The sequence below is a fragment of the Lolium perenne genome, chromosome 4, assembly GCF_019359855.2.
Source record: "Lolium perenne isolate Kyuss_39 chromosome 4, Kyuss_2.0, whole genome shotgun sequence".
Classification (NCBI taxonomy): domain Eukaryota; kingdom Viridiplantae; phylum Streptophyta; class Magnoliopsida; order Poales; family Poaceae; genus Lolium; species Lolium perenne.
The window spans coordinates 398,888,456-398,959,325 of NC_067247.2; the positions used below are offsets into that span (position 1 = coordinate 398,888,456).

The window sequence follows — 70,870 nt, forward strand, 5'->3', positions numbered from 1 at the left end:
ATTTGCTAGACATGTCCTTCACGTAGAAAACTTGAGCCACCTCGCTGGCTAGGACAAAAGGCTCGTCTGTGCACGCAAGATTGTTGGGATCCACTGTTATCATACCGTACTTATCGTCAATATGTATAGCGCTGAGCTTCACCCATTTGCACCGAAACAAAGGGACCTTAAAAGTGGGACCATAGTCAAGTTCCCATATCTCCTCTATGTATCCATAATATGTGGTGGTCTGCCCATTCTCGTCTGTTGCATCGAAGCGGACACCGCTGTTTTGGTTGGTGCTCTTTTTATCTTGGTCGATCGTGTAAAATGTATTCCCATTTATCTCGTACCCTTGGAATGTACATATGTTTGAAGATGGTAACCTGGCCAACAAGTACAGCTGCTCCACCGCAGATGGGTCATTAATGAGATGTCTTTGCAACCAACTGCCGAAGGTATTCATGTGTTGACGTGTAATCAAGGACTCGGGCTGGCCCGGGTTTATTTCTCGTAAAACATTCTTATGTTTCTCGATGTACGGAGCCACCAAGCTGGAATTGTATAGAGCGTGTAGTGCGCTTGATTGAAAGAAATCTTGTCCCTCCACACCGTTGCTTTCCTTCCTAGTGTGCCTTTTCCGGTCAGCCTCCCCTCATACCGAGATTCAGGAACACCAATCGGCTTAAGGTCAGGAAGAAAGTCAACACAAAACTCAATGACCTCCTCAGTTCCGTAGCCCTTTGAGATACTTCCTTCCGGCCTAGCTCGGTTATGAACATATTTCTTTAAGACTCCCATGAACCTCTCGAAGGGGAACATATTATGTAGAAATACAGGACCGAGAATTCTAATCTCTTCAACTAGGTGAACGAGGAGGTGCGTCATAATATTGAAGAAAGATGGTGGGAACAACAACTCGAAGCTGACAAGACATTGGACCACATCTTCCTGTAATCCCGACAAAGTTTCTGGATCCATTACCTTCTCGAGAAATTGCGTTCAGGAATGCACATATCTTCACAATGGCTAGTCGAACATTTTCTGGTAGAAGTCCCCTCAATGCAATCGGAAGCAATTGTGTCATAAGCACGTGAGTCATGGGACTTCAGGTTCTGGAATTTTTCTCCTTCATATTTACTATCCCCTTTATATTCGACGAGAAACCAGACGGAACCTTGATACTGAATAGGGCTTCAAAAAGATCTCCTTCTCTTGTTTGGTAAGAGCATAGCTGGCAGGCCCTACAAACTGCCCTGGATGATTGCCGTTTCGTCCTTTATGAAGTTCTGGTCCTCCCGTGCTTCGTTGTATCTTTTGTCTTTCCATACACGCCTAGAAAACCTAGAATATTCACACAAAGATTCTTGGTCAGGTGCATCACGTCGATTGCAGAGCGGACTTCCAGGACTTTCCAATATTCTAGCTCCCAGAAAATAGATTTCTTCTTCCACATGGGCGCATGTCCGTCATCGTCTTTCGGAACAGGTCGACTGCCTGGACCCTTTCCAAAGATAACATTTAAATCCTTGACCATGTCAAATATATCAGCACCACTACGGGGACAGGCTTCGGACGGCGGTCTGCCTCGCCATCGAAATGCTTGCCTTTTTCCTTAAAGGATGCTTGCGCGGAAGGAAACGACGATTGAACGGGTACACAACTTTTCTGCTTTTTCCCAAATATTTACTTTCAGTCTCATCTAAACAGTGTGTGCATGCATTGTATCCTTTGTTCGTCTGTCCTGAAATGTTACTGAGAGCAGGCCAATCATTGATGGTTACGAATAGCAATGCTCGTAGGTCAAATTCTTGCTCCGTGTGCTCATCCCACACACGTACACCTGGTTTGGCCCACAACTCCAAAAGTTCATCGACTAATGGCCTTAGGTACACATCAATGTCGTTGCCGGTTGCTTTGGGCCTTGGATAAGCACCGGCATCATAATGAACTTCCGCTTCATGCACAACCAAGGAGGAAGGTTGTAGATACATAGAGTCACGGGCCAGGTGCTGGACTGCAGCTCTGCTCCCCAAAAGGATTCATGCCATATGTACTTAGACCAAAGTATAAGTTCCTTGCCTCACCTGCAAAATCCGGGAACTCTCTCCCGATGTTTCTCCACCGCGACCATCAGCGGGGTGCCTCAACATCGCGTCTTTCTTACGTTCTTCCATGTGCCATCGCAACAACTTGGCATGCTCTTTGTTTCTGAACAAACGTTTCAACCGTGGTATTATTGGAGCATACCACATCACCTTCGCAGGAACCCTCTTCTGGGTGGCTCGCCCTCAACATCACCAGGGTCATCTTTTCTGATCTTATACCGCAATGCACCACATATCGGGCATTTATTCAAATTCTCGTACTTCTCACCGCGGTAGAGGATACAGTCATTAATGCATGCATGTATCTTCTGCACATCTAATCCTAGAGGGCAGACAAGCTTCTTTGCTTCATATGTACTGACGGGCAATTCATTATTTCTTGGAAACAGCTTCTTTAATATTATCATCAATTTCTCAAATCCCGAGTCAGTCACACCGACCTCTGCCTTCCATTTCAGCAATTCCAATATGCTACCCAGCTTTCTATGCCCATCTTCACAACCTGGGTACAACAATTTGTGGTGGTCCTCTAACATCTTGTCGAATCGCAACCTCTCCTTATCCGTGTCACAGTCTCTTCTTGCATCGTAAATGGCCCGACGAAGATCATCATCAACAGGATCATCGATGCCTGTTCTTCACCTCCTTCTTCTTCATTGTCGTCCATTGCGGTATCAAAGCATTCAGAGAACATAGATCGATAATACTTCTCATCATTATCTTCTTCCTCATCGCCGTCTTCCATCATAACCCCTTCTTCTCCGTGCTTGGTCCAAACATTATAACTGGACATGAACCCAAACCGAAGCAGGTGGCTCTTAATATCTCTTGAGCAAGAGTAATCCTTCTCGTTCTTACATTTTAGACATGGACAGCACATAAAACCTTGCTTCGACTTGTTGGCCTCGGCCACAAGCAGGAAAGAATTCACGCCCTCTCTGAAAGCGGGAGCACATCGGTTACCGTACATCCATGGATGACTCATCTGCATCATAAGTACAATTATATATGTATCAGATGCAATCACCTTGCTAAAATTAGTATTGTACGGACTATGCATATATATATAGTCGAGAAAATAGTTGCTAACCTTTTTGGATCAAAAAGAGGAGAAATCTTATCAAATAAACCAAGTGGCATCCCTCTCACAAGCATTCCATCAAACACCTCTTGTGCACATGTAGAAAAAATGAGCTAGCATACACCTCCACCTTCACCACCAAGGAAAAAATGAGGTGGGGGTGGCTGGCTGCTTCTATATATAGGGCGGGGGAAATTTTGTCGCGGGCCGTATTACGACCCGCGACAAAAGGGGTGGCCACGTCGCTCCTACCCCTTTTGTCGCGGGTCGTAATACGGCCCGCGACAAAAGGCCGCGACAAAAGCCTCCGCGCGCTCCACATGGTTTCGGGGCGACGTGGCCAGGCCATTTGTCGCGGGTGCAGGCGCGCCCGCGACAAAAGGCTCCCACGGAAGCCCTGTTTTCCACTAGTGAAAGAAGTACTGTTGGTTGTAGTTTTATCCACGTCGATGAAATTGTCCTCATCTGAGTTCCACGAGTACTCAGTACCATCTTCTACTTCATTGCCTCGCTCTTCTACGCCATTGTTTATACCATCGCCATTTGTGTCTTGTCCTTGAACTTCTGCATCATCAACACCATCATTTGTGCCATCCTTTTGTGTGAACAGGCCCATGGATTTTCTGCTTTTGACCATCTGCCATTCCATTCTTGATTGTGCTGTGTGTGAGTGCCTCTGCATACTGTGAATGTGTGGTTCAAGATTAGTATCATGCAGCAGCGTCCATCCTTGTTGGCCATCACTTAATCCTGTTAGTGCCCATACCTTGAGTTGGAACAAGTTTAACTCTGCATAATGAACACCTTTCTCGTAGCTCGATAGAAGGGATCTTCGAGGCAGAAGATATGTTTCTCCTGCGCTGTTGTAGACCACTCCCGGGAGCGGGACCAAATCATATGTACCCTCCAAGCAGTGTAGGATCATGAGGACGCCATTATGCCTAGGGACGTAGAGTGATCCACGCCAGTACTCAGCCGATCGACTGCTCATATCGAGCGCCCAGGTCTTCACGGTGTAAAGGTGCCTAGCCGCGCAGCTTCCAGGGACAAACGGTCGCAGCTTCCATCGTCTAGTTTGTGACGAGTACACCCACGAATACACAACAATTTCCTCCGGCTTCTCAGAGCCCGGTGTCTTCGAGTAGATCTGGTAATCTCGGTACACCTTGTACACCTTGTAGTGCAGCGACACGGCTGGGTCGAAAGCGAGGAATGTGCCCTCCTCTGCGACGCCGCGAATGCTTGGTGAACGTGGCAGCGCATCGCACCGTACGGTCGCGGGGTTGCACACGTAGGTATTGCTCTCTTTTCTACAACTGACCATGTTGTTCTGGAGAAGGAGGAGGCCGTTGCAGTGGTCTTCAACACGGGCCCAGCCATGGCAAAAGAGAGGACGCCGGAAGGCGCCGGCCCTCGTGCCGGACGCCGGCGCGGCGAGGAAGTGTGACTTGTCTCGGCCGGCATGATTGGTGAAAACGCCGGGGAAGGAGGGCGATGAGAAGAAGAGGGGGAGGAGACCGTGGTCGTCGACGATCGCGCGCCACATGCGGCAGATGATCCGGGACTGGGCGATGGTGGAGCACGGTAACCGGCGAAGGATGTCGAGGAGCACGTCGTAGGGAAAGCACAGGCCGTCGGTGTCGCTGACGGCGTCCATCAGGATGCAGCTCGCTTTCTTCGTTCCCGGCCGCACCCACGCACGCCGATCAGATCTGAGGAGACCGACTTCACGGTTCACGCAGGAGAAACTTTTGATTTGTATTCCAAGTCTGTCGATGTGGCTAGATCTCTGATTGGACTCAGATTCGGGGAAAACAAACTCATGTCGGTTACTGAGACTTGCTAACGATTTTATGCTTAGTTGAACAATTTTGAGGTCCATGCAAAAGGCACAAGCCCATGTGTCCAAATATGACCCTATGAAAAAAAAAGGTCAAGAGGATTAGCTTTGGGGACACATCAGTAACAAAGAAAATAGGATGCATCAAAGATTTTATTTTTTTGGGTGTGTGGTGTGTGATATCACCAACAATTTGTGTATGAATCATATCTATTCGCACCTTCATGTTGAGAAGGATATCGGCCTTAACTGGTTGTACCTGACAATGTTCTTGTTGAATGCATTGTTTTAAGAGCGGAGATTATCTTCAGGGAGAAACCATAAGATCTTTGATCGAGCGACGATGGCGTTGGTGCACTGTTTCCTTCTTGGATGCGTTGCTTTTGAAGAGTATGAATTTCAGGTGTTGTCTTGGTGGTGGATGTATTACTGTTGCTATGGCTGTGATACTGTAGCAGAACTTTTATTTCTTAGTTTTCTTTTTCTCTTTTTTAGTTGTGTGCATCCGTCATTGTTGCAGAGGCTGGGTGTAACGGTATCTTCTGATATTATTATATTCCCTTTATCGAAAAATGTTGAGAAGGATATAGATAATGCCCCTTTGTGAATTTATTCGCATGCGACGATGTTGGAGAAATAATTAGATGATGCGGCACTTCATCTTAGCTTGTCAGCATCACAAATGTTAAACAAAATATTTCGTTTTTTGGGATTCGTAGCATAGAAAACAAAAAAATTTCTACCGCAAAAACGAATAACAAGCCAAGATCCAATCTAGAAGATGGTAGCAACGAGAAGATCATGAGACTAACCCTCGAAGATTTCTAAAGCCTACGAGATTAGATCGCGTTGTTGTTGTAGTCGATCACTTGCGGCTTTCAAAAACGCGTAGAAGATCTTGACGGTGCCACAGTCGGGCAGCACCTCCGTACTCGGTAACACGTTCGGTGTTGATGACGACGTCCTTCTCCCCGTTCCAGCGGGCAGAGGATGTAGTAGATCCTCCTTGAAATCCCGACAGCACGACGGCGTGTTGTCGGTAGTGGTGGAGATCTCCGGCAGGGCTTCGCCTAAGCGCTACGGGAGAGAGGTGGAGGAGGGAGTGGTGCTAGGGTTTGGGAGAGAGGGAGGGGTGCGGCCAAGGGCAGCCTTGATGTGGCCGGCCAGCCCCCCTCTCCTCCTCTTTATATAGGTGGAACACCCAAGGGTTTTCCCAAAGATCAGAATAAGACCCCAATTCAAAAACTGCCATATGGACGAAACCTAGAGGGACAGGGACTCTCCCTTTCCCCCCTTTCTTTGGCCGGCCAAGGAGGTGGACTCCACCATGGACTCCACCCTCCCACTTGGTTGGCTGGTTAGGGTTGGTGGAGTCCAACCGGGACTCCACCTTCCATGGTGATTTCTTCCAGAAGGTTCTAGAACATTCTAGCGCCTTCCATAAATGCACCGGATCATTTCCAAACTTGGAAAGTGACTTCCTATATATGAATCTTATTATCCGGACCATTCCGGACCTCCTCGTGATGTCCTGGATCCCATCCGAGACTCCGAACAAATATTCGAACTTCATTCCATATTCCATATCTACTTAAAACGACATCAAACCTTAAGTGTGTCACCCTACGGTTCGTGAACTATGTAGACATGGTCGAGACTCCTCTCTGACCAATAACCAATAGCGAGATCTGGAGATCCATAATGGATCCCACATATTCAACGATAACTTAGTGATCGATTTAACCATTTACATACGATACCGATTCCCTTTGTCACGCGATATTTTACTTGTCCGAGGTTTGATCATCGATATCTCCATACCTTGTTCAACCTCGTCTCCGACAAGTACTCTTTACTCGTACCGTGGCATATCATCTCTTGTGAATCAGTCACATGCTTGCAAGCTAATCAGACGATATTCCACCGAGAGGGCCCAGACTATATCTATCCGTCATCGGGATGGACAAATCCCACTCTTGATCCATATGCCTCAACTCATACTTTCTGAATACTTAATCTCATCTTTATAACCACTCATTTACGCAGTGGCGTTTGATGTAATCAAAGTACCCTTCCGGTATAAGTAATTAACATGATCTCATGGTCGAAGGACTAGGTAACTATGTATCGGAAGCTAATAGCAACTTGAACTTAATGACGTGATCTTATGCTACGCTTAATTGGGTGTATGTCCATTATATCATTCATCCAATGACATAATATTGTTATTAATAACATCCAATGTTCATGATCACGAAACCATAATCATCTATTAATCAACAAGCTAGTTATACAAGAGGCTTACTACGGACTCCTTGTTGTTTACATAAAACACACATGTATCAATGTTTCGGTTAATACAATTATAGGATGGTATGCAAACATTATCATAAACTCAAAGATATATTATAATAACCATTTTATTATTGCCTCTTGGGCATATCTCCAACATCTTTCATGATCAACTAATTCCAAAATGCCGCAAGATGAAGCTTGACAAGATCAGGAGTCGCGCAATATTCCAGCTATTAATTTTGATCCTAGCATCTAAGATGATTTGACAAATTCCATGAAACGATATGAACAATGAGCCCTGCTCCAGAATCTAAGGACGTGAGAACCAACTCAAGGTTGGGTGGTTAGGAGGGTAGTTGTATCTCCAGCCCAACAAAGTTTAAACCACAGGTTTAAGATCTGTGTGTCTCATAGATGCGGAATATTCTTTTAGTGGGAGACGACGTTCCCGTCAACAGCAGCGAGACGCCTATGATGACTTCGTCAATTTCAAGATCCAATCCACCATCTCAGTCTTCCGGAGATGCTCATAGGGGTAGGGTGTGCATGTGCATTCATATGAGTGAGTGTATGCACGTGTATGTGAGATTCTGCGTTTGTACTGTGTTTTTCAAAAAAAATCTAAGGACGCTAGGAGGGTAGGGTATTTTCTCTGCCGAGAGCGCGTCGACGTAACAAGGACGGTAAGGGAATGCTCCAGCCTCAATGCCACAAGCGTGTTGATCCATCTCGTAGAAAATCCCATAGCATAGATATTGCATTTTCGAGGTGACGAGGGTGGTACGCCACCGCATTGCCACCAATATCGAGGAGGAGCGCATCCTTATACGGATACAATCCAATGATACCGCAGTACCTCTGCTCTATGCAGATCGACGACCCCTTCACCCCCTTGGATGAAGTTGTCCTCTTCCGAGTTCCACGAGTGCTCAAAATCACCATCACCGCCACAACCACTACCTCCTCCTCCTCTTCCATCTCTTTGTTTGCTTTCATCAATATAGTCAATGTCTGATTATTGTATGTCTTCTCGGTAACTTTCATCATTGTGGTTGTCATCATCATCAATGTTCGGTTCTTGTATGTGTTCCTTGTAAAAAACTTTTGGGTCATCTAGGCCGTCCTTATTGTCACCGAGGATTTCCTCGTTACTTGGTCTGAACAAGCTAATGGGTCCATTGTAGCTTTTGAACATCTCCCAGTATTTTCTTGGTTATCTCACAAGTCGGTTGGCCCTCACATAATTATGTCAATGCCCATACTTGGAGCTGAAGGTTGTTAAGTGTGGTGTACTGAACTTCTCTCTCGTAGCTTGCTAAGAGGGACCTCCGGGCCATGTCGTATGTGCGTCTTGCGTTCTTGTATACTTCCCTTGGGAGTTGGACAACATATACTGTAGGTCCGGTTCGAACAGTGCAGGATCATTAGCATGTCATTCTCACAGCCCATGTAAAGTGAACCTCGTCAATACTCAGCAGCTGGCCATGGTCACCACATTTTGGAGATGATCAGGGCCGAAGCGTCCCGGTACGAACTCTCGTCTCTCACACTCTCCCGTTTGAGACGAGAACACTATAGAATCCACCACTTTCTCCTTTGACGGCTCGGACCAAGGCGAGAGTTTTGGGTGCATCTTGTGGTTCTTGAACACCTTGTACACCTCGTACTGCAGCGACACGGCTGGCCGGCCGGGTACGAGGATTTGCCCACATTGCTGGTGGACATGATAGGGGAGCATATCATGTTGTTGTTGGGTTACACACGTAGGTATCACAACCATCTTTGTGGCTGTATCCGAGGTTCTTGTCATAGAGAAGGAGAAGCCCACCGCAGTGGTCATGTACACGAGCCCAGCCGTGCCAAAAGAGAGGACGATGGAAGTCATGCTTATTGGCGCCGCTGGAGCATGAGGCCGGCGGGCAAAGGAAGTAGGACTCATCCCGACATCCGAAGTGATTGGTGAAAACACCTAGGAAGGTGCCCTATAAGAAGACGCGCGAGAAGAGATCGTGGGTGTCGACCATTGTGTGCCCGCGCGGCAGCTGCTCCGTAACCTGGCAAGGGCATCGTACGGGAGGCGGCAGAAGACGTCGAGGAGCATGTCAAAGCGGAAGCACGTCCCGTTGCCGCTGCAGTCGACATCCAACGAGGCGTTGTCGCACCAAGGATACATGGCCCCGGAGAAACTTCTTATTTGGAACGGAATTGTGTAGAACACATGAAGGACACTTGGCTCCTAGAAGGATGATGCAATTATGTTTATCTAGCTCGTGGGCTGGTTTGGAACTAATTAGCTTAGGTGTGATTAGTTCTCAGGTTTTTAGTCATGATGTTATTAAATCTCAGTTGTAATTCATGTTGCAGCTTATGACTAACACGAATCACGATACAAAAAAATCAAGTACAACGGAACTTGACTGAGCATGTGAGCTGAAAACTAGCAAATCCCAATTAGGTTACCTCCTAGGCTGTCATGTACGGGTCATTTACTACTGAGCCATTCAATGGGAAACAGAGAGGTTTCAACGAACCAACCATGCCGCCTCTCGCTCGCCGGCTACCGCATGCTCCAGCTCGCATGTCCACCATGTAGAATGTAGAATTCTAATATTTGATATGTACCGAGATACAATGAGAGAAGATATTTGAAATACAAGAAGGTCCTAATCCTATCTTCTAATCTTAGCCTTACATCTATTCTAACATTCTCTCTCAATGGTAGCCGGAGAGAAGCAAACGATTACAACTAGATTTAAAGTCTCGCATTTCTGTCCCCTTCTCCTCCTTAGCATCATCGATGTTCTCTTCTGGTGCCTTCTCTTCCCTCCTGCAGTCCGAGCGGGAGTGTCGTGGTCGCAAATGACGATCCAGACACTATTAACTGGAGTTGTTGAGTTTTCATAGATGTTTTCTTGATATCCATGTCGAGGTAACCGATCATGATGTACCTGTGATCAAGGCAGTCGTGGTCGATAATGTAGTCTTCGTAAGTGGTGTAGCTGCATTTGCCGAAGGCATAAATAATTGCGCGGGTTTCTTCTTCCTTTTTTTCGGACGAAGATATTTTCATGGCCGATGTTTTGCACCTTTAAAGGTACCATCAGGAGCGTCCCATAAGTAAGAGCACCAATTTTGCCAGCACTAGAGAAAGCACACCGGTCTCACAACGGTTTTGCAGAACTATCTACACGGTTGTAGGGACAACACAATTATGATGTCGGTTTGTCGATGCAGACTTGGCAGTCGGACGTGGTCAATGACAGCATCGGGTCGTGTCGTGGGACGCGGTTGATGTCGACATTGTGCCTTGCTATTGTACTATCAAAGGGCATCGTACATGCTCACTGTTACAGAAATAACTGAAAACAATATATGTCTTGTTCTGTGGAGAATTGTCTCATTCTTGTGATAAAAATACTACAACATGAAAATCAATGTACATTACTGTTTCAAAAATTGGCCGATTAATCGCTACACAGTGCGTCACCGATTAGCTAATTAACTGATTTATCGTGCCCTGCAACTATCAAAGAGCGGCGTACCAGCTCTTTTTTTTTTGCGGGTGAGCGGCGTACAAGCTCATGTTACAGAAATAACTGGAAACAATATATGTCTCATTCCGTGGAGAATTGTCTCATTCTTGTGAAAAAAAAATACAACAGCATGAAAATCAATGTACATCACTGTTCAAAAAATTGGCCGATTAATCGCTGCATAGTGGGTCACCGATTAGCCAATTAACTGATTTATCAGTCGATTTGCCAATTAACTACTAATCACCGACTGAGTTGACACCACCGGTCGATTTGCCAATTAACCACTAATCACCAACTGAGTTGACACCGATAAACAATTTCCTCAATATTTGTACAGATGGATACCTCTTTTGTGCTTCCATCCTGACATAATTTCTGTAGCATTGTTTTGAATGGTCTCGACTTGACCTGGTAACCATTTTAAGGATTAGTGCTTCATGGTATGTTCGATCTTAAGAGCAATCATGGAAACCAAAACTAGCAACATCAGGCGTAAGAATGGTTTCTGATTGTCAGGCTCAGGTCTCACGTTATGTTCATGTCACAGGTGAATTGTGTGACAAAAACACACGAAGTAGAAAGTAAACATTCCAATAATTTTTGTATGTATGTATTATGTGCCATTGCAGGGTATTTGCTCAGCGACCCAAACTCAGGCTGCACGGTGTAAATATGATGTTACTGGCATGGGCCGCATGGCTTCGTCAGTATAAGAAATAAGCTGGCGAGATATTATTCGGGGTGCCTAACTGGTTACATTCTACACCATATATGTAACGCAGTATATAAGCCAGTTCACAGTCCAGATTACAAACTGGCCTGAATTTGGAATACATTGCTGCCAAAGTTGAAAAGTAGAGCAGAAAATCCACCTAGTGGCACCCACAACCAACAATAAACATCACTTAACAGCCAACTGTTCAGCTATGTATGACATGTGTCACGTATTTAACAAAAGGTAGTAATGTGGTGTGCAATGTTTCCACAAAGACTTGGAACTCTCTATGGCAAATACAGGTTCGGATGAGCAGGCCACAAAAGTGTTGCCCAGATGTATACTTGGTACAAACAGAGAATCGGCAGGAACAAGCTTCAGAAATCAACTCAGCACACACCAAACCTGGAGAAGTCATGATGTAGATGGTATTTTGCATCGCCCACATCATCTGACCGATTGCCACCCCTTTCATACACTTAAGCATCAGTGCAGACAAAACCTTCAGTTGCTTCAAGCTGCTACATTCCATCGTCGCTCTGCATTACAACAGCAAGAAACCATTTTGATATATGAATGCTGTTCGCAGTGTATGTTGAAGTTGCAACTACAGGTTCGCTACAAAAAGAAGCCATGACATGATTTTGCGAGAAGTGTATTGTTTTTTCGCACAGCAGAGCAGTTGGCATGTCTGCAATTGAAGTTTTCATACTACATATACCGGTACAAGCATATCTATAGAATCTTTTCTAGTAACATCACAAATGTATGATGGTACTACTTAAACTGAACAGGGCATCCTCAAATCTATTATGATAAAACTACGATTGGGTGCACAACTGTGTATACATAGTAAGTAGGGCTGCAGGAGTAGTTTGTGATTGCAGACCTACAGTATAGATTTCCTCACTGTCCAGCACCAGCAGATGGCAGTGTGGTTCCAAAATTGCTTAGCCCTGCTATATGTTTCATGACCAAACCTCCTACGGTGTTTTCTCAGTTACACACACGTGAGGAGAAGGTTGCAAAAGATGATATTACCTACGCAACAAGAACATCTTGCTACTGATAAACTGATCATGCCTAAACGATGCTCGTCATGGTCGAATCAAATGACATTTTCAGCGCAGCTTACGCGAAAGATTTTGATGAGCTGGTGGGTCATGCACATTTTCAGCGCAGCTTACGCGAAAGATTTTGGCTCACCTGCAGATGCAGACGCCGCAAACTCCACTTCCATCCCATCCTCCTCCTCGTCGTCATCATCATCCTCATCCTCATCGTCGTCGTCTTCATCCTCCTCGTCCGAGTCATCGTCTTCATCCTCCTCGTCCGAATCCTGATCTTCCTCCTCCGCCCCGTCCTCCCCTTCATCGTCGGAATCCTCCTCATCACCCTCTTCGTCCTCTGAATCTTCGTCGCCGGAGTCGCCGTCGCTGTCATCCGAGTCTTCGTCGTCGTCCTCCTCATCCTCCTCCCCGACCGCTTCTCCAGCAACCCCCTGGCCGGGACCCGGCACGGCACGGCTCGGCTGGGCGCCTCCGCCGGCCTCCGCCGCCGCGGGGGTACGCGGCGCCTCTCCTTCCACCATCTCGGCGTCGGAGGCACCCTCCACCTCTTCCGTGGCCGGCGGCGGCAGCGACGGCGAGGTCGGCATTGGGGGGAGTGGATGGAGATCCGGATTCAAAATTTTGGAGGAGGAGAAGGAGTAGGTAGCGCGAGCTGGGCAGTCAATATTCAGTAGCCAGTAGCCAGTCGCTGTCTATTCTGTTTTTTTTTTCGAGCAGTAGCCAGTAGCCACGTGCTGGGCTTCTTCTGGAACAAAAGTGCGTTGGGCTTAAAGTGTTACGAGAATTATTGCCGAACAGCCCAGTTCCATAGAGAAAGGTGGCCGTTTGTCAACGAAAATCCATTAGAACGAGAAAGGTCGCTCTGTGAAAAAACATTAATTTTCTATATGAAAATATGTTTTTAAAATTAATACCAAATATATTCATAGTAATAAATATTACATGGCAGAGCTACATGAGGTCTATTCCGCTATAATAAAATAATAATAAAAGAAACAAATAAATCTTCGAGATCTTCAAACTATTTTTTCTTCAATGTACTTCTGCCAAAGATAAATACCAAACCATAGACCTGCAACTGCCAATAAAGGTTTTCTCATAATTTTAATTTGAGGCACAGTGCCAAGGCTATATGCACACGCGCAATCAGCAAAGTAGTCAATCAACATCAGCAAAAGTACCAACACCACTATAACATGGAAAAGTAACCAAATAGCCTGGCCGATGTCGTTAGGGAGCAAGAGTACAAATCACTATTGACAAGGATGTAGCAACCGGGACAAATATTGCGAGAATAATCCTCCTCATTGCAACTATGAGAAAATATCCAAAATTGATCTTGCGAAGCAAGATCTGAAGGACCGTACCTAGAGAATTGTAATCCTTCAACACCACCATTAACGCAGGAAAGGAGATATCGTTGTCGAACGAATGTCTGAAGATCACTTATGGTAGACGATGCCATCTCCATTGTGGTGGAGGCCAATACAACGACCGCTACTGAAGCACTACTTTAATTAAAAATTTCACGCATAGATTGGGTTCCCACATATCCACCTCATCTCTTTCGCTGTCGGTACCGTATGCGTCGATTTTTTGTTCAACAAGATCGTTGATGCCTGCGAGGAATACATGCTATTTTAAGCGCAATAGGAATGCGGCTGGGCGGATAGGATTTAGCAGCCACAAAAAGATATCCGCCGTGATGCGCATCCTCGCTTACAACATCCCGTCAGACTATCGCGATGAGTATCTTCGCATAGGGAAGATACGACGATGGAATCCGTTCGTAGGTTTTGCAAGGTTATGATCCGTGTGTATGGGAAAACGTATCTTCGAGCTCCCATGAAGAAGATACCATTAGATTAATGGCGGAGAACGAACGAGGAGGTTGGTCGGGTATGATCGGTAGCATTGATTGTATGCACTGTACATGGAATAATTATCCGAAGGCTTGGCAAGGCATGTATTGTGGCAAGCGCAAGGAGCTGATGTTCGTGCTTGAGGCAGTTGCATCCCATTACCTATGGATTTGGCATAGCTTTTTTTTGGTTTGACGGGTTCTTTCAATGGTATCAATGTGTTGCATAGCCCCGCTTGCAACAACACCATCAACGGGAGCGAGTATACAATTGGACACTACCTTGCCGATGGCATATACCCGGATTGGGTTGCATTTGTGAGGAGCATCAAGGTTCTAATGGAAGAGCTGAAGTAAAATTTGCAAAAGCACGAGAGGCAGCCCGAAAATATATTGAGAGGGATTTTGGTGTTTTGCAAGCGAGATTTGCAATAGTCTGAGGTCCAGCCCGGGTTTGGGATATGCAAAGCCTCAAGGACATCATGACCACTTCTGTGATTTTTCACAATATAATCATCGAAGACGAGAGGGGTTTGAACAATTTTTCTTTGACGATGTTGGCACCCGGGTCAAACCCCGGATACTATTGCTAACATTTCTTGAAACATACCAACAGATTGAGAATGACGGATCCACATAACAACTTGTTCTCATTCAACAACATTGGCGAACATACAACAACTAAATAATGTCACATTTGGATTTATTAGTATTTCAAACCATTTGTTATTTGTTGAATTACTGTTGTATTGTGTGTTGCTAAATATTCATTGTAATTTGGATTATTGTTATATTGTATGACACTAAACCATTTGTTGTATCATTTGATTTATTATGATTCATATGTAAAATATTGCAAAACCATTATGCGGTGTCTATTTTGGGGCCTGGAAAAACACAGCAGAGACCAGACACGCCAAACGGAACGCATTGCGCGGCGTTCTTCATGCCCTCAAAACACGTTTGAGCTGTCCTACATCAGCATATTTGCGATTTGCGGTTTGATGGGTGTGCTAAAGTTGCGGTTTAACGGGACTCATGAAACAAATAGACGCATAAACACATGATTATTCCCTATCCTTTATTGGGTAGCCAACTCGTCAGCTTTCATTGTCCTATCTAATGTCTCTTCTCGCTTTGCTGAAGCTAACTCGTGTCCAGAAAACGACAAAAAAAAATCAGGGCCTTGATGTCTTGGTAAATCGTTCCTCCACAGTTCGGAATCTATTACAAAGCATGCCAAATGGGAAAGGCTGGATTAATTATTAAAAACTCCTAATAATACGTAGTTACATACAGATCGATTTCCTCCGATGAGCATGTGCAAATCGAAGCCGGGCAAGGTCAATGCAGATTGGTAATTTGCTTGAGGGTGTAGCTCCGACCGCACTGAGGGCACTGAAGAACAGAGTGGAAGTGAGGCATTGAGATCCAAAATTAGTACCGCAAGTATAAGCTTTTCATGGAAGAAGCAACATACATATATACGAACCTTCGCTGTGGTGCTCCGGCGACGACGCAGCCACTCTTCCAGGCACGATCTGCCGAACATATGTCCACATGGAATACAGCTGCATGCAGACAATGCATATGACCGCACTGATATCGGCGCAAACTTGTGTTCGTAGTAGAAGAACCGTCACTCACCAGATGCGATGCGCCCCGTCGGGTGTCCATGGTTCCATGCAGATGCAGCAAGTGCCCGGCGGTGGCGGCGGACGCCGCATCCGCTCCCGCATTCGTCGCTTCCTCTTCTGCTTCCGCATCTGCCGCTTACGCTTCACTTGTATCGGGGCCTCATCCTCAGAGTCCACTTCTTCCTCCACGTGGTCTTCCTCCTCCTCGCCTAAGTCATCCGTCTCGTCCTCCTCCTCGTCTTCTGAGGTTTCCTCGTCGGAACTCGAGGAAGCAGGGTCGTCGTCGGTGTCTTCGGATTTGCTGTCATCAGTTTCGTCGACGTCGGTGTAGATTACGTCATCGGAGTCTTCGTCGTCCATATCCAGGCGCCGTCGCCCGGCGGTGAGGACGATGTGGAACTGTGGAAGGAAACTAGATTGAAATTTCGGAGAAGAGGAACCGTCGTGGAGCGCGGAAGTTTCCTTTAAACCGCGTTCAAGAAAATACTTTTTTTTACGGCGCGTTCAAGAAAATACTGGTGGTCTGGACTTTTTGAGGGATAGAAGATAGAAGAGGTAATAGTGCGGCCCAGCATGGACCGCAGCTTACCAAGGCTCGTAGCTTGGACAATGGGCCTAAGATAGCTGGTATTGTGTAGCCTGGGTCTCTATTTGGATCGGAATTCTGCTTATATTTGGGCTGGGAGAGCCTTGCGCTAGGTGAGGTGACCAATCAGTTCATTAGTTCACCGGTTTTTCTCAACAACAAAAAAAGTTCACCGGTACGCGGTTTAGCACCATCCCTGGCTGCTCGAACAAAAGCTGTTCATATGAGTCTCCATGAATGGGACCGAACAGAATTGAAAGGGCCGAAGAAACGCATCGAAAATCTGAAGAAGGAGCTCGAACAATTGAGGAGGGGACCTCTGTCCATAGAATCTACTGGGCGGCAAAAAAAAATACAGGTCCTTATAGAAAACCTGATGGAACAGGAGGAAATTCACTGGTTACAGCGTGGCAGAGCGAATTGGTTGATGCACGGTGACCGTAATACACCGTTCTTCCATAACGCAGCCACGGCAAGAAAGAAGCGTAATCAGTTGAGACGCTTGCTTGATGATACAGGCGTATGGAAAGAAGGTGACCAGTTGAAGCAACATGTTGTGGACTATTTTTCTCACCTCTTCTCATCAGAGGACACTGAACATGTGCAAGAGGTTCTGGATACAGTACAACCTAGGGTTACAGAGGCCATGAATGATGTCCTTTTGGCACCGTTCAGTGCTGAAGAAGTAAAGAAAGCCCTTTTTGACATAGGGGATCTGAAAGCTCCGGGACCTGATGGGCTTCACGCGATTTTTTATAAGAGGTTTTGACATCTTCTAGGTGATGACCTAGTACATGAAGTTCTTGCGGCAGTAAATTCAGTAAGCATACCCGATGGTTGGAATGATACCACAATAGTCTTAATTCCAAAGATCAAGGTGCCAGAGAAGCTTACACAGCTGCGTCCGATCAGCTTATGTAATGTGGTATATAAGGTTATATCCAAGATGTATGCAGCTAGATTAAAAGGCCTTTTACCTGAGATTATCAGCCCAACTCAAAGTGCATTTGTGCCGGGACGACTGATCACAGATAATATTCTAGTGGCTTATGGATGCTTCCATGCAATAAAGAAGAGGAGACAAGGTAAGAAAGGCTTTTGCGCAGTAAAATTGGACATGCACAAAGCATATGATCGCGTCGAGTGGGGTTTCCTCGAGAAGATTATGCTGAAGTTGGGTTTTAACCAACGATGGGTCAAGATGATCATGACGTGTGTCAACACAGTACGCTATAGGGTAAGGGTGAACTCAGATGAGAGTGATATGTTCACCCCTACCCGCGGCTTGCGCCAGGGTGATCCCTTATCGCCCTACCTCTTCCTGCTATGTTCGGAAGGACTTACTAGCATGCTGGCGAAAGCGGAAGAAGAGGAGGAGCTAATCGGAGTCAAGGTTTGCCGGGATGCGCCGGCAATATCTAATCTCCTGTTTGCTGACGATTCGCTGATTTTGATGCAAGCGGACGAAGGCAATGCAGAATGTTTGAAAAGGATTCTTAATACCTATTGCCGGGCCTCGGGACAGCTGGTTAGCACTGCAAAGTCTACAATTTTTTTCAGCCCAAACACGGAGGTGGCTGAGAGGGAATCTATTTGTGTGAAATTGGATATTATGACTGGAGCCTTAACTGATAAATACCTCGGTTTACCGGCGATGGTTGGAGCGGATCGCACAGACTGTTTTCAATTCTTGGTAGACCGTGTGTGCAAGAGAATAAACTGGTGGAAGGAGAAGATTTTATCTTCGGGTGGAAAGGAGGTGCTTCTCAAAGCAATTGCTCAAGCTATACCATCATATGCGATGTCGGTTTTCAAGATTCCAAAACAAATCTGTAAAGGAATCACTACGGCGATATCAAATTTCTGGTGGGGAGATGGGGCTGATCGCAAGAGGATGCACTGGCTAGCCTGGTGGAAATTATGTGTTCCAAAGGCACAAGGAGGCATGGGATTCCGTGATATCCAATGCTTCAATATGGCTATGTTGGCAAAGCAAGTATGGAGGCTGCTAGAAGAACCAGAATCTCTGTGTGCCAGGGTATTACGGGCCAAATATTTCCCATCTGGGGATTTGCTCAATGCAACAATGAAAAAAGGGAGCTCCTTCACCTGGCAGAGCATATGGGCGGGACTCCAAACTTTCAAAAAAGGGCACATATGGAGAGTAGGAAAGGGAGACCAGATCAATATCTGGGAAGATGAATGGATCCCGGGTAATTACCGGAGGGTTTTTACAAGAAGGGGACATAACATTCTTACAAAGGTACAAGATCTCATTGATCCAATTACTAATCAGTGGGATGAGGATATTATCAGGCAGAGCTTCTTGGGCATTGACGTCCAGAGAATTCTCGGCATTCCCCTACCGACGCATGAGATGGATGACTTTGTCGGCTGGAGCCTGACCAAGACATGATCTTTCTCTGTCAAATCGGCATACATTGCTGAATGGGAAAGTCATAATCGATCTAGAGTACAAGATGGAGAAAGGAGTGGAAGCATAAAATCACACCCTATGTGGGAGAAAATATGGGGTTTAAGAGTACCATCAAAAGTAAAGATCTATCTATGGCGAGTGATGCAAGAAACCATCCCTTGTAGAGCGGTATTGGCTAACAGACACGTCAAAGTTAGTGCCCAATGCCCTCTCTGTGAGATCGGAGTGGAGGATGTGAAGCACATGCTCTTCCAATGCGATCGGGCGAGCCAGGTCTGGGGAAATCTTGGGCTGGAGGAGTTGATCACTGAAGCATCAGAGGTTGACCGATCGGGCCAAGCGGTCCTGGAATATCTTCTATTTCATCGGAGTTCGACGCAGACAATCTTAGGCCGGCCATTGATACCTGAACTTGTGGCGATCACATGCTGGTACTTATGGTGGGAACGGCGGCAGATCACGCATGGCGAGCAAGTTAAGAGGCCAGCAGATACGGCATTAGCCATCGGAGCCCTATATACTAACTTCACAGCGGCGCATTCACCAAAACCGAAGCGGGTGAACAGGGGCTGGGTAAAGCCAACGACAGGTTTTGTCAAGTTAAACGTCGATGCCTCTTTTGATGCAGATGGCCTAAGGGGCTCGACGGGAGCTATTCTTCGGGACTGCAAAGGTAACTTTGTCGCCGCTAGTAACATCAGATTAGACTTTGTTTATGATGTGATGTCGGCAGAAGTCCATGCTTTGAAGGAAGGTCTGATCCTTGCCCAAACTATGGGGTGCAACAGAATTATTTGCTGCTCTGATAATATGGACGTGGTCAAAGCAATGACAGACGGAGGCTTCTCAAACGGAGCTGCTGCAGCTATTCTAGATGATTGCTATCATATGGCAACAGAGTTTGTGAAGATCCAGTTTGAACATAATCCCCGTGAATCAAATACAGTAGCACATGAACTAGCTAGACTTGCTAGAGGACACGAGCAGAATGTTTGGCTCGTTGATCCCCCTACTTCTATCATTCCTATGCTTATCAGAGATGTAACTTTCGTGATAAATGAATAGAAAGTATGGTTGAATCAAAAAAAAAAAGAAGAAAAAAGTTTGCCGGTTGGACTACACCAGGTTTGATGGTTCACTTGGCTATTTTCAAGTTTGGATCAGTGATAATGGTTGGTTATTGTACGTCCAGAAACACGTGTGTGACCATTCGTCGTTTGCTTGCCACTCGAATTTGTGTCCATTTTTTCTTCTACGATTCGTTTGTGAGCTGGTTCGTTAAAAGTTGCATTACTCTCTTGCCTTCGTATCGAACCCTACTACCTTATATAAGTCTTCTTCTGCTCAATCTTGCCGCCATGCTCAATGTCTGAGGCGAGGGCCCTCGTGTGGGCTTCCAAGCACCTCCAAAGACCCTGTGTCCACTTAATTTACGCACGCCTCCAAACACTACGATCCACATGTTCGGTTTCGGCAGTGACCACGACGCGGGGGTGATGCATGCCATAGCGGTGGCCGAGGGTCACCTTCTCCTTCATTGAGTACGAACAAGAGAGTCGTCGGCCAGCAAGGTGCCAATAAAAGGACGGAACAACCATCGAATATTTTAACTATTCAACATCGTCAAAGAGTGAAGAGGTGGCCGCAGTTTAGAGAGCTAAACTTGCAGCGTTATGGCTCCATCAACAGGATGAGGCGCTCTGACCAACTTCTTCAGTTCAAGACCAATGGTATGCCACAAAATTCAACTCGATCTGGATTTGCACATCAACCATCAGGTGTTGCCTTCTCTAGGGACGATCGTCTTCAATCCATGGAGCATTCCAGAATCCAGAAACGAAGATCTTTACAGATGCTTCATGGACGCAAGTGCAACATGAGAGCAGTTTTCTGTCGAATGCAAGGATTGGAATTTTTATTCGGATTGAAGGCACTCATCATTGCGCTCAGCTCTTCAGCTCAGCTATTTCCCTCTGGTCGCTTCAGCGCTGCAAGCCGAAGCTTTTGTTCTTCTTGCAGCAAACTTGGCGCACCACCTTCAGCTTCACCAGGCCCACTTCTTCACTGACAACGCAAACCTAGCAAAAGCAGCAACTAATTGTAACATAACTGAAGTCGCAGATCACTGGTAGATCATTCCACAACTAGCTGCTCTTTTTAGTTTTTAGCATGCCCTCTTTCAATCAACAGAAAATATTTCATGCTGACAGGGTTACTAATTTCAAAGCTGATTTCCAAGGAAAGCTTGTTACCAGGATTCAGGTACAAACTTCTCGCTAGTTGTGGGTGTTGTGGCGAAACTCCCCCACGTCCGCGTCGCTCCCAGGGAGGCGACACGGGCGACCAAGCTCAGCACCCGAGCCGTCTACCTCCTCCGTTTGCTCCCCTCGTCGCCGCCAGGCGCAGCTAGTGGGCAAAGCCCGTCTGGTAGCCGGCGGCGGCGGGCCCTCCTCCCTCGTGCGCGGGGGTCTCCGGCTGGAGCGGCGCGACGCCCTGGACGGCGGGCTGCTGGCGGCGGAGCAAGGGTGCCGGGGCGGCGGCCCCGGACATCTTCGGCAGGTTCGGCGGCCGTGGTGGCTGTGCGGGCAGTGCCACGGCCAGAGCGACGTCGGCAGGTGCTCGCGCTCATCCGTGCGGGCCAGATCTGGGCTTGGAGGGCTCGATCTGGGCCTTGCACTAGCGTGGGAGGTGGCCGGCGCGGCGACGTGCGGCATGGGCGGCGGCGAGGTGCTTCGTTGGTGGGCCGGGGCTGGATCTGGGCCTGGGAGGGCCCGATCTGGGCCTGCTCGGAGCTGGTGCTCGCCGGCGCTGGCAAGCCGGGGCAGCGGCCCCGGGGACGCGGTGGTGGAGGGGTTGGGGCGGCCGGCTTTGCCTCGGCACGGAGGTTGCGCGGAGGACGGCGGATCTCGGGGGGTCTCGGCGCGACGGTCGCGTGGAGGCTGCTCCCAGCTTCGTCGGTGTCCCGGTGGCCGTGGTGGGCCACTGCGTGTGGCAGGCTGCCATTGTTGGCACCTGCAAGCCCATGGAAGAGGTGAGCCATGGCCCATGGCGCATGGACGGCGGCGCGGCGTTTGGTGGACCGGGCGTTGGTTCTGCAACGTCCCGGGGACGGCGGTATGTTGGCATGAGGAGCTGTCCTACCGTGCGTGGAGGCCGGAGCGGCGGCTCCGGGAACAAGGCGTGTTGATGATATGCCCTGGCTGTGTGGGCGGCAGGTGATACGTCTCCAACGTATCCATAATTTCTGATGTTCCATGCTTGTTTTATGACAATACTTACATGTTTTGCTCGCACTTTATAATGTTTTTATGCATTTTCCGGAACTAACCTATTAACAAGATGCCACAGTGCCAGTTCCTGTTTTCTGTTGTTTTTGGTTCCAGAAAGGCTGTTCGGGCAATATTCTCGGAATTCGACGAAACAAAGACCCAACATCTTATTTTTCCCGGAACCTTCCAGAAAGTCAAAGGGGGACCAGAGGGGAGCCCTGGGGGCCCCACACGTGTGGGCGGCGCGGCCCAAGGGGGGCGCACCGGCCTACTATGTGGCTGCCCCGCAGCCCCTCCGACTCCGCCTCTTCGCCTATATAAGCCCTTTCGACCTAAAAACGCGATACCAATTGACGAAACTCCAGAAAGACTCCAGGGGTGCCGCCGCCATCGCGAAACTCCAATTCGGGGGACAGAAGTCTCTGTTCCGGCACCCTGCCGGGACGGGGAAGTGCCCCCGGAAGCCATCTCCATCAACGCCACCGTCTCCATCATGCTCCTTGAGCAGTTCCCCCATGGACTACGGGTTCTAGCAGTAGCTAGTTGGTACTCTCTATCCCATGTACTTCAGTACAATGATCTCATGAGCTTCCTTACATGATTGAGATCCATCTGATGTAATCGGTGTTGTGTTTGTTGGGATCCGATGGATGATACATTATGATTAGTCTATCTATAAAGTTTGTGAAGTTATTGTTGCTGCAATCTTGTTATGTTTAATGCTTGTCACTAGGGCCCGAGTGGCATGATCTTAGATTTAAGCTCTATACTTATTGCTTAGATTGTATCTACAAGTTGTTTGCACATATTGCTGTCCGGAACCCGAGGCCCCAAAGTGACAGAAATTGGGACAACCGGAGGGGAAGGCTGTGATATGAGGGTCACATGTTTTCACCAAGTGTTAATGCTTTGCTCCGGTGCTCTATTAAAAGGAGTACCTTAATAGCCAGTAGATTCCCTTGAGGCTCGGCTGCAACCGGCTGGTAGGACAAAAGATGTTGTACAAGTTTCTCATTGCGAGCACGTATGACTATATATGGAAAACATGCCTACATGATTAATAATCTTGATGTTCTGTCTTAATGCTTTCAATCCTATCAATTGCCCAACTGTAATTTGTTCACCCAACACTTGTCACTTGTTATTGGAGAGTTACCACTAGTGTAGATCGATGGGAACCCCGGTCCATCTCTCATCATCATATACTCGTTCTATATGTCATTGGAAGTAGTATCAACTATTTTCTGGTGCCATCGCCTCTGTGTTATTGCTACTGCTGCTGTGTTACTATTACTATTGCTCTCATATTACTGCTGCTTTCACATCACCTTGTTACTAGTGCTTTTCCAGGTGCAGCTGAATTGACAACTCAGTTGTTAAGGCTTATAAGTATTCTTTACCTCCCCTTGTGTCAAATCAATAAATTTGGGTTTTACTTCCCTCGAAGACTATTGCGATCCCCTATACTTGTGGGTTATCAAGACTATTTTCTGGCGCCGTTGCCGGGGAGGCATAGCTCTACTCATAAGTTCACCTGGGGAGTACACTCTACCTCTCTCTCTGTTTTTATTTTATTTTATTTTGTTTTGCTTAGTTTACTTTTGAAAGGACACGGATGTCGCCTAGAGGGGGGGTGAATAGGCGATTTAAAACTTTTACGAGATGGGCTTAACAAATGCGGAATAAAACAAGCGTTTACTTTGTCAAGCCCAAAGCCTATATACTATGGTTCACCTATGTGCACCAACAACTTATTCTAAGCAATGCAAGCAACTTATGTGATAGCAAGATATATATATATATATAACTTCAAGCACGATGGCTATCACAAGGTAAAGTGCATAAGTAAAGAGCTCGGGTATAGAGATAACCGAGGGACTCGGGAGATGAAGATTTGTCCCGAAGTTCACACTCTTCGAGTGCTATTCTCCGTTTGAGAGGTGCGGTGGCTTAGTGCTCCCGAACGCCACAAGAGGCTCACCTTGAGGTGTGGTTGCTCGATGCACACCAACGCCACAAAGGCCTCACCCCGAGATGCGGTACTCACACCACACACCGAACGCCACGAAGGCGCCTCACCTAAATCTCCGGTGACCCTCGCCACAAAGGCCTAGGTCACGGTTCCACTAAGGGATTTCCTTCGAGGCGGAAACCGGGCCTTACACAAAGCTTGGGGCACACATCCACAACTTAATTGGAGGCTCCCAAGAAATTGCCACAAAGGCCTCCAATCCGTCTAGGGTTCCAAGAACCCAAGAGTAATAACTTTCTTGCTTTCACCTCCACGAATCACCGTGGAGAACTCAAACCGATGCACCAAATGCAATGGCAAGAACACCACAAAGATGTCCAAATCCTCCACTCTCAAATTCCAACAAAGCTACTAAAGCTATTGGGGGAATAAGAGAGGAAGAACAATATAAGAAGAGGAACACAAAATTTCTCTCCAAGATCTAGATCTAGAGATTCCCTCACAAAGAGGGGAATTTGATTGGTGCAAATATAGATCTAGACCACCTCTCTCTTTTCCTCAAATTTGAGCAAGAATCATGGAGGGATTGGGGGAGAGGAGGAGCTCTCAAGATGCAACAATGGTGGAGAGAGGCTTGAGAGAGAGGAGGAAGAAGAAGGAGCAAGAAGCATGAAACCAAGAGAGAGAGGGGGCTTAAAAAAGAGGCCCAAAAATCTGCCCGTTGGAGGGTGTGCTGCGGGCTAGGAGGGGTAGGCCGGAGCCTCCGGCCGAGGTACCGGCCGGGGTACCGCCGAGCGCCCAAACTCGCCTGGCAACCATCTGTGGCACACAGGCCACTTCCGGTACCTCGGGCGGTACCTCGGGCGGTACTACTGGCCGTGCACGGGCGGTACTACCGGCCGTGCTCGGGCGGTACTACCGGCCAGCCCAAACTCCTCTCTTTGGGCAAACTTAGAAAAAGCATAACTTGAGAATCCGGACTCCGATTTTGATGATCTTGGACTCGTTTCGAAGCTAGTAATAAGCTCTACAAGATCGTGCAGGGAACCATCATAGTCCAGCAAAGGAGTATAGAAACAAATGATGAAAGGTTTTACCTATCTAAGAAAGACATACCGGTAAAACCTCCAACCTCGAAAATGCAACAAGTTGCCCATGCAAAAACCATTCTTGATGAACTAGAGCTACCCCACAAAGAGTAAAAAGCTTAAGAACAAGTGGGGTAGGTTTTTCTATGTATTTTAGAGTGTAACCTCTCAATAGGAGAAACCGAGAAAAACTCCAATATCGAAAACGCAACAAGTGATTCATGCGGAATCCGTTTTCGACGAACTAGAGCTTGCTATGGAAATAACCACAAGCTCTAAATCACCTCATGGATAAGATCCAAATAACAATCAAGAAAGATGATGTAAGGATGCAAAGGTTTGAGCTCTCCGAAGGATACGATCGAGTTACTCACTCGAGAGCCCTCTTGATAGTACGACAACTAAACTATAAACCGGTCTCCAACTACACCATGAGACCGAAGAGAAAGAAACCCTATCAAGAGCAAACCTTAACCTTGCGCATTCCACTTGAGCTTGATGATGACGGTCTTGACCGCAACAAGATGGAACGTCTTTCTTGATTGTGCTTGCTAGATGAAGACATGCAAAATGCTCCCCCATACTCCACTATGGGAGAGCTCTCCCCCATACTCCACTACGGGAGAGCTTCTTCTTCGACACATCTTAACATATCCATGATCACCATATGGTTGGCAAGATTCAAGCATATGATCTCTCCGAGTTGGCTCATCTTGAACTTGCACTCCATTTCTTCATTCTTCATCATGTTGATGTCTTGAAGTAACTTGAGGGCTCACTTCATCTTCATCTTCAAGACATACTTGACACTTGATATCCTTCATCAATTTCTTCTTGTTGCAACCTTGAAGCCAACATATGGTTCAAGCATTGCCTATGGACAACTCCTACAAATATAACTCAATGCAAACATTAGTCCATAGGGATTGTCATTAATTACCAAAACCACACATGGGGGCTCCATGCACTTTCAATCTCCCCCATTTTGGTAATTGATGACAATCTCTTTGAGAGGGTTTATATATGGAATTTAAGTAACAAACAAGTTGAATATGTAGAGCAAACTCCCCCATAATATATGCATGTGTGAATGAACTTGACTTTCATTGCATACATTGGCATTTAAAGCCTAGTGGAGTTTTCTCTAAATATTCAACTATGCAAAGCAAGATGCAATGCAATAAAGGCACTTGCTTAAGCACAAAGCAAAGACATAACCAAATTCCCTTAAACCTTCCAAACTTCTCCCCCATTGGCACCAATTGCCGAAATGGGTGAAAAATTTAGAAGGCCCATATAGTGAGAGTTCCTACATACCGTCTGCATTCCTCATAATTTGAGTGGAATCAAATGCACGTATCCAATGACGAATATTCGGAAGGAATATCACTATAGAGAGGATCAAAGATTGCAAAAAGATAACAAAGTCAAGAAGCTTCAACAAATGAAGCAAGCAACCAAATGAACCACAAAGAAGATACCAAAAGAAAGATAGATATTATGATAAGATCAAGAAGATTGCTCTAAATAATATGAGGAAGCTCCCCCAAGGTTTGTGCACAAAACTAGACAATTTGCATTGGAGTATAAAGTGCACAAACATGGAATCATCACTCCCATAATATCATTCAAAAACAAAAGATACCAAGTGAATCAAACTCTAATGATCACCACAAGATAGTGATCTAAATGAAATGAGGAAGCTCCCCAAGGTACATGCATAAAATAAAATGTTGCATTTGAATACAATATGCATAACATGGAATCCTCACTCCCTCATTATCATTTAAAACACAAACATTTTCAATAGATCATAGATAGAAAAATAAGCTTAACACTTGCAACAAACAAATGGTTGAGCAACAAGTAAGAGACATCATAATAAAAGGCTCAATCAAGAGGATATGTGAAAGGCATGATAAAGCATATTATAAGACTATTACAAGGATGAGCAAAAAGCATCATCATAGTCTTCAATGAATTATATTGCTTAGCATGACCAATCAACACGCAATAAATAAATAATATATCAAAAGGAGATGTATCATCTCTTATGTGTATAAGTTTCTCTAAGTGGGCAATATCACAAAGATATTTATCCACAAAGAAACATGCACACACAAAATAGATACGCAACAAATATAGCATGATATCCAAGACGAAGTCATGCAATATACCAATAAGAATTTTTGCTTAATAGCATGGCCAAAGGCTCAATTTTATCTTATTGTACATTCATGAACTTCAACCACAAACATCTAAAATACATCACAAATATCAACAAGGGAAAGAAGATAGTTGGGATGCATTGAGAAAGTCAACAAGTATCACAAACGTGGATACCAAAAGAAATAACTAAATTTGCACTTTCATCTATATTGCACATGTGAGAGCCTTGAGGAATTGATATGCAATAAAATTGCTAGATAGGCATAGTTGGGATGGATGAATCATGAGCATGATTTAAAATACTTCCCAACAAATGCACTCATCTCAAATTACTCACATTCACAATAAAGAGGTTTCATTAAGACTTTTGCAAGAAGCACAACATTTGCAAATCAAGAGATTCATGCCAAGATGCAACCATAAGGTTGGATACAAGAAAAGTATGCATGAGAAGATACTTGTTACCGAGATAACATTGGTGTGGATGTAGTAGATATGTGTTCGTTGACCATCCTAGCTTGCCTCAAGTTACCGTTGAGTCACCACTTCTTTCCAAGAGTGAGACAAGCATCCAATGCATATCCATTGTACCTAACACAAAGGTAAGTACAAAATGGTCCCCAAACTAATTGGGTCTGAAGTAGTTAGACACACTACAACATATAGGACAAAATCCACAATACTATGTGCATATAGATATGAAATTGAATTTCATGCACATCTTAGCCAAATTAGGATTTGATGGAGTTTACCCTATATATTGGATCAAAGGAAGTAACACATGCCATAAGATATACATATATTGAATATGCATGCACAGTAATTTCAAGAACCAAAGGAAGATACAATTTGGACAAAACACCAAATAAATCAAGAGACAATGGTTGCCCAAATTATATCAAAGAATCAAATCAACAAAAGATTGACTCCAAATACTTATCTCATTATAAGAAGCTAATTAAACCTAAACACAAGGAATGAGATAACCAACTCCCAAGAGAGCAAGGTTCCAACAAATAAAACCAAACCCTCAACACTTTTTTTATGATGGCACAAAGTACCAAAAGGAAAATTTTATGTCTCCCAAAACCAAATTTTTGATAATGATCAAGAGATGTTAAGAATTCTAACAAATATAGAAGAGCTCCCCCAAGATTAGTGCATTATCTAGGATTTTTCATATAAATACAAGATGCACAAACACTAGGATCATCACACTACCAATATCTACTTAAAAAGCTAAGAAAGTTTGAATAGACAAATTAGATCCATAAGATGCAAGGAAGACACATGGGAGTCAAAGCAAAACAAATTCATGGCAATAAATAAGGCAATTTGAACACAAGAGCCAATGTAAATATGATCAATAAAAATCTACCTCATAATGGATTACCAATTGTCCTTGGACAAGAGATATTAGGAAATATTTCCCGGTGGTAGTTTGTAAGTATACGAAAGATCATATTTACAACAAATAAAGCATATGGTAAAAGATAAGAGTTAACCATCATGCAAAGAGAGTTTCTTGATAGCTTCAATTAGTCACACCAACATGCAAAGCAATCAATAGAATGACTTGAAGCACATGGTTTCCCAAAAGTATATTGAGGTACATGTTGTGAAAAACCATGCCAAGAAAAGCTTTCACAAATAAGATCCACAAAGATGTTAGCAATGAAGCCTATTTAAGCAAATTGGAACTTGTTTGAGCAAACATGCCACATAGGAGAGAGATAAATTACGGTATCAATTCTATGTGACACAACCTCAAATGTTCACATTTTCTAGGCTTGTAATATGCACAAAGCTTATTACTCCCCCATAATGTGATAAGGAATTTAGTTTCACAAGAGGCAAATAAGATCCAACTGGAGATATTAATGGACATTAGAATTTGAATTTCTCATGAAGATGACATACCACATAGAGACTAGATAATATTGCAATATCAATTCTAAGTGATATTCCTCATGTACATACATTGTTTAGGATCATGAAATTCCCAAAGGAATATCACTCCCCCAAAATGGGATAGTCCATTAATCGCTCATAAGAGCCATATAAGATACAACAAGATGCAAAGTGGCTCCAACACAAACACAAATACATGGTGTGCAACCCAACATGCATAGACTTGATTTCTCAAGCAAAACAATTAGGAAGCACAACATATACAAACACATGTTAGGAACAAAACTAGCACATGCAAAGGGGCGAGTAACTTTCAATATAAATGAGTTGAGAACATGTTACCGCAAGGAGGAACATTGGATATATGATAGTAGCAAGATAATCAAAAGACTTGGCTTGATATAATACAAATGATGAAGATCCCTTAATTCTTCATGATGTAGCCAAGTCTCCAATGCCCTCCAACAAGCACCTATTGATCAAGTTTTGGATTTTTGGTCCCCAACTAAGTTGGGTCCTAAGAGGTTAGTCACAATAGGCTTGGCAACCCAAATGGTTCTTTTCTTGACACCACTTTGAGCACCAACATATTTGGCAAACACATTGCCACCCTCATCCTTACGAAGGGAATAAACATCATTAATGGAGATAGAGTTGGATGAGGTACCAATAGTGCAAAAGGAGGAGATGTGGCCCTTCTCACGGCATATGTAGCAAGTTCTTTTCTTCTCCTTCTTCTCACTAGATTTCTCCACAATGGGAGCATTGGCTTGATTCTTCTTGGGAAGTGGTATTTCTTCAACTTGAGGTTGAATATGAGTTTGAGCTTGAGGCCGCTTCCCTTTTTGCTTCTTCTTTAAAGGGCAAGATCTAACATGATGCCCTTCAATTTTGCACTTGAAGCAAACAATCTTGGCTGGGTCTTTGACTTGTACTTGGCCCTTCTTCTTCTTGTTGTTCTTGGAATTGTTCTTGTTGTTGGAGTTGAATCCAAGTCCACTCTTGTCATTGGGGGATTGTTGCATACTCAACATCTTGTCAAGTTTGCATTTCCCTTCATGACTCTTTACCAAGTCGTTCTTCAAGGAAGTGACTTGGGCCTTGAGCTCTTTGATTTCCTCTACATGGTTAGTAACAACACAAGTACTAGAGGAAGTAGAACCTTCATTGTTAGAGCAAGAAGGCAAGGAAGATAATTCACCACAAGATTTAGCAATACTATGAGTGGATGAATTACTAGGACTAACACATGACAATATAGCATTTTGAGTAGTAGTGATAGTATCCACATGAGGCTTAGGGGTGGAATCGAGCCGAGCCGAGCCGGCTCGAGGCTCGGCTCGGTTAGGCTCGAGGAAAATCGAGCCGAGCCCAGCTTGGCTTGCTGCTGATTGAAATCTGAAAAGTAGGCTCGAGGCTTGGCTCGGAGGGCTCGAGGCTCGGATCGAACGGCTCGCGAGCCGTCGAAGAAATACACTCCCAGTCCAACTTGCCTCTTCTCGTTCCGCGATTCCCCAACCCCCGATCGAGTCTTCTTCTCCACTCATATGTGCTCGACAACCTTGAGGAATGACTGCTCGCTGGGGTTAGCTGGCGCCGCTGCCACCCACGCCGGCCTCCAACACCAATTCCGGCCACCACTGCCCACACCTCCGCCTCCCATGGACCGACCATACGCCTAGGACGGGCGCGATGCTGCACTGGTTCAGGGCGTCTGCCGATTGCCGCTCGCCGGCCCTCCGCGGCTCCGCTCGGCAGATACTACTCTCCGCTCTTCTTTGCTCTGGTTTTTTGGAGTAGTATGTTCAAAGCTGAGTTCGTAGATTGATTCTGGTGAAAAGATGTACTAGTCTATATCATTAACTGCTGGTCGGTGCTAGTCTGCTGCTAGATTTCATATATCGGACAATTAATCTTTGATGTTCTCTGGTAGTAGTAAAGACACACAATAGATACAGCTTGATCGGTTCACAAATTATCAAGTGATCTGATCAGTCAAAACTCAATCTACAAATAAATAGCATAAATTATTGGCATAACTTGCTTATTTGGAATATTATCCACGCAGATGAGGATTAATTTACCTTGTTTGGCCACTTTAGTTGCTGCCATGTCTTGTACAACATCAAACTGAAGCAATTGTTGTTTATAATTGTATAATGTTACTACATTTTTCGTTGGGGGTATGCCTTTTTTTATAACATCGAGCCTTCGAGCCAGCTTGCAAGCCTCATCGAGCAGGCTTGTCGAGCCTCGAGCCTTGATCGGAAGGTTTAGGCTTGGCTTGTCCGACCTTCGAGCCGAGTCGAGCTCGAGCCAAGCCTTGTCGAGCCCGAGCCGAGCCTCGAGCCTCGAGCTTCAAGTCCACCCCTAATGAGGCTCACAAGGTGTTTCCTTTGATATGATAGCCTCATGAGCTAACTTTAGCCTTTCATGAGAAGATAGAAGATCCTCATAGGAGCTAGAAAGCTTTCCATGATTTTCTTCCAATTTCCCATAATTGCTAGTTAGCAATTTAAGTTGAGCCCTTAGCTCAACATTCTCCTTCAAGATAGATGCTTCACAAGAAGTAGAGTTAGTAGCACAAGCATCATTATTAATAGCAATGGGAGAAGGCAAGTTGTCATGCTCTTTTAGATAAGAAGCTTTAAGTTGCTCATGCGACTCGGTGAGTTTGGTGAGCGCACTCTCAATGACCCTTGAGCCCTTTTTGATTTGCTCAAAATCCTCAAGGAGTTTAGCATTAACAAACGCAAGCTTATCATTTTTTAGCTTTAGTTCATTTGCCACCTCAAGAGCTCTATCATGGTTTTCCTTTTCTCTAGACAATTATAGAGCAAAGGTTTCCTCAAGAGCTTCCTTGGTGGTTTGTTCTTCTTCAAGTTCATCCTTTAGAGATGCCACATCATTGGCGTACTCACGTTCAAGAGCACCCATTTTATCAATGGTGTTCTCATGCATCCAAATAAGTTTTTGGATCTCAATAGCGGTAGTCAAGATTTCAAAGAAGTGAGTGCTAGCAATTTTATCTTTGCAAAGAACCTTGAATACACTCTTACCCTTATCGCATAGAGAGACAACCCAATCCTCTTCTTCATATACATCCTCATCCTTATCACCACGAGACATATTAGGTTCCATGGTACGAGGTACCGTGGAACCCTTGGCCATAAGGCATACATGAGGACCGTGAGATAAAGATGAGGATTTACTTGAGGCTCCTTTCAAGATCTAGTCTTGACCAATAGAATCTTTGGTTTCCTCTACATTGTTAGACACACAACCACTAGAGGAAATAGAAGCATTTTTATCATGGCCACAAGACAATGCAAGCATATCATCATTAGATTCATTCAAGCAACTTACACATGATATGCAAGGACTATCAACACAAGCATGTAAATCATTTCTAGTGCTAGATGTGTTTGAGTCCGTAGATGAAGAATGTGTTGCGGTCAAAACCCACCGGCGGGCAGCGACGGGCAACACAGTAGAGCCGGGAACAACTTAGGGCTGCGGCTGGCCCTGGTCCCTCCGAGCGACGGCCCGCAAAGCCTCTGGTACACACGTCCGATGCTGATGCAAGGGCGTGCCACCTGACCTATACCTGGTCAGGAAGGTGATGGAGATGCCTCGCTTAGTTTCCTGCATGGCATACACGTAAACATTAAATACGAGCCTCGATCGGCTCTCAGGTTATCCTGTGAATCGGCTCAAGGAGCCGATCCACCCATGATTCGTACGAGGTGCACGAATATATGGTGGTCCTGCTTGATCAAGATAAAGCTAATGCGATCTACGACGATTTAGGGTTTTCACCGCATAATCGGATCATCCTACTCACGATTGGGCCTCGCGGCCACGCACGGTGATCGTAAGCCGATCCTAGACAAGGCCTAAAAACCAACACGAGGTTGATCCCCGGAACATCCTGTCTAGGACTAGCAAACGACACCCTACGTGCCGCTGGATCCTCCAACCCTTTGTAAGGCCTAACTATTGCAGATATTAAACTAATCCTTGAGGAACAAGGAGCAACCGTAACGGATCGGATCTACTAAATAAAGATCAAGCGGGGTGCCGCCCCCACACCTAAGATAGGTGTGAGGGCGGCTAGATATGCAAGGGTTGCACTACGATAGCATATGATACGAAGAACAATGCTAACCCTAACATACCTAAGATAACTACGTTGCTCGCCATCAAAAAGGCTTCAGTACGAGCAACGCATGAACAACGTAAAGCTTGTGCTGACTAGATCGCAAGATGCGATCTAGGCAGCATGATGCTTACCGGTAGAAACCCTCGAGACGAAGGAGTTGGCGATGCACCGAGATTGATTTGTGGTTGAACGTTGGTTGTTGTTTATTTCATAAACCCTAGATACATATTTATAGTCCGTAGACTTTCTAACGTGGGAATAATCCCAACCGTGCACGAGGCAAACTCTAACTAACCGACACGTATCCTACTATGTTACAGATACACGGGCCAACTAGCCCAAACTTTGCATATAAAGGCCGATTCACGTATTTCTTCATGTATATTCTTCAACTTCATCTTGATCGCGGCCCACCTCTGACTCGGTCAAATTCTGGTGATAACACATGCCCCCCTGGTTTTGGAATTGGTAATTCCAAAATCACTCTGCTTTTTCTTCGTCGGGTCATGTCGTGGCAGAACCGTCGCAGTATCCTTCATCATGATGCCTTGCCTTCTCAACTTCTCCGCGTGACCTGGCAATTTTTTTTTCTCTTTTAGGCACCCCTTCCTCGGAAACTGCTGTGGCATTGAATTCCCACTATATCCCCTTTTATTTAACCGCTCCGAACAGTTTACTTTCGCATCTCTTTCGCATTAGCACTCCAAAAGCCCTCCTGCGCCACCATGTCTTCTTCTTCCTCTGCTTCATCGGATATTTCCACCCAGTCCTCTTCCTCTCGCGAGCCGACGCCGGAGCCGAACCCGGCAGAGGTCCACGCAGCCAATACCCGCCGCGCCATCGAGGCCGGGGAGGAGTCTAGCCATGACTTCTCCATCTGGTCGGAGGACGACAAGTCCCTGACCGACGGGGAAAGCGACCTCCGCTTCCTCGCCGATGGGGAAACGGAGGAGGAGAGCGATGACGATCGCTTCTCCTGCGACGACTTTACCTCTCCCGAGGAGGAGGAGGAGGAGAAGGAGGAGGAGGAGGAGGAGGACGATACCCCCTCCGACGAGCCGCCGGCCAAGCGCTTCTGCCCCTGGCCGGGGAACCTCAGCGACTTCGACAGCGACGACGACGACGCTGACGAGGAGGACGAGGACAACGAAGGCCCGGTCGGCGGCCGCTGGAGCAGCGACGAAGAGCCTGCCGGGAGTAGCGCCGACAGCGGGGACGACGGCGACGACGAGGGCAGCGACGGCCCGTAGATAGAACCTTTAGCATAGGATCAGTAGTAGTAGATGGGGCAATGTATCCCCTAGTACTTCCTTTTGAGGGCAATCAGCTCTTTATGTAAGAAATCTTGCTTATCAATGAAGAACTTATCCCAATTTGATTTTGCCGATTCCTTTGAGCTTAATTTAGCCGATTTCCCTTCATGCTGGTTTTGCCGATCTGTCCCTTTAGCCAATGCATAATGAGCCGATAGCAACACATCGGTCCTTTACAATTCATCCTTCAATTCTCCAACTGACGACCTTGAGATCTGGTGGACAACGTAGAGTTTTCAAGAGAGCCTTTGAATTCCTCCAACCAGGCCTAATGGTCTTCTTCAAGCACTCATCATTTTGTGAAGAAGGTTGCGACGAAGGATCAGCCGATGGTATCCCCAATCGGCTCCTAAACAAAGTACCTACCAGGCCTGCTGCCCCCCGAGCCTTGCCCAAGGCGAAAATATCAGTGAGGATGCACCAAGCCGATCACCTTTCTTCCCTCGAAAGCCGATGTATCTCTTCTGACAGCACTGCTGAACTAGCACCAAGGGTTGAAAATCCTCGACAAAAAGGTTCAGGCCCCAGAATCGGCTCAAGGCAGCTGAGGAAGCTCTCATTGTTTTACTCCCTCGAGGAAGCGGAAGGCCCCACAGCTGAACTGTACTTGGTGAAGATCCGTGCTTTGAACACGTAGCCAGCAGATCCTACGTAATTATACTAGAGTCGATGGTTGTGCATCGGTTTTGTGTCATAAATTTTTTTTTACTGGCCGACTCTTTCTATCGGCCCCCAATGTTTCACTGCTCACAGGTTCATCTGCACCTGTTCATCTGATTAGATGCCCCCCGAGCCGAATCTGCCAGGTGACTGCAGATATCGGCTTTGTGGTTAGCCAAGGCACTGTATTTGCACGTCGGCTCCGCTAGGGTTCGTGTTGACTCTCATCCGCCGACGTGACCGCTGCCCAAAAGATCAATGTTGAACGTAAGCAGAACCAGTGGTGAAGATAATTTTGGCCGATTGCTGAAAATCAGCCTCCATATTGATCGAAACGCTCAATGAAGGTCTTGTAACTTTCCTTCATAGATTTTTTGGGGCCGATCACAAGGATCAGCCTCGCCACGTTTGCTCATTGGTTTGCTCCAGTTACATGGTCAGGCCGGTGGATAAGACCAGCCTAACCCTTCCCTTCGTCACGTCAATGCGCTCGCAGTCGTCCAAATTGATACCTGAGAGGGGCTCTTGGCCTGCTGCTTCCCACGCGTTCATGCCAGCCGTTGAAATTTCGGCTGAGTCATCGGCCTGGACGACCTCTACCTCATCTCCATCCCACTGTATTATGCATTGGTGCATCGTGGAGGGAATACAACAGTTGGCGTGGATCCAATCTCTTCCTAGCAGAACAGCATAGGTGCTCTTGCTATCGACGACGAAGAACGTTGTAGGGATAGTTTTCCTTCCTACGGTCAGATCCACGTTCAGAACACCTTGTGCGTCAGACGCTTGGCCGTTGAAATCGCTCAATGTCATGTTGGTCTTGATTAGATCCGAGCTAGAGCGTCCCAACCGACGTAGCATAGAGTATGGCATAATATTGACTGCCGCTCCGGTGTCCACCAGCATCTTATTAACAGGCCTCCCATCGATATAACCTCGCAAGTACAGGGCCTTCAGATGTCTGTAGCTTCTTTCTCGTGGCTTCTCAAAGATAACCGGCCGTGGGCTGCAGTCAAGTTGTGCCACAGGTGCCTCGTCTAATCCTGGAGCACTGAACTCCGAAGGGAGGATGAACACCATGTTTGTGCCAGCCGATGTTTCATTATCGGCTTTCCTTTGCTTGGGGCGCCACTCCATTCTCCGTGGACGACCCTCTTCATCCAGGGTCCGCTGGACCTTGCGCTTTTGAGAACGGCTGAGTCCATCAGGGCACCACCTTGGACGGTGGTACCTGTCTTCTTCTTCTTCTCCCTCGTCTTCTGAATCCTTGAGATCTTCCAAACGAGGGGACTCAGCGCGTTTGCTTTGTGTTGGGAGAGGCCCTAGACGTTTGAACACGGACACGTTGGCTGCCTCCTTCTTATTCTGGTTGCATTCTGGGCAATTGCCGATTGTAGGCAATCGGCTCATTCCTGAATCCCAGCAGTGTCTGAAGAAGGGGCAGTCCCAGTGCCTATCCTCGTCGCCTCGCTCCCTCGACTTCTCCTTGGCACGGCGCTCGTACTCCTCCTCATCGCGATCATGCCGACGATGTCTTCTGGCTTCTCTAGCCAGACGCTCCCTTTCATCATCATCGCTGGATCGTCGGCGTTGGTCATACTGACTCACGTACTTGTTGAGGAGGTGATCAGAGAGAGGTCGCTGATATCTTACATTCCTCACTTCTCCCTCTGTGATGTAGCGCTTGCCGTCGTGCCGGAGCCGATCGCGTGGAGCGGCTTCCTCTGTGTCCTTGCTACGAGAGCAGCTGCCCTCGTCTCCGTCCTTGCCAGCGTGGTGTCCAGGTTCTACCATGTTGATGCTGAACGAGGATCCCAGCTGGCAACCTTCAGGGTAAGTGCACTCCACCATGTTAACGGCGCATGACGGCGAATTAGGCACTTCTGGTGCCGCCAATGCGCATGACGACGGTGGACGGGACTGAAGTGGCACTTTTCCTTGGTAGGTCCCAAGAGCTGGTTCTAATAGAGAGTGCTGATACTTCATGACCTCCTTGATCATCCGAAAGGCGACATGCTCCAAAGTATTCACCAGGCTCTCAGAATGGCGATGCAACGAGTGAGTCACCATGCCGCTAATCTCCTGGCGCAGGGCCCTGGTACGTTCTCCTGACGGGACGGATAGGTCCACTCCATCGAGCGCGCCTTCCGGTGAGAACCCCTTCCACCTGACGCCATGTGAACGGGTTCTGTGAAACGAGCCGATGAGGTCGGCTTCGAGGATTGCTTTGATCTCGTCATACTTCTTCTTGAGCTCGTCGGTCAGATCCTCGTACGTGACTGGAGTGCCGTCCGCCATCTCAGATGTAGATGGCGATGTGGTTGATGACGAAGCGTGTCCCACCGGGCGTGCCAGAATGTGTTGCGGTCAAAACCCACCGGCGGGCAGCGACGGGCAACACAGTAGAGCCGGGAACAACTTAGGGCTGCGGCTGGCCCTGGTCCCTCCGAGCGATGGCCCGCAAAGCCTCTGGTACACACGTCCGATGCTGATGCAAGGGCGTGCCACCTGACCTATACCTGGTCAGGAAGGTGATGGAGATGCCTCGCTTAGTTTCCTGCATGGCATACACGTAAACATTAAATACGAGCCTCGATCGGCTCTCAGGTTATCCTGTGAATCGGCTCAAGGAGCCGATCCACCCATGATTCGTACGAGGTGCACGAATATATGGTGGTCCTGCTTGATCAAGATAAAGCTAATGCGATCTACGACGATTTAGGGTTTTCACCGCATAATCGGATCATCCTACTCACGATTGGGCCTCGCGGCCACGCACGGTGATCGTAAGCTGATCCTAGACAAGGCCTAAAAACCAACACGAGGTTGATCCCCGGAACATCCTGTCTAGGACTAGCAAATGACACCCTACGTGCCGCTGGATCCTCCAACCCTTTGTAAGGCCTAACTATTGCAGATATTAAACTAATCCTTGAGGAACAAGGAGCAACCGTAACGGATCGGATCTACTAAATAAAGATCAAGCGGGGTGCCGCCCCCACACCTAAGATAGGTGTGAGGGCGGCTAGATATGCAAGGGTTGCACTACGATAGCATATGATACGAAGAACAATGCTAACCCTAACATACCTAAGATAACTACGTTGCTCGCCATCAAAAAGGCTTCAGTACGAGCAACGCATGAACAACGTAAAGCTTGTGCTGCCTAGATCGCAAGATGCGATCTAGGCAGCATGATGCTTACCGGTAGAAACCCTCGAGACGAAGGAGTTGGCGATGCGCCGAGATTGATATGTGGTTGAACGTTGGTTGTTGTTTATTTCATAAACCCTAGATACATATTTATAGTCCGTAGACTTTCTAACGTGGGAATAATCCCAACCGTGCACGAGGCAAACTCTAACTAACCGACACGTATCCTACTATGTTACAGATACACGGGCCAACTAGCCCAAACTTTGCATATAAAGGCCGATTCACGTATTTCTTCATGTATATTCTTCAACTTCATCTTGATCGCGGCCCACCTCTGACTCGGTCAAATTCTGGTGATAACAGCATTGCAATGAGATAGAGATGAAGAATCATCAATAGTAAGCTCAATATCAACATTGAAATTTTCATCACCACTCACCATATCATTACCTTGTGTCTTGACACACTTTGGTGAAGTGGATGAAGATGAGAACTCATCACGGCCGGAAGTGGAAGCAATACAATCATCCTCAATAATATTGGACACATCATATTTATCTTGAAGCTTTGTCCATAATTCATGAGAGCTCCCAAAAGGCATGATTGACGAAGTAACTACATTGCTCACAACAATGGAAAACACATGAGAAGCAAGAGCATCGAGGCAAGAGTTTTTCTCCTCCTCAAGAGATAAATTTTGAGGATCCTTAGGAGAAGAGAAACCCATGCCAAGAAATCGCTCCATGTCCGGGGACATACCCCGTAAGATTTTAAGCACATAAATTTTCCATAGATCATAATTTGTGCCATCAAATATAAACAAGTTATTGTGCGCTAATCCCCTAACCGACATCTTTACTCTAAGGCGGTGAAGCCTAAGAATGAGAGACCTTGCTCTGATACCAATTGAAAGGACACGGATGTCGCCTAGAGGGGGGGTGAATAGGCGATTTAAAACTTTTACGATATGGGCTTAACAAATGCGGAATAAAACTAGCGTTTACTTTGTCAAGCCCAAAGCCTATATACTATGGTTCACCTATGTGCACCAACAACTTATTCTAAGCAATGCAAGCAACTTATGTGATAGCAAGATATATATATATATATATAACTTCAAGCACGATGGCTATCACAAGGTAAAGTGCATAAGTAAAGAGCTCGGGTATAGAGATAACCGAGGCACTCGGGAGACGAAGATTTGTCCCGAAGTTCACACTCTTGCGAGTGCTAATCTCCGTTGGAGAGGTGCGGTGGCTTAGTGCTCCCGAACGCCACAAGAGGCTCACCTTGAGGTGTGGTTGCTCGATGCACACCAACGCCACAAAGGCCTCACCCCAAGATGCGGTACTCACACCACACACCGAACGCCACGAAGGCGCCTCACCTAAATCTCCGGTGACCCTCGCCACAAAGGCCTAGGTCACGGTTCCACTAAGGGATTTCCTTCGAGGCGGAAATCGGGCCTTACACAAAGCTTGGGGCACACATCCACAACTTAATTGGAGGCTCCCAAGAAATCGCCACAAAGGCCTCCAATCCGTCTAGGGTTCCAAGAACCCAAGAGTAACAACTTTCTTGCTTTCACCTCCACGAATCACCGTGGAAAACTCAAACCGATGCACCAAATGCAATGGCAAGAACACCACAAAGATGTCCAAATCCTCCACTCTCAAATTCCAACAAAGCTACTAAAGCTATTGGAGGAATAAGAGAGGAAGAACAATATAAGAAGAGGAACACAAAATTTCTCTCCAAGATCTAGATCTAGAGATTCCCTCACAAAGAGGGGAATTTGATTGGTGCAAATATAGATCTAGACCACCTCTCTCTTTTCCTCAAATTTGAGCAAGAATCATGGAGGGATTGGGGGAGAGGAGGAGCTCTCAAGATGCAACAATGGTGGAGAGAGGCTTGAGAGAGAGGAGGAAGAAGAAGGAGCAAGAAGCATGAAACCAAGAGAGAGAGGGGGCTTAAAAAGGAGGCCCAAAAATCTGCCCGTTGGAGGGTGTGCTGCGGGCTGGGAGGGGTAGGCCGGAGCCTCCGGCCGAGGTACCGGCCGGGGTACCGCCGAGCGCCCAAACTCCCCTGGCAACCATCTGTGGCACACAGGCCACTTCCGGTACCTCGGGCGGTACCTCGGGCGGTACTACTGGCCGTGCACGGGCGGTACTACCGGCCGTGCTCGGGCGGTACTACCGGCCAGCCCAAACTCCTCTCTTTGGGCAAACTTAGAAAAAGCATAACTTGAGAATCCGGACTCCGATTTTGATGATCTTGGACTCGTTTCGAAGCTAGTAATAAGCTCTACAAGATCGTGCAGGTAACCATCATAGTCCAGCAAAGGAGTATAGAAACAAATGATGAAAGGTTTTACCTATCTAAGAAAGACATACCGGTAAAACCTCCAACCTCGAAAATGCAACAAGTTGCCCATGCAAAAAACCATTCTTGATGAACTAGAGCTACCCCACAAAGAGTAAAAAGCTTAAGAACAAGTGGGGTAGGTTTTTCTATGTATTTTAGAGTGTAACCTCTCAATAGGAGAAACCGAGAAAAACTCCAATATCGAAAACGCAACAAGTGATTCATGCGGAATCCGTTTTCGACGAACTTCAAACTTGCTATGGAAATAACCACAAGCTCTAAATCACCTCATGGATAAGATCCAAATAACAATCAAGAAAGATGATGTAAGGATGCAAAGGTTTGAGCTCTCCGAAGGATACGATCGAGTTACTCACTCGAGAGCCCTCTTGATAGTACGACAACTAAACTATAAACCGGTCTCCAACTACACCATGAGACCGAAGAGAAAGAAACCCTATCAAGAGCAAACCTTAACCTTGCGCATTCCACTTGAGCTTGATGATGACGGTCTTGACCGCAACAAGATGGAACGTCTTTCTTGATTGTGCTTGCTAGATGAAGACATGCAAAATGCTCCCCCATACTCCACTATGGGAGAGCTCTCCCCCATACTCCACTACGGGAGAGCTTCTTCTTCGACACATCTTCACATATCCATGATCACCATATGGATGGCAAGATTCAAGCATATGATCTCTCCGAGTTGGCTCATCTTGAACTTGCACTCCATTTCTTCATTCTTCATCATGTTGATGTCTTGAAGTAACTTGAGGGCTCACTTCATCTTCATCTTCAAGACATACTTGACACTTGATATCCTTCATCAATTTCTTCTTGTTGCAACCTTGAAGCCAACATATGGTTCAAGCATTGCCTATGGACAACTCCTACAAATATAACTCAATGCAAACATTAGTCCATAGGGATTGTCATTAATTACCAAAACCACACATGGGGGCTCCATGCACTTTCACTTTTGTCTAGTTTATTTGTGCTTAGTTTATTTCTGCCTAGTATTATTTTGCTTAGTTTACTTTTGTCTAGTTTCTTTTTGTCTTGTTTTACTTTTCTCATATACCAAAAAATCCATAAAAATTTGAAAAACCGAAAAATTAAAAAATGTTGTTATGGAAGAACGCATGACCATGTTGGAGCTTATAGAATTATATAATAATTATAGAGAATCAAGAGCTGGTAAAGTAATGAGTGCTGTGATAGAAAAATTAAATACAATTGCTAAAATCTTGCTTAAACACCATGATATAAACTGTTGCTCTTAACAGGATACTAAACATCTTAAATTTCAATGTGGCTTTAGTGAAGAAGTTTTAATTAAGAACTATAATTGGAATAACTATATTCATCTTGGGTTCGAAGAGGTAGAACAATTTGTCTTATTTATGGGAGCCTCTGAGATAGAATCCTTCATTGTTAAAAATTATGAAACTTATGTTGTTTGTAAGGACCTTAAAGATTATGTCTCTTCTATCCTTAATTTTTGCGTAGAAAGTTACAGTGATAATCCTTATATCATTGATTATAAAGAGAGACTCATTAATGCACAAGAATGCACTCACAATTTGCAGGAACCTGTGGAAGAAGAAATTGATGAACTTGAAAGCTCATTGGATGAAAAAGAGGAGGAGAGTGATGAACAAAAGGAGGAAGAATGGATTAGCTACCCATGCCAACCTTCTAATGAGAGTAACTCTTTACCTCTTACACTATTTGATTGTCCTCCATGCTTACCAAAGGAGGTTGAATGTTATGTTCCTGTGGATTCTCTTGAAATATTCCCTATGAGTAAAACTTGTGAGAATAATTATGCTACTGTTATCTATGATAATCCATGTTACTTTGATAAATCTTATGATAATGCTTTGTTTGTGCCTGATGTCAAAATGCATGGTACTAAAGAATTTTGCTTGGCAAATGTTTATGATAAAGCTCTAGATGATGGTCCTATGTTTCTTGATAATATTAATTGTACTACTAATGAAAATGGGACTGGAGAGTTCTTGACTTCATATATGAGTCCCATATCTCTTGAGATTGATCAATCATCCTGTTATATTATTGATAAAAGTGGATTTGAAAGTTTTAATCCCACTATTTTTGAGCTTGATAAAAATTATGTGTTTATGGATCATGAAAAACATGCTTTATGTGATAGTTATATTGTTGAGTTTATTCATGAAGCTACTGAAAATTATTATGAGAGAGGAAAATATAGTTGTAGAAATTTGCATGGTACTAAAACACCTCTCTATATGCTGAAAATTTTGAAGATACTCTTGTTTTATCTTTCTATGCTTGTCACTTTGTTCTTCATGAATTTATTTGTGTACAAGGTTCCTATGCATAGGAAGTGGGTTAGACTTAATGTGTTTTGAATTTGCTTTTTGATGCTCTCTTTTGCTTCAACTCTTATTTCTTGCGAGTGCATCATTAAAATTGCTGAGCCCATCTTAATGGCTATAAAGAAAGCACTTCTTGGGAGATAACCCATGTATTTATTTTGCTACTGTTTTGTTGTGTTTTGGAAGTTGTTACTACTGTAGCAACCTCTCCTTATCTTTATTTTATTGCATTGTTGTGCCAAGTAAAGTTTCTAATAGAAGGTTGATACTAGATTTGGATTTCTGCGCAGAAACAGATTTCTATCTGTCACGAATTTGGGCAGGGTTCTCTGTAGGTAACTCGGAAAAATCTGCCAATTTACGTGCGTGTTCCTCAGATATGTACGCAACTTTCATTAGTTTTGAGTTTTCCTATTTTAGCAACGGAAGTACCTCTTAAAAATTTGTCTTTACTGGCTGTTCTGTTTTGGCAGATTCTGTCTCTGTTTTTTTGCATTGTCTCTTGTGGACTTTAAGCAAGGCTTTCTAGACGTAGAGAGCTGTAGCTAATGTTTTATTGAGTTCTTGCATTGTGTCACTACAGGGCTAAGGTGGATTAAAGTTTTTTTGAGTACTAACCCCTCTAATGAAGTTTATGAGAAGTTTGGTGTGAAGGAAGTTTTCAAGGGTCAAGAGAGGAGGATGATATATGATCAAGAAGAGTGAAAAGTCTAAGCTTGGGGATGCCCCCGTGGTTCATCCCTGCACATTTCAAGAAGACTCAAGCGTCTAAGCTTGGGGATGCCCAAGGCATCCCCTTCTTCATCAACATTTATCAGGTTTCTTCTATTGAAACTATATTTTTATTTGGTCACATCATATGTGCTTTACTTGGAGTGTCTGTGTGCTTTTATTTTTGTTTTTGTTTGAATAAGATCGGATCCTAGCAATCCTTGTTTGGGAGAGAGACACGCTCCGCTTTTTCATATGAACACTTGTGTTCTTCGTTTTACTTATAATGTTCAATGATAAAAGTTGGAAGCTATTGCACTTGTTGTTATTTGGTTGGAAACAGAAAATGCCTCATATTGTCTTGAATAATTTGATACTTGGCAATTATTTTGAGCTCTCAAGTAGATCATGATTAAGTTCTTGCATCATGTAGTTTAAACCTATTAGTGGATAGCTACCGTAGAGCTTGTTGAAATTGGTTTGCATGATTGGTCTCTCTAACATCTAGATATTTTCTGGTAAAAGTGTTTGAGCAACAATGAAGACAGTGTAGAGTCTTATAATGCTTACAATATGTTTTTATGTAAGTTTTGCTATACCAGTTCATACTTGTGTTTGCTTCAAATAACCTTGCTAGCCAAAGCCTTGTACTGAGAGGGAATGCTTCTCGTGCATCCAAAACCTTGAGCCAAAACCTATGCCATGTGTGTCCACCATACCTACCTACTATGTGGTATTTCCTGCCATTCCAAGTAAATACTTCATGTGCTACCTTTAAACAATTCAAAAGTTATCATCTCTTATTTGTGCCAATGTTTTATAGCTCATGAGAAAGTATGTGGTGTTTTATCTTTCAATCTTGTTGGGCAACTTTCACCAATGGACTAGTGGCTTCATCCGCTTATCCAATAATTTTGCAGAAAGAGCTGGCAACGGGGTTCCCAGCACCAATTAATTAACTTTCATTAATAATTCTCTTCACATGTTTTGCTCCGATTCATCAGTAAGCAACTTAATTTTGCAAATAGACACTCCTCCATGGTATGTGAATGGTTGGAAGGCACCCGAGGATTCGGTTAGCCATGGCTTGAGAAAGCAAAGGTGGGGAGGAGTGTCACCTAAATAAAACTAAAATAAATAGACACTCCTTCATGGGATGTGATTGTTGGAAGGCACCCGAGGATTCGGTTAGCCATGACTTGTGAAAGCAAAGGTTGGAAGGAGTGTCACCAAAAAATAAAAATAAACTAAAACTAAAGTACATGTGAGAGATAAACATGGGAGCCGCTCTTCGAAAGTTTGTTTGGCAAGGGGGTTAGAGTGCCCATTACCATTCGTTGACAACAACAAACACCTCTCAAAACTTTACTTTTATGCTCTCTATATGATTTCAAAACTTGAAAAGCTCTAGCACATGATTTAATCACTGCTTCCCTCTGCGAAGGGCCCTTCTTTTACTTTATGTTGAGTCAGTTTACCTGCTTCCTTCCATCTTAGAAGCAAACACTTGTGTCAACTGTGCATTTATTCTTACATGCTTGCTTATTGCACTTATTATTTTACTTTATGTTGACAATTATCCATGAGATATACATGTTGAAAGTTGAAAGCAACTGCTGAAACTTGTATCTTCCTTTGTGTTGTTTCGATGCCTTTACTTTGAATTTATTGCTTTATGAGTTAACTCTTATGCAAGACTTTTGATGCTTGTCTTGAAAGTATTATTCATGAAAAGTTTTGCTATATGTTATCTATTTGTTAGCAACTATAGATCATTTCCTTGGGTCACTTCATTCATCTCATATGCTTTACAATAGTATGATTAAGATCATGTTGGTAGCATGTCACTTCAGAAATTATCTTTTATCGTTTACCTACTCGAGGACGAGTAGGAACTAAGCTTGGGGATGCTGATACGTCTCCAACGTATCCATAATTTCTGATGTTCCATGCTTGTTTTATGACAATACTTACATGTTTTGCTCGCACTTTATAATGTTTTTATGCGTTTTCCGGAACTAACCTATTAACAAGATGCCACAGTGCCAGTTCCTGTTTTCTGTTGTTTTTGGTTCCAGAAAGGCTGTTCGGGCAATATTCTCGGAATTCGACGAAACAAAGACCCAACATCTTATTTTTCCCGGAACCTTCCAGAAAGTCAAAGGGGGACCAGAGGGGAGCCCTGGGGGCCCCACACGTGTGGGCGGCGCGGCCCAAGGGGGGCGCACCGGCCTACTATGTGGCTGCCCCACAGCCCCTCCGACTCCGCCTCTTCGCCTATATAAGCCCTTTCGACCTAAAAACGCGATACCAAATGACGAAACTCCAGAAAGACTCCAGGGGTGCCGCCGCCATCGCGAAACTCCAATTCGGGGGACAGAAGTCTCTGTTCCGGCACCCTGCCGGGACGGGGAAGTGCCCCCGGAAGCCATCTCCATCAACGCCACCGTCTCCATCATGCTCCTTGAGCAGTTCCCCCATGGACTACGGGTTCTAGCAGTAGCTAGTTGGTACTCTCTATCCCATGTACTTCAGTACAATGATCTCATGAGCTTCCTTACATGATTGAGATCCATCTGATGTAATCGATGTTGTGTTTGTTGGGATCCGATGGATGATACATTATGATTAGTCTATCTATAAAGTTTGTGAAGTTATTGTTGCTGCAATCTTGTTATGTTTAATACTTGTCACTAGGGCCCGAGTGGCATGATCTTAGATTTAAGCTCTATACTTATTGCTTAGATTGTATCTACAAGTTGTTTGCACATATTGCTGTCCGGAACCCGATGCCCCAAAGTGACAGAAATTGGGACAACCGGAGGGGAAGGCTGTGATATGAGGATCACATGTTTCACCAAGTGTTAATGCTTTGCTCCGGTGCTCTATTAAAAGGAGTACCTTAATAGCCAGTAGATTCCCTTGAGGCCCGGCTGCCACCGGCTGGTAGGACAAAAGATGTTGTACAAGTTTCTCATTGCGAGCACGTATGACTATATATGGAAAACATGCCTACATGATTAATAATCTTGATGTTCTGTCTTAATGCTTTCAATCCTATCAATTGCCCAACTGTAATTTGTTCACCCAACACTTGTCACTTGTTATTGGAGAGTTACCACTAGTGTAGATCGCTGGGAACCCCGGTCCATCTTTCATCATCGTATACTCGTTCTATATGTCATTGGAAGTAGTATCAACTATTTTCTGGTGCCATCGCCTCTGTGTTATTGCTACTGCTGCTGTGTTACTGTTACTATTGCTCTCATATTACTGCTGCTTTCACATCACCCTTGTTACTAGTGCTTTTCCAGGTGCAGCTGAATTGACAACTCAGTTGTTAAGACTTATAAGTATTCTTTACCTCCCCTTGTGTCGAATCTACAAATTTGGGTTTTACTTCCCTCGAAGACTGTTGCGATCCCCTATACTTGTGGGTTATCAGCAGGGCATGTCTCCGTGGCGTGGGCGGCGCCCCTGTTGCGGTGGTTTGTGCTCGTCCGAGGTTTGGGTTGTTTTTGACAGTGGCGGTGTTGTAGGTCTCCGGACGAAAGTCTTGCCCGACTCGGTCGGTGCCGGCAAAGACGATGCTCGAGGGCGCCGTTCTCCTCCTTGGAGGCGTTGGCCGTGGAGTCCTCACACACCTCCGCCTATCATTCCGGGGTGAAAACCCAAATCCTGCTGCGCTGGATTGAATGACGGCGGCGTCTCTGGACGTCGTGACCTCCTTGGAGGCGTCATTTTTTGGAATGTTTGGGAGCCACCTCCGGCAATGCCTGACTGCTGCTTGGGTTGACTTTTTCGTGTTCCGTCGGTGCGCGAGTGCCGCTGGCTTGCTTTGCGGCCTGCCTCACCCCTCGAAGCTTGAAAGGCCTAGCCGTCTCTTTCGGCTCTGACTTCCTTTCCAGGGACGTGGACCGGGCAGTCGCGGCGCTCGCTGTTGCCGTCGTGCTGGTGCCATTCGGCGGCGCTCCAGACCTGGTTTATCCAGGTCGAGTGGCCAGGTGTGTGGGTTTTCGCCGGTTTTCCCAGAAAAACTGTGCCGTGTGTGGTTTTCTCTTGTCTGGTTTTCCTTATAAACTGGACACGGTGTTGTGTTTGTATCGGTTTTCGGCCAGTTTCCCTTATAAACTGGCCAAATTTCCCTCTCCTTAATGAAAAGGCAGAGCTCCTGCCGGTTGCTCCAAAAAAAAAAGGATTCAGGTACAGGATAGACCATTCTCCTTTAGTTGCCTTGCTAGCATTTAGGACAGTGTACGCTGCTCCTTGAGAGATGTATTTTTCGATTTCAGTGATGCCTTGTGCAGGCTTGTTATTGTAAAATGTAGCTGAACTTAATAGGAAAAATTCTTTATGTTGAAAAATAATAATCCGCTCGCCTGCTCCATTCCAGCGCCACGCCTTCGATTCCTACGCACCCAAATAGTTTTCCTTTTCCATTTGCACCATGCCCACCACAAGTCCACAGCTGTCTACTTCTCCCTCTTTTTTTCTGCCTACTTATACATTAACAAGGAGGGGCTCGCCAAGTGGATGCCCGTAAAAAAAAGTGCATGCCCGACAACATGCGTCTTCTTCCTAAGGGTCCAGGTAGGCTTCGCTAGTCCCCATCACCCATCAGCATATCCAACCATAGACAAGGCTCCAAACGTATACCAACTCTGAAAAATTCTACGGGTCGTAATAGACAGCTGACCAAATCACCCCAGTAGATCGCTCCTACACGCAGCCTTCGTTTCTCCTTCTCAATAATTCCCCTCCATTCTGGCTGCTGCACTTGCAACGTTCCTCGCACATGCCCGCGCTGGCTGCGACGGCCAGCCCCAACACCTTATGTACAACCATAGCCGCCATAGAACATCTCGCTATATTCTTCGTCTCGCTAGCTCCATGCGTGCTTCTGGATCGATGAAGTCAGCGACTTCCCTTCTCCTCGGCGCGGCGCTTGCAACGGCCTTCTTCCTGCTCTACACCTCCGTGCGCCGCGACCTCGACCAAGGGCCGGCTAAGTTGGCACCGCCGCAGTGGACGCGGCAGGACGACAGCGTCAGGGCTGCCGCTGATCGACCCAACAATCAGGAACTGGTTGAGCAGGAGAAGAAGGATGTCGTTACCAGCAGCGATGGTGGAGGTAGAGATGGTTCGTCGTCACATCAGCAGAAGCAGCAGCAGCAGATTGTGATGCCTGCAGAAAAGCAGCAGGTATGTCTTTGCTTTTATTGTTGTAAGCAAAAAAGTTAATTAGGTAATACAATTTTTTTATTTCTCTGGCTTTCTGTATATGTAATACTTAGGAAATAAACATTTTTTTTGTCTTGTGTGACATGAGCAGCTCGTTAACAACTTTGAGTTTAAGAATTCAGGGCACTGGTTTTCTTAGTTAGAGACTTCACAAATTGTGAAAATTGATCATTCCTAATCCGATTGGTGGATCCGGAACTGAAACCATTAGTAGAAGATTCTGGGAAAAAGTATCGCTAAAACTAGAGCAAGAACCCTCTTGAAATTTAGAAACAGCTAGCATTTCCTTCACCATTGCTCAAGTGAGTCGCGTGTATTGAGATAATGATATGTATGGAAGCCTAATCCTTATTATATTCCAGAGGCAATAGCATTGTGGCCATGAACACAATATGAAGCCACCATGTGAAAAGGCATCCCAAAAACATGATGCCAGCGGAAACGGCCAAATCATACAATTAAACAATTTCGCATGGCCAGCTAACTTCCTGTTTCATTTTGTAAGCTAGGACGCTACCAGCGACTGGTCTCGCTACTTAGTCAAATGCTGATTTAACTTTGAAATTGTTCCTTTCTTTGTCGATTATTACACGCAAAACGACTAATTATCAACGGTTTACAATTGCATTAAAACAGAAGACCGAAAAGTCCCAAGACCTGGCCGATCTGCTCAGGCGAGCGGCCACGGCGGACCGGACGGTCCTGATGACCGCGCTCAACGAGGCGTGGGCGGCACCGGGGTCGTTCCTGGACTTATTTCTCGAGAGCTTCCAGCACGGCGAGAAAACCGCGTACCTGGTGAAGCACCTGCTGGTGGTGGCCATGGACAAGAAGGCTTTCGACCGCTGCAACACCGTACACCCCTTCTGCTACTGGTTCAGAGTGGAGGGCATGGACTTCGCCGCCGAGCAGAAGTACATGAAGGGCGACTACCTCGAGATGATGTGGAACAGGAACAAGTTCCAGCAGACCATCCTCGAGCTTGGCTACACCTTCCTCTTCACGGTACGTTTGAGCTTTGACGTACAAGCAGTTTATTGGAGCACAAAACCTTTTCCTGCAATGATGCACATTTCGAAGAACAGGAAACCTAATTCGTTACTCGTGTTCAATTTGGTGTTGACAGGACGTGGATATCCTCTGGTTCAGGGACCCGTTCCCACGTATATCCCCGACGGCGCAGCTGGTCATGTCGTCGGACTTCTTCGTCGGCGATCCCAACTCGCCAGGGAACTACCCCAACGGTGGTCTCCTCTACGTCAAGTCCTGCGCCGGCACCATTGGCTTCTACAAGCACTGGCAGTCGTCGCGGGAGCGGTTCCCCGGAATGCACGAGCAGTATGTGTTCGACAAGATCGTCAAGGAAGGTGTGCCCCCTCACCTCGCCACCAAGGTGCAGTTCCTCGACACCAACTACTTCGGCGGCTTCTGCCAGCACGGCAATGATCTGAGCAAGGTCTGCACCATGCACGCTAACTGCTGTGTGGGGCTGGAGAACAAGCTGTTTGATCTCAAGAATGTGCTCCAGGACTGGAAGACTTACAAGACACGTGCCGCCGTCGGGAATACAGAGTACTTCTCTTGGAGGGTGCCGGGGAGGTGCATACACTAATTAGTTGACAGATGACTTGGAGTTCTTTAATTCGTTTTGAATCAGAGGCAAAAGAATTGACTGTGAGGAATGGTGCACTCATCACGCAATCTTAAAAAATGCTGCATCACTAATCTCTTATAGCTAGTACTTACACCAATTTACACGAAAAAGCTATCAAACACTAATGGTTAATTAACTTGGCAAGAAATGCTGCATCACTAATCTGTATTTGTGGGCAGCTGGATGGAGAACCAATGGTTAATTAACTTGGCAAGAAATCGACACGCGAGTTACAAGGAATTATATAAAGTCTGATGGAAAATATAGCCCTTATGGATGCTGTTCAACAAGGTCATAATATCTGCAAATTAAATTAGACTGTTATTGGAAAAGTAAACTCATATTTAATTTAGTTGCGGAAGTGGGTACGATACCTATGTAGTAGCAATCCAGGAACAGATAAATACTCCCCCGGTTAACTATTATAATATGTTTCATATATTTTAGTGTGGAGTAAATATGGAACGAAATGAGCAAACCTACACACTGAAACATACCTAGATATATTCATTTTTGGAAAAAGCTTAAACATCTTGTAGTAGTGAATGGACAGGGTATATGGTACTTCTTTGATAAAAATAAGGCATAGTGAAAACTCGACGTATAGTAAGTTTGACTAATTTTGCGGAAAAGAATATTAAAACCTATAACGGTGAAAAATTACACTGCTAAAATATATTCTGTAGTGGATCTACTGATACTTTGTTTCTAATTTTTTCTATAAAATTTTCAAACTAAAAATACTTCTACATTTTAAATAAAAAATATATATACCTTGGTTTTCAGTTTTTTGGGATAGAGGTAGTAGCAAATATAGGGAGATTACATTAACATAGATCTCGTGAGAAAGATTAACGAGTCCATTCATTGGAGTAGAAGCGCTTGTTCGGCTTGATGAGCCGCCTAGCCCGGATGTTCTGAGCCGTTGGGTCTTCCTCGTGCAGCTCTGCTAGCTTCGCACGCGGTCTTGACAGCTCGGAAAAACCAATCCGTTCTTTAATCAACTTCATATCAGCGTGTGCCTCATCCACCGCAGCATTCAAGGTTTGCCGCTCTTTCTTCATGTGAGCCATCAGGTCGTGTAGTTCCATCACTTGCGCTTGAACCTTCCGAATCGAAGACAATTGTTCTGCCTCCAGCTTGGCGATCTTGGAGCTAGCTCGTGCCCCCGTGGCCTCCAGCTGGCTTTCGCATAGTAACACCACCTCAGCAATCGCCTTACTAACATAAACTTTCACTTCCTACAAATGAAAAACGCTTGACACTTGTATAATACTAGCAGGCGTACATTATAAACTTGGTTTCTTTTATCTCCAAGAAGAAACCATTATAAATATTTAGTGACCGTATAAATCATGGAAATACAAAACATTTTCTACCTGATCAATCTTCATTAGAAAAAATATTCTTCGTCTCGCTAGCTCCATGCGTGCTTCTGGATCGATGAAGTCAGCGACTTCCCTTCTCCTCGGCGCGGCGCTTGCAACAGCTTTCTTCCTGCTCTACACTTCCGTGCGCCGCGACCTTGGCGACGGGCCGGCCAGGTCGGCACCGCCGCGGTGGACGCAGCAGGAGAAGAGGGAGGATAGCGTCAGGGCTGCCGCTGATCGACCCAGCAATCAGGAAGCGGTTATGAAGGTGGAGCAGGAGAAGAAGGACATCGTTACCAGCAGCGATGGTGGAGGTAGAGATGGTTCATCGTCACATCAGCAAAAGCAGCAGCAGCAGCAGATTGTGATGCCTGCAGAACAGCAACAGGTATGTCTTCGCTTTAATTATTGTAGGATTAAACAAAAGTTAATTATAGGAAATAGAGCCTTTTTATTTCTCTGGTTTTCTGTATATGTAATAGTTAGGAAATAAATCTTTTTTTATTGTCTTGTGTGACATGAGCAGCTCGTTAACAACTTTGAGTTTAAGAATTCAGGGCACTGGTTTTCTTAGTTAGAGACTTCACAACTTCTCAAAATTGATCATTCATAATCCGATTGGTGGATCCGGAACTGAAACCGCAGTTTTCTGAAAATAGTTTAGACTTTACTGATTAAAGAAACCATTACTACGTACAAGATTCTGGGAAAAGTATCGCTAAAACTAGAGCAAGAACCCTCTTGAAATTTAGAAACAGCTAGCATTTCCTTCACCATGCACATTGCTCAAGTGAGTCGTGTGTATTGAGATTATGATATGTAGAAGCCTATTCTTTGTTATATTCCAGAGGCAATAGCATTCTAGACATGAACACAATATGAAGCCACCATGTGAAAAGGCATCCCAAAAACATGATGCCAGCGGAAACGGCCAAATCATACAATTAAACAATTTCGCATGGCCAGCTAGCTTCCTGTTTCATTTTGTACATGCTAGGACGCTATCAGCCTATGAGCGACTGGTCTGGCTACTTAGTCAAATGATTTAACTTTGAAAATGTTCCTTACTTTGTCGATCATTACACGCAAAACTAATTATCAACGGTTAACAATTGCATTAAAACAGAAGTCCGAAAAGCCCCAAGACCTGGCCGATCTGCTCCGGCGAGCCGCGACAGCGGACCGGACAGTCCTGATGACCGCGCTCAACGAGGCGTGGGCAGCACCGGGGTCGTTCCTGGACCTGTTCCTGGAGAGCTTCCAGCACGGCGAGAACACCGCGTATCTGGTGCAGCACCTGCTGGTGGTGGCCATGGACAGGAAGGCCTTCGACCGCTGCAACGCCGTGCACCCCTTCTGCTACTGGTTCAGGGTGGAGGGCATGGACTTTGCCGCCGAGCAGAAGTACATGAAGGGCGACTACCTCGAGATCATGTGGAACAGGAACAAGTTCCAGCAGACCATCCTCGAGCTTGGCTACACCTTCCTCTTCACGGTATGCATGCATCATCTTTTCCTCCAAATTAAATCCACGAAAATTTGTTGATCTGTGACCACCGGTTGATTGGAGCACAAAATCTTTCGCTCCAATGCTGAACATGATTACTCGTTTTCACTGAATCGGAAACCTGATTCATTACTCGTTTTGATTTTTGGTGTGGACAGGACGTGGACATCCTCTGGTTCAGGGACCCGTTCCCACGCATATCCCCGACGGCGCAGCTGGTCATGTCATCGGACTTCTTCGTCGGCGATCCCAACTCGCCAGGGAACTACCCCAACGGTGGTCTCCTCTACGTCAAGTCCTGCGCCGGCACCATTGGCTTCTACAAGCACTGGCAGTCATCGCGGGAGCGGTTCCCCGGAATGCACGAGCAGTATGTGTTCGACAAGATCGTCAAGGAAGGTGTGCCCCCTCACCTCGGCACCAAGGTGCAGTTCCTCGACACCAACTACTTCGGCGGCTTCTGCCAGCACGGCAATGATCTGAGCAAGGTCTGCACCATGCACGCTAACTGCTGTGTGGGGCTGGAGAACAAGCTGTTTGATCTCAAGAATGTGCTCCAGGACTGGAAGACTTACAAGACACGCGCCGCCGTCGGGAATACAGAGTACTTCTCATGGAGGGTGCCAGGGAGGTGCATACACTAATTAGTTGACAGATGACTTGGACTTATTTAATTCGTTTTGAATCAGAGAGGCAAAAGAATTGACCGCCATGCTCAATGTCTAAGGCGAAGGCCAACGTGTGGACTTCCAAGCACCGCTAAAGAACTTGTGTCAGCTTTATTTAGGCACGCCGCCAGCTGAAACACTACGATCCACATATTCGGTTTCGGCAATGACCACGATGCGGCGGTGATGCATGCCATAGCGGTGGCAGAGGGTCACCTACTCACCTTCTCCTTCATTGAGAACGAATAAGGGAGTCACCGGCCAGCAAGGTGCCACAAGGACGGAACAAACCATCAACTATTTGAACTATTCAACATCGTCAAAGATTGAAGAGGTGGCTGCCGTTTAGAGAGGTAAAATTGCAGCGTTATGGCTCCATCACTAGCAGGAGGCGCTCGGACCAGCTTGGAGCCAAGCTCTCCATCGTTTTTTCTCCTCCACTCCGTACAATTCGCACAGCAAGGAGCGTTATCCACAGGCGGACAAGCGCCTCAAGTAGAGACTCAGCGTTGGGGATCTGAGCTCCTACATTAATACTTTTGTTAATTGACTTTTTCTTGGCAACTTAAGCGCCTACACAAGAGGCTGGCATTGTACATGCCCTAATTGGATCGGGATTCTGCTTATATCATCTGGGCTGGGAGGGCCCTGCGCTAGGTGAGGTGACCAATCGGTTCATTAGTTCACCGTATTTTCTCAAAACTAAAAAAAATAGTTCATTGATTTCCCTATAGAAGATAAAAGTTCGCCGGTTGGACTACACCAGGTTTGATGGTTCACTTGACTATCTTCAAGTTTGGATCAATGATAATGGTCGGTTAATGTACGTCCAGAAACACGTGTGGCCAGTCGTCGTTTTCTTACCACTCGAATTTGTGTCCACTTTTTTCTTCTACGATTCGTTTGTGAGCTTGTTTGTTAAAAGTTGCATTAAGGCGAGGGCCAACGTGTGGGCTTCCAAGCACCGCTAAATACCTTGTGTCAGCTTTATTTAGGCACGCCGCCAGCTGAAACACTATGATCCACATGTTCGGTTTCGGCAATGACCACGACGCGGCGGTGATGCATGCCATAGCGGTGGCCGAGGGTCACCTACTCACCTTCTCCTTCATTGAGAACGAACAAGGGAGTCACCGGCCAGCAAGGTGCCACAAGGACGGAACAAACCATCAACTATTTGAACTATTCAACATTCGTTAAAGATTGAAGAGGTGGCTGCCCTTTAGAGAGGTAAAATTGCAGCGTTATGGCTCAATCACTAGCAGGAGGCGCTCGGAGCAGCTTCTGCAGTTCAAGAGCAATGGTATGCCACAAATTCAACTCAAGATCTGCACATCAACCATTAGGTGTTGCCTTCTCCACGGACGATTGTCTACCATCCATGGAGCATTCCAGGCATGAAAATCTTTATAGATGTTCATGGACGCAAGTGCAACATCAGGGCAGTTCTTTGTCGAAGGCAGGGATTAGAATTTTCATTCAGATTGAACACCCTAATCGCTTCGCTCAACTCATCACCTCAACTATTCCCCCCTGGCCTCTTCGGCGCTGCAAGCTGAAGCTTTTGGACTTCTTGCAGCAAACTTGGCGCGTGTCGACCAATTAGTCACCTCATTAGATGGCTCCTACACGCAGCCTTCCCTTCTCCTTGTCAATAATTCCCCTCCCTTCTTGCAACGTTCCTCGCACATGCACCCCTTCTGCTACTGGTTCAGGGTGGAGCTTGGCTACACCTTCCTCTTCACGGTACGCATGCATGCATCATCTTTTCCTCCAAATTAAATCCACGAAAATTTATTCATCTGTGTGTGACCACCCGTTGATTGGAGCACAAAATCTTTCCCTCCAATGCTGAACATTTTCAATGAATCGGAAACCTGATTCATTACTCGTTTTGATTTTTGGTGTGGACAGGACGTGGACATCCTCTGGTTCAGGGACCCGTTCCCGCGCATATCCCCGACGGCGCAGCTGGTCATGTCGTCCGACTTCTTCGTCGGCGATCCCAACTCGCCAGGGAACTACCCCAACGGTGGTCTCCTCTACGTCAAGTCCTGCGCCGGCACCATTGGCTTCTACAAGCACTGGCAGTCATCGCGGGAGCGGTTCCCCGGAATGCACGAGCAGTATGTGTTTGACAAGATCGTCAAGGAAGGTGTGCCCCCTCACCTCGGCACCAAGGTGCAGTTCCTCGACACCAACTACTTCGGCGGCTTCTGCCAGCACGGCAATGATCTGAGCAAGGTCTGCACCATGCACGCCAACTGCTGTGTGGGGCTGGAGAACAAGCTGTTTGATCTCAAGAATGTGCTCCAGGACTGGAAGACTTACAAGACACGCGCCGCCGTCGGGAATACAGAGTACTTCTCCTGGAGGGTGCCGGGGAGGTGCATACACTAATTAGTTGACAGATGACTTGGGGTCCTTTAATTCGTTTTGAATCAGAGGCAAAAGAATTGACTGTCAGGAATGGTGCACTCACCACGCAATCTTAAAAAATGTTGCATCACTAATCTCTTATAGCTAGTACTTACACCAATTTACACGAAAAAGTTATCAAACACTAACTGATTAGCATCCTTTGCTTACGGTGAATATCTCTGATGTTCTTCCACTTAATTTGTTGCCAAGTCGATCAAAACTCCTTATTTAAATCACACACTGCTCATCCATCTGTCTATCTATGTACGTAAATTGAGTCCAACTAATCAAACATATGTGTCTTTTAAAACCACCACGTTTGAGACACCACTACAATTTTGACAAGTTAAAAAGCAGTATTGTATTTGTGGGCAGCTGGATGGAGGAGCAATGGTTAATTAACTTGGCAAGCAATGGACACGCGAGTTTCAAGGACTTATATTAAGTCTGATGGAAAATTTAGCCCTGATGGATGGATGCTTGTTGTACTATTAAGGAATTTTTTGTCTTTGATTTATATTGCAGCAATTATCCTACTCTTTTACCACTAATGTCACCTCATAGAAAAGAAATGGGAGGAAGCTTTGTGTTGAAGTTTTTTGACAGAGAATGGAGGAACACGACACCAAGAGCTAACCAAGAATGGAGAAGACCATAAGCTTGCGGATGCCCAAGGCACCCCACTGTACCTACATAAACTCTCGGTTTACAAACCTTTAAACTTTGTTTTTGAGCAACATAGAATGATCGCAGAAACTTGTAGCCTTTTTTTTAATGTAATGTCTAGTTTTGCCAATTTAATAAAGATATGGGTCTCTAGTCAATGGCAGAAGCGGCATCAGATTTCTTGGGGACCAAAGTGATAAAGCATACATTAATACTTTCCAGACATAGGTTCCCTGATGAAAACTGCCACAAAATCATAAAAGTCATGCTTGATAACATGCCAACAATTTCTAAGAAGATGAATATCTTAGCTCTTGCATAGATGCAGAACGTAGAGAAATGCGATACCTAGTGTGAGTTGCAGAATCCCGCAAACCATCGAGTCCTTGAACGCAAGTCCCTTTGCCTTAAAATTTGCACCGATCGTCAATCAAGTAGGATGAGCTTGGCCCGCTCAACCGCGACAACCGTCCCAACCGTTGCATCAGCCTTGACACCCAAGTGGAAGGGCGGACAAATACCGACGTTGGACATCAACGAGGACGCGCTACCTGTTTGATCCTGCAGTAGTCATATGTTTGTGTCAAATATTAAGCCATGCATGTGTAAGTATGAACCATTTTGACCTGTGAAACTGCCAGTAGCTCATTAAATCGGTTACAATTTGTTCGATGGTAGGTGCTACTCGGATAACCGTAGTAATTGTAGAGCTAATATGTTCAACAAATCCCTACTTCTGGGAGGGACGCATTTATTAGATAAAATGACGACGCGGACTCTGCCCGTTGATCCGATGATTCATGACAACTCGACGAATCGCAAGGCCCTCGTGCCAGTGACACATCATTCAAATTTCCGCCCTATCAAATTTCGATGGTAGGATAGGAGCCTATCATGGTGGTGATGGGTGACGGAGAATTAGGGTTCGATTCTAGAGAGGGAGCATGAGAAACGACTACTATATCCAACGAAAGCGGCATGCGCACAAATTACCCAATCCTAACATAGGGAGGTTGTGACAATAAATAACAGTACCGGGCATATTAGTATCTGGTAATTGAAATGAGTACGATCTAAATTCCTAAACGAGGATTTATTGGGGCAAGTCTAGTACCAGGGGCCACGGTAATTCCACCTTACTTATGATGTGTGACACCTTATTTTTATAGAAGAGGAATATCACTACCATTGTCACTGTTGCACGCTTATACATTCAGGAGTATTTGTGAGTTGATTATTTGGCTCCGAACTGGATCTAGGAATGTGTTGTGTGAAATTCAAAAAAGAAGAATGTGTTTTGTCTTTATATTTTATCCTCCGGTCAGTGAGAAGCAAGAGGTGAGCGGGAAACATCGGATTCTAGAGAAGACATCGAATTCTAGAGAAGACATGGAGTGCCGCCATGGGTAGTAACACTAAAAACACATGCGAGTTACACCCGACTGTGATACAAATCAAAGAAACCTCAAGTCTAATGTAACGGCCACTTAGTGTGATAACACAATGTAGGCCGCGAGGCGAAGCTCGTACTTCGTCTAGTAAAGAAATACTGTATGTCTAAGCAACTGGCTGACTAATGATCGTCTAGTAAGCCTAGCAAACTCATCCCAAAGCAAGGGAGTTATATGATGATGGAATCAATTACAGATGATCAGTACTTGTGTACTAGTGACTTTGTTGTCTGATGACACTTTCACCGTCAGCGCCAACAGTGCTGCAGTCTCAGTCACCGAGCACTTACAGCTCCGGTGCGCGCGCGTGGTGGATCTCCGCATCATCGTCTCAGCATCTCGTCGTCATAAGATCCGGGAGACCACGCCGTCGTCTCCGCTGCGATCACGACGACGACGGTCCCGCGCAGATGACGAGCACCACCGCCGGCATAAGCAATTGGTGCTTCGTTTGCGGGGTCGTCACGCCTGCAGCTGACGGTGCACCGGCACACGGGGCACGAGTCGCGTCGGTCGAGCCACGGCTCAATGCAGGGCTCGTGGAACACGTGGCCGCACGCGTGCGCCGCCGTGACGTCGCCGGCGCCGCGTAAGGGCTCGAGGCACACCGGGCAGTCGCCGGCTGGGCCGGAGCTGGAGTCGGCGGCCGGCACGGCAGGGGACGACAGTGTCTTGGCAACGGCCGTGGCGACGCGAGGGAGCGGTGGCTCGCTGTTGGCGCGACGGGACAGCCGGCCGGGCACGAGATCGAGGTCGCGCACGCGCCCGAGGAACCGGCGGCGCGTGCCGGAGATGGTGCGGCGGCGAGCGACGTAGGAGTAGGCGCAGATGAGGACGAGGCAGAGCGCGAAGGAGGCGAACAGGGCGGCGCTCGCGGTCCCCGAGAAGAGGTTGAAACCCGGCCGACGCCTGCCGGCCCCGGAGTGCGTGCGATCAACATGGATCGGCGACGTGGCGGACGGCCCGTCAACAGCGTCGCCGCCGTCCAGGCGAACGGTTGATCGGACGCTGTGCTGGGGCGGCGCCGCCGCTGCCACCATCTTGTAGCATGGCATGCACACTGTCCCTGTCTATGATCGATACTGTATGTAGCTTCCGGCAGAGGTGGCACTAGATATTGGCGGCCGCTCGTATTTTTCAGCAATACGACGGTACAAGACTTGTTGGCTGTCAGCTGTTCAAGTTTAAGGAGAATCAAGAGCTTTTGTGTGTGCAAAGTGCTTTGCTGAATGGGATTCCATCACTCTAGTACTCCAAGATGACTGGTAAATAACTTGGAAAGCAGAAATACTAAATCAGTAACTGATTCAGGGTCTGTTTGTTTGGGCTGCAGCTGTTGAAAAGCAGCTGTGAAAAAGCAGCTGTGGAAAAGCAGCTGCAGGAATCAGCTGGTGGAATCTTAGATTTGATGTTTGGTAAGAATGCTTTTGATGGCTGTAGCTGTTGGTTTTAGATGTGAAATGTCTGAAATGCCCTTAAACCATTTTGCGCATAGTTTAATTCAAAATAAACCATTTTGCGCATAGTTTAATTCAAATGGTCGCATAGTTTAATTCAAATGCCGGCAGCGACGCCATGGACGCCGACAGCGGCAGCCGGAGCAGGTCCTCGTCGGGAGGGAGCTCCGAGACGCGCGGCTCGACGGGGATGGCTTCGGCAGTACCAGGTGGGCGCCTCGGAGCTCCAGGAACCGAAGGCGAAGACCGAAACGCGTCGACGGAGGAGATCGAGCGGAGGAGGCGCATGGCCGGAGGTGAAGAAGACGAAGACCGTGTGATCGATTCCTGGCCTTCGGGCTCGATTCCTTCCAGGATTCGAACGAGACCGACGAGGCGGAGCTCAAGGACCTCTGAACGGAGCACGGGGAGGCGTGGAACGGCGGCGTTCGTCGGCGGCCGAAGGCTAGGGTTTCGGAGTTTGGGGAACAGAGGAAGGAAGAGCTCGCGGGAGTGAGGGAGAGGGTGCGAGGCTGAGGTCTCCGGCGGGGAAGGTCGGCGTCCGGGGAAGAGGCCGCCGCGGCGGCGGCGCTCGCGACCGTCTCGCGGGGACTCGCGGGAGTGAGGGAGAAGATGAGGGAGAAGGTGCGACCGTTTCGGTGGCAGTTTTCTTGTAATTCCTCGAATGTGACGAGGGTTCTTTGGTCCTCCGTATTTCGGGACGCGCGGGAAGCGGGCAAAAGCGCCTCCCGGGCTGCTTCCGCGCTGCGACACTCGGTAGTTCATTTTCCAGCCCTGCTTCTCGCCAGCGCTGTTGAAAATTTGGTCGTTTGTTTGCGCCGCTGCTTTTGACCCCAAAAGCTGAAGTTGCAGCGGACGAAAAGCGCAAACAAACAGGGCCTCAGAATGCACGCCATCGCGAGGGCGTCAACCACTTGACAGGTCGACTCTTTCATGTCATGTTAATCTCAATTTCATTTTAAAAAAACTCTCCATTTCATCAAAGACATTTCTGATGCTAACGAGTAGCTAGTGTGTAATACGATCTTCCGCCATGCGCTCGATTATATCTAGACCTAACAGATGGCTCTCTCAAGTAAAGACCCCGAACACTGCAATAACAGCTCGACAAAATCTATACATCGTCTCCACCGCAAGTACGCATCAAGGCGATCACCAGTCACTCCATACGCAAGCATATAAACAGTTGCGGAACACTTTTGATAAGAGGTGAAACCTGCCTTACCTGTGTCATCGGGCATGCATTAGAAGTAGGGGTCGTACTCTCTCACAATGCGCATAATAGTCAAAACAAGTCTCTTGACATCCGATACCGCCGCCGGAATATGGCCTCCATGAAGACCGGCTTGGTGGGGTGGAAGTAGTCCCGATAAGCCTGGTAGTGGCCACCCTCTCGATCGCGCAACGTGTTGGCCTTGCGAGGCCTCGTCGAGCCTCTGTGCTCCGGCCGCTGCATCTATGTGTGCTCGTGGATGAGGAAGTCCGCGACAACCATGAACCCCAAAGAGGCTTCCGACTAGTCTTCCGACGAGTTGTCGAGGACGTCTTTGACAAAGAAGTCGATCGACTCCGTGATGTTCATCTGGAGGGGCAACAATTATGGGTCAATGGCCTGATTATTTCAACCAAATGGCTAAAATTGGTCTAGAATTTTTTCCACAAAATTGGCCGAATAGGTCGTGGGCATCGTGGAGAGCGGGCGGTTCCGAGTGAGATGGCGACGGGCAGGTGTTATGGCGAGACCACCACCAAAAAGTATCCTCGGGCGATGTGCGAGCCAAACAAAACTATACTGGCAAAGACAATCGGTAGACTAGGCTGTGGTCAAAGCTTTAGAGCATCTCCACCGGCGGCCCCGATAGCGGCCCCGATAGCGTTTTGGGGGCCGACAGCGAAAATGGGCTCGCACCGATGCGCCACAAACGGCGCCGGCTATTTTTCGAGCCCAATAGAATCGCCGGCATCCTCGTGCCGGCCCCTTGGCGAAGGGCGCGAATCGGGCGCGCCGGCGCCTCGCGGCACGTCTGAAAACGAGCGTGGACTCCGCCTGGCAGCCAGACACACCGATTTCCCACCTCCTACCCACGCCCGAGCCGACTCCCACCCCTCTAGATCACCACCGTCGCCGTCGCACCCCCTGCTTGCAATAGACACCACCGCCTGTCTAGGAACCGCCGTCCATCGACACGGCCGCCACCCCCTCGGCCGGCGGCCGCTGTTTCGCCCGGAACAGAGCTCGCCGCCACCGCGGCACAACCGCCTCGCCCGCAAGGTGTTCGTCCGATTACCGCAATGGACAACGACAACGAGATGATGGTGCAGCTGTTCACGGAGGAGCAGAACGCTCAGGCTGTTCGGCGGCAACAGCAGCAGCTGATTCTGACGACCATGCTACGCGTTCGCCAGCCTTTCTTCGCCGTGCCTCGGCGCGGCGGCTCAAAGCCAGGCAAGAGGAGGAACATCAACCGGCATCGTCAAGCCGGCGCAATGCTGCTTGACGCCGACTACTTCAACGACGATGCGACTCATTAGCCGAAGGAATTTCGGTGCCGGTTTAGGATGAACAAGGAGTTGTTCTTGAAGATTGTCCATGGCGTCAGGGAGTACGACAAGTACTTCATGACCAAGCAAGATTGCACAGGTTTGTGGGGCTTCACCTTAATTCAGAAGTGCACTGCTGCAATGCGCTGTCTTGCATACTGAGCTCCTCCAAATACAGCCAATGACTACCTACGGATGGCAGAGTCTATATGTACAGAGACTCTCTACAGGTTTTACCGAGCCGTCATAGCGGTGTTTGCTAAAGACTATTTGAGAGCACCAAGAGAAGATGATACAGCTCGGATCCTGCATAAGAATGCAACAAGAGGGTTTCCTGGGATGCTCGGAAGCATTGCCTGTATGCATTGGGGCTGGAAGAATTGCCCTTTTGCTTGACAGGGGATCTACAAGGGGCATACTCGTGAGTGCAGTGTCATTCTTGAGGCGGTGGCAGACCATGAGCTTTGGATTTGGCATGCATTTTTTGGCATGGCAGGAACAAACAATGATATCAACATGTTGCAGCGCTCTCCGGTGTTTGCTAGGCTAGCTGAGGGACAAGCTCCTGCCGTGAACTTTGAGGTAAACGGCCACGCATACAACAAGGGGTATTATCTAGCTGATGGTATCTACCCGATGTATGCTACATTTGTGAAGACAATTCCCTCTCCGGCAAACGAGATGGAAGCTTATTTTGCAACATGCCAGGAAGCAGCACGCAAGGATGTTAAGCGTGCTTTTAGGGTGCTTCAGCAATGTTTCGCCATTGTCAGGTACCCTACTCTCACTTGGTCTGAGTCTCAGATGTGGGAGGTGATGAACGCCTGTGTGATCATGCACAACATGATCATTGAGAGTGAGCGCGACCCACCTGTGCAGGATGATCAACCATTATCAACGGCCACTCGCTGAGGTAGAGCATGTACCCCAAGAATTTACCGTTTTTTCATATGCACAATGAAATTCGAGATGTAGATGTCCATGCATAACTAAAGGCGGATCTATATGCGCATTTATGGGCGAGGAGAGGAGCCACCAACAATGCATGATTTTATTTCTATTTGTTTAGCTGTATGCATAATTTAAGTACTATTTGTTTGTTGGGTTGTATGAATAATCTAAGTACTATTTGTTTGATTGATTGTATGAATAATTTAAGTACTATTTGTTTGATTGATTGTATGAATAATTTAATTCTATTTGTGTGATTGTATGAATAAAATGTGATTGATATATTGTTTCAAAATATTGTAAAAAGAAAAAAAAAATTGAGGGCCGCCATTTGGGAGGCGCTGATATGGGAACAGCGTTCCCAAATGAAAGATGCACTGCCGGCGCCCCCATACAGCAGTGTTAGCGCCCCTGCCAGGCTATTTAGAAGCCGCTGGTGGAGATGCTCTTATGGTCCCAAAATGGGAGGAGAGGGACACTAATTATAGGGCAAGGTGACAGACAGTCCCAGGGTCGAGTAGATGAGGATGCACGTGGACTTGCTTGCTGTCTGTGTCGATTAATTTGCGTCGGGTCTTTGATTCGTTTGCATCGAGCCACCCGAGATATCCTTAAACATAGTCCGTGTGCATGACATAGTGGCGTTTGATTCGGCAGCAAGGCAAGTCCGCGTACGTGCAAAGCTGGCACATGGCCGGCCGGATGAAAAGCGTCGGGGCGACAAGGAAGCTACGGAGGATGCGACTACGAGGAGGACTCCATGACGAAGGAATCGCTTTTGCGTGTGCCCAGCCAGTGCTTTGCAGAGTGGGCTTCCCATCAGAGACGAGCTGACGAGTTTCCCTTTTATTAAGTAAAATCAGAGCTGAGCCATGAAAAGACTTCAATTATTTTCCTGTCGAGGCAAAGCGTTGCCGTGTCGACTTGGCTCCCGATGGACCTGGACCAGGCAAACCGTCTGAAATTGACTTTTGATCCTTTGTTCCTACCTCTTGACGCGGAAACACCTCAGTTAAGAAAAAGTAATCCTTTCCTTGGACGCGAAGTATTGACTCGTCTGTAGTTTTTAAAGTTCGTGGTAATTTTAAATACTGAAAAGAATTTGATCAACTATAATACTTGTATAAAAAAGTTTGGGCTCGAAATAGTTTTCATGGTAACCTAAGCAAAAAAAGACAAGTTTATGACAAATATAGCCTAAATAGTACATGGACATGGGATAAGGTGTTTCTGAACCCGAGCTCATATGAAAATGGATGTATTTTCCTCCTTTCCCTCCCATATCATGTATATGAATTGGAGTAAATGCATAATATCACCTCTGCAGATTTTGATACAAGATCTACGAAAATCATCCCATTCTCCAGATGTAGATGTGTGTTGCGTCGGTTAGCGCGACGATGAAAACGGGTCTGACGCCACTGGGCTGACCTAAATAAGAGGTACCATGATGGCAAAGCACCTCGCTGGAGACTGGAAAGGTGCGGCTGATAACAGCGAAGGTGAGGCCGACCGGCAACGCCATCAACCGCGGGGGTGGAGGGGGCACAAGAGTCAGAGACAATGAAGGTGTAGATGCTAGGCTCTGATGGGATTCATAGCATAGAAAACAAAAAAATTCCTACCGCAAGAATGAAAACACAAGCCAAGATCTAATCTAGTAGACAGTAGCAACGAGGAGATGAAGAGACTAACCATCGAAGATCGCAAAGCTTAACGAGATTAGATCTCGGGGTGGATGTAGTCGATCACTTGCCGCTTGCAAAAGCGCGTAGAAGATCTTGACGGTGCCACAATCGGGCAGCACCTCCGTACTCGGTCACACGTTCAGTGTTGATGAAGACGACGTCCTCCTCCCCGTTCCAGCGGGCAGCAGAAGTAGTAGATTCTCCTCGGAATCCCGGCAGCACGACGGCGTGGTGGCGGTGGTGGTGGAGAACTCCGGCAGGGCTTCGCCTATGCGCTGCGGGAGTTGTATGTGGAGGAGGAGGTGGCTAGGGTTTGGGGAGAGGGGGCTAGGGCGCCGGCCTCATGGGGGGTTATGGTGGTGCGGCCAAGGGTGTGGCCGGCCCCTCCCCTATGCCCCTCATTATATAGGTGGAAGCCCCAAGAGTTGTAGTCCAAGTCTTCGAATAAGACCCCAACACCAAAACCTACCTTTGGTGAGAAACCTACTCAAGATGGGAGTCCTACTCAAGGTGGGACTCCCACCTTTCCTTGAGGGAGGGTGGCCGGCCACCTCAGGTGGAGCCCACCTGGGACTCCTCCCCTTAGGGTTGGTCGGCCAAGCTTGTGGAGTCCCTTCCATAGTGCTTTTCTTCCGGACTTTTCTAGAACCTTCTAGAACCTTCCATAAATGCACCGGATCATTTTCAAACTTATAAAATGACTTCCTATATATGAATCTTATTCTCCGGACCATTCCGGAACTCCTCCTGATGTCCTGGATCCCATCCGAGACTCCGAACAAAACTTCGAACTCCATTCCATATTCCATATCTACTCAAACGACATCAAACCTTAAGTGTGTCACCCTACGGTTCGCGAACTATGCAGACATGGTTGAGACTTCTCTCCGACCAATAACCAATAGAGGGATCTGGAGATCCATAATGGCTCCCACATATTCAACGATGACTTAGTGATCGAATGAACCATTTACATATGATACCGATTCCCTTTGTCACGCGATATTTTACTTGTCCGAGGTTTGATCATCGGTATCTCTATACCTCGTTCAACCTCATCTCATGACAAGTACTCTTTACTCGTACCGTGGTATGCAGTCTCTTATGAACCATTCATATGTTTGCAAACTAATTAGACGACATTCCACCGAGAGGGCCCAGAGTATATCTATCCGTCATCGGGATGGACAAATCCCACTGTTGATCCATATGCCTCACTCATACTTTCCGGATACCTAATCCCACCTTTATAACCACCCATTTACGCAGTGGCGTTTGATGTAATCAAAGTACCCTTCCGGCATAAGTGATTTACATGATCTCATGGTCGAAAGGACTAGGTAACTATGTATCGAAAGCTTATAGCAAATGAACTCAATGACGTGATCTTATGCTACGCTTAATTGGGTGTGTCCATTACATCGTTCACATAATGAGATAACCTTGTTATTAATAACATCCAATGTTCATGATCATGAAACTATGATCATCTATTAATCAACAAGCTAGTTATACAAGAGGCTTACTAGGGACTCCTTGTTGTTTACATAACACACATGTATCAATGTTTTGGTTAATACAATTATAGCATGATATATAAAAATTTATCATAAACACAAAGATATATAATAACCAATTTATTATTGCCTCTTGGGCATATCTCCAACAGTCTCCCACTTGCACTAGAGTCAATAATCTAAATTACATTGTAAGGTAACTAACACCCATGGCATTCTGGTGTTGGTCATGCTTTGCCCTAGGGAGAGCTTTAGTCAACGGATCTGCTACATTCAGATCAGTGTGTACTTTGCAAATCTTTACTTCTCCATATTCGATATACTCGCGAATCGAATGAAAGCGTAGCTTGATATGCTTCAGTTTCTTGTGTGACCTTGGTTCTTGTGCATTGGCGATGGCACCCATGTTGTCACAATAAATGACTAGTGGGTCCAATGCACTAGGAACCACACCAAGCTCAACAATGAACCTCTTCATCCATACCGCTTCCGATGAAGCCTCTAAAGCCGCTATGTATTCCGATTCTGTTGAAGACTTCGCCACCGTGCACTGCTTGGAGCTGCACCAGCTTACTGCAGCACCATTCAATATAAACACGTACCCAGATTGAGACTTAGAGTCATCAGGATCAGTGTTCCAACTTGCATCGGTGTAACTGGTTACAACGAGCTCTTGGTCACCTCCATAACAAAGAAACATATCCTTAGTTCTTTTCAAGTACTTCAGGATATTCTTGACCGCTGTCCAGTGTTCCATTCCTGGATCACTTTGATATCTGCTAGTCAAACTAACAGCATGTGCTATATCCGATCTAGTACACAGCATGGCATACATGATAGAGCCTACTGCCGAGGCATAGTGGATCTGATTCATCCTCTCTCTTTCTTCTGCCGTAGCCGGACCTTGAGTCTTACTCAAGACCTTACCAGGCAACATCGGTAAGAATCCTTTCTTACTTTCATCCATTCTAAACTTCTTTAGAATCTTGTCCAGGTATGTACTCTATGAAAGCCCTATTAGGCGTCTTGATCTATCTCTATAAATCTTGATGCCTAAAATGTACGCTGCTTCACCAAGGTCCTTCATTGAAAAACACTTATTCAAATAACCTTTTACACTGCTTAATAGTTCTATATCATTCCCAATCAATAATATGTCATCTACATATAATATCAGGAATGCTACAGAGCTCCCACTCACTTTCTTGTAAATACAGGCCTCTCCATGACACTGTATAAACCCGAAGTCTTTGATCACCTTATCAAAGCGTCGGTTCCAACTTCTGGATGCTTGCTTCAGTCCATAAATGGAACGCTAACGTTTGCAAACCTTGTCAGCATGTTTAGGATCGACAAAACCTTTGGGTTGTACCATATACAACTCTTCCTCAATGTCACCATTAAGGAACGCCGTTTTGACATCCATCTGCCAAATCTCATAATCAAAAAATGCAGCTATTGCTAACAAAATCCTCACAGACTTTAGCTTCGCTACAGGTGAGAAAGTCTCATCGTGGTCAACACCTTGAATTTGTCGGAAACCCTTTGCGACAAGTCGAGCTTTATAGACAGTAACATTACCATCAACATCAGTTTTTCTCTTGAAGATCCATTTATTCTCCACAGCCTTTCGGCTATCAGGTAAGTCTACCAAAGTCCACACTTTGTTATCATACATGGATCCCATTTCGGATTTCATGGCTTCTTGCCATTTGTTGGAATCTGGGCTCATCATCGCTTCTTCATACGTCGCAGGGTCCTCATCATTGTTGTCCACAATCATGACATTTAGACAAGGATCATACCAGTCTGGAGTGGTACGTTCCCTTGTCGATCTGCGAGGTTCAGTAGCTACCTCACTCGAAGTTTCATGATCATTATCATTAGCTTCCTGATACGTCTCCAACGTATCTATAATTTATGATGTTCCATGCTAGTTTTATGACAATACCTACATGTTTTGCTCACACTTTATAATTTTTTTATGCATTTTCCGGGACTAAGCTATTAACAAGATGCCGAAGTGCCAGTTCCTGTTTTCTGTTGTTTTTGGTTCCAGAAAAGCTGTTTGGGCAATATTCTCGGAATTCGACGAAACAAAAGCCAAACCTTCTATTTTTCCGAGGGACACATGGAGCCAGAAGGGCAAGCCAGGGGGAGGCCCACGGCCTCCAGACCATATGGGGGCGCGGCCAAGGAGGGGGGCGCGCCGCCCTATGGGGTGGGCCCCCCGGGCACCCCCTCGCGCCGCCCTTTCGCCTATATATTCCCTCGCGACGCGAAAACCCTGAATCAATCCATCATATTCCAGAAAGACTCCAGGAGCGCCGCCGCCATTGCGAAACATAATTTCGGGGGTCAGAAGTTCCTGTTTCGGCACCCTGCCGGGACGGGGATTGACCCCCGGAAGCCTTCTCCATCGACGTCACCGCCTCCATCATGCTCCGTGAGTAGTTCCCCCATGGACTACGGGTTCTAGCAGTAGCTAGTTGGTACTCTCTCTCCCATGTACTTCAATACAATGATCTCATGAGCTGCCGTACATGATTGAGATCCATCTGATGTAATCGGTGTTGTGTTTGTTGGGATCCGATGAATTGTTACATTATGATCAGTCTATCTATATAAGTTTGTGAAGTTATTGTTGCTGCAACCTTGTTGTGTTTAATGCTTGTCACTAGTGCACGAGTGGCATGATCTTAGATTTGAGCTCTATAATTATTGCTTAGATTGTATCTACAAGTTGTTTGCACATGTCTATGTTCGGAACCCGAGGCCCCAGAGTGACAGCAACTGGGATAACTGGAGTGGAAGGCTTAGATATGAGGATCACATGTTTTCACCAAGTGTTAATGCTTTGCTCCGGTGCTCTATTAAAAGGAGTACCTTAATTACCAGTAGATTAACTTGAGGCCCGGCTGCAACCGGCTGGTAGGACAAAAGATGTTATGCAAGTTTCTCATTGCGAGCACGTATGACTATATATGGAAAACATGCCTACATGATTAATAAATTGGGTGTTCTGTCTAAATGCTATTTCAATCCTATCAATTGCCCAACTGTAATTTGTCACCCAACACTTGTTATTGGAGAGTTACCACTAGTGTAGATAGCTGGGAACCCCGGCCCATCTTTCATCATCAAATACTCACTCGGTCCTATATGCCATTAGAAGTAGTATCAACTATTTTCTGGTGACATCGCTTCTGTGTTACTGTTACTGCTGCTGTGTTACTGTTACTATTGCTCTCATATTACTGCTGCTTTCACATCACCCCTGTTACTAGTGCTTTTCCAGGTGCAACTGAATTGACAACTCAGTTGTTAAGGCTTATAAGTATTCTTTGTCTCCCCTTGTGTCGAATCAATAAATTTGGGTTTTACTTCCCTCGAAGACTGTTGCGATCCCCTATACTTGTGGGTTATCAAGACTATTTTCTGGCGCCGTTGCC

The 70,870-nt window shown here is 46.2% G+C and overlaps 6 protein-coding genes across 6 annotated transcripts; 3 read left to right on the top strand and 3 right to left on the bottom strand.

Annotated features, from left to right (window-relative positions):
- Positions 1-11,694: 11,694 nt before the first annotated feature.
- LOC127297582 (uncharacterized) lies at positions 11,695-13,281 on the bottom strand. Its single transcript, XM_051327906.1, has 2 exons — positions 12,761-13,281; positions 11,695-12,093 (listed from the first exon to the last, which is right to left on the bottom strand). The coding sequence occupies exons 1-2, from the start codon at positions 13,209-13,211 to the stop codon at positions 12,068-12,070; spliced, it is 477 nt and encodes a 158-aa protein (XP_051183866.1). The 5' UTR covers positions 13,212-13,281; the 3' UTR covers positions 11,695-12,067.
- Positions 13,282-15,622: 2,341 nt separating this feature from the next.
- LOC127349313 (uncharacterized) lies at positions 15,623-16,579 on the bottom strand. The gene is made up of 3 exons (XM_051375052.2): positions 16,133-16,579; positions 15,978-16,056; positions 15,623-15,883 (listed from the first exon to the last, which is right to left on the bottom strand). Exons 1-3 carry the CDS (start codon positions 16,480-16,482, stop codon positions 15,830-15,832), a joined length of 483 nt encoding a protein of 160 aa, XP_051231012.1. The 5' UTR covers positions 16,483-16,579; the 3' UTR covers positions 15,623-15,829.
- A 32,327-nt stretch (positions 16,580-48,906) lies between these two features.
- Positions 48,907-51,252, top strand: LOC127297580 (uncharacterized protein At4g15970). The gene is made up of 3 exons (XM_051327903.2): positions 48,907-49,488; positions 50,164-50,532; positions 50,654-51,252. The coding sequence occupies exons 1-3, from the start codon at positions 49,120-49,122 to the stop codon at positions 51,137-51,139; spliced, it is 1,224 nt and encodes a 407-aa protein (XP_051183863.1). The 5' UTR covers positions 48,907-49,119; the 3' UTR covers positions 51,140-51,252.
- A 1,337-nt stretch (positions 51,253-52,589) lies between these two features.
- LOC127297581 (uncharacterized protein At4g15970) lies at positions 52,590-54,795 on the top strand. The gene is made up of 3 exons (XM_051327904.2): positions 52,590-52,939; positions 53,678-54,046; positions 54,217-54,795. Exons 1-3 carry the CDS (start codon positions 52,607-52,609, stop codon positions 54,700-54,702), a joined length of 1,188 nt encoding a protein of 395 aa, XP_051183864.1. The 5' UTR covers positions 52,590-52,606; the 3' UTR covers positions 54,703-54,795.
- Positions 54,796-56,415: 1,620 nt separating this feature from the next.
- On the top strand, positions 56,416-57,190 carry LOC139830400 (uncharacterized protein At4g15970-like). The gene is made up of 2 exons (XM_071818401.1): positions 56,416-56,472; positions 56,641-57,190. Exons 1-2 carry the CDS (start codon positions 56,416-56,418, stop codon positions 57,124-57,126), a joined length of 543 nt encoding a protein of 180 aa, XP_071674502.1. The 3' UTR covers positions 57,127-57,190.
- A 1,980-nt stretch (positions 57,191-59,170) lies between these two features.
- Positions 59,171-60,510, bottom strand: LOC127297579 (uncharacterized). Its single transcript, XM_051327902.2, has one exon. It carries the CDS (start codon positions 60,317-60,319, stop codon positions 59,588-59,590), a length of 732 nt encoding a protein of 243 aa, XP_051183862.1. The 5' UTR covers positions 60,320-60,510; the 3' UTR covers positions 59,171-59,587.
- Positions 60,511-70,870: the final 10,360 nt, after the last annotated feature.

Bases quoted from the DNA above. Each gene is read 5' to 3' on its own strand.
- LOC127297581 (XM_051327904.2), top strand. From the start codon at position 52,607: ATGCGTGCTTCTGGATCGATGAAGTCAGCGACTTCCCTTCTCCTCGGC. The intron at 52,940-53,677 runs GTATGTCTTCGC...GCATTAAAACAG, and splicing joins TGCCTGCAGAACAGCAACAG to AAGTCCGAAAAGCCCCAAGA. The intron at 54,047-54,216 runs GTATGCATGCAT...TGGTGTGGACAG, and splicing joins GCTACACCTTCCTCTTCACG to GACGTGGACATCCTCTGGTT.
- LOC127297582 (XM_051327906.1), bottom strand. From the start codon at position 13,211: ATGCCGACCTCGCCGTCGCTGCCGCCGCCGGCCACGGAAGAGGTGGAG. The intron at 12,094-12,760 runs GTGAGCCAAAAT...GTTGTAATGCAG, and splicing joins TGCGGCGTCTGCATCTGCAG to AGCGACGATGGAATGTAGCA.
- LOC127349313 (XM_051375052.2), bottom strand. From the start codon at position 16,482: ATGGACGACGAAGACTCCGATGACGTAATCTACACCGACGTCGACGAA. The intron at 16,057-16,132 runs GTGAGTGACGGT...GTCTGCATGCAG, and splicing joins GACGGGGCGCATCGCATCTG to CTGTATTCCATGTGGACATA. The intron at 15,884-15,977 runs GTTCGTATATAT...TCTGTTCTTCAG, and splicing joins GCCGGAGCACCACAGCGAAG to TGCCCTCAGTGCGGTCGGAG.
- LOC139830400 (XM_071818401.1), top strand. From the start codon at position 56,416: ATGCACCCCTTCTGCTACTGGTTCAGGGTGGAGCTTGGCTACACCTTC. The intron at 56,473-56,640 runs GTACGCATGCAT...TGGTGTGGACAG, and splicing joins GCTACACCTTCCTCTTCACG to GACGTGGACATCCTCTGGTT.
- LOC127297580 (XM_051327903.2), top strand. From the start codon at position 49,120: ATGTACAACCATAGCCGCCATAGAACATCTCGCTATATTCTTCGTCTC. The intron at 49,489-50,163 runs GTATGTCTTTGC...GCATTAAAACAG, and splicing joins TGCCTGCAGAAAAGCAGCAG to AAGACCGAAAAGTCCCAAGA. The intron at 50,533-50,653 runs GTACGTTTGAGC...TGGTGTTGACAG, and splicing joins GCTACACCTTCCTCTTCACG to GACGTGGATATCCTCTGGTT.
- LOC127297579 (XM_051327902.2), bottom strand. From the start codon at position 60,319: ATGCCATGCTACAAGATGGTGGCAGCGGCGGCGCCGCCCCAGCACAGC.